This window comes from Arachis hypogaea, chromosome 17 (assembly GCF_003086295.3).
Source record: "Arachis hypogaea cultivar Tifrunner chromosome 17, arahy.Tifrunner.gnm2.J5K5, whole genome shotgun sequence".
NCBI classification, from domain to species: Eukaryota; Viridiplantae; Streptophyta; class Magnoliopsida; order Fabales; family Fabaceae; genus Arachis; species Arachis hypogaea.
Genome location: NC_092052.1, coordinates 47,252,912 through 47,325,000, shown reverse-complemented (window position 1 = coordinate 47,325,000; position 72,089 = coordinate 47,252,912). Strand labels below are relative to the sequence as shown.

Genomic DNA, 72,089 nt, shown 5'->3' with positions numbered 1-72,089 from the left:
GGGTTGGTCTTCTTTCTTCCTGGACTCTTTATCCTTGTTCCGTAGTGGGTTAGGAGAATCTGGTTTTTGAGCTGTCTCCCAATCGGGAGTTCTCCTCCATATTGATATATTTTTCTCCCTTTCTTGAACTTTGTTTAGAGATGTTGGGTGCTTCTTGGATATTGAGTGGTTGAAAGGTCCTTCTTGCAGGCCATTAATGAGACCCATGATAGCTGCTTCAGTTGGCAGAATTTGCATGTCCAGGCATGCTTTGTTAGAGTAGTCAGGAAGGCTTTGCATCGAATAACGTCCGAGGCGTCAATGAGATACATCCTGCTTCTGAAATTGCTAAGATGATGGCTTGGATCCGATGTGCCATCGTACGGGGTCATGTCGGGGGCTTTGAAGTCCTTTGGGACTTTAGCTTTCATGATCTCTTTGGTGAATGGGTTTTGATCCTTACGGGAGCTATCTTTGTGGCTGGATCGAGTGGTTTTGGCCTTGAGATCGGCTTCGAGCTTTAGGAGCTTGTCCTCCAACTCGCGGTGTCGCCTTGTTTCTCTCCGAAGGTCTCTTTCGGCTTTTCGTTGATGTTCAGCTTCTTGTTCCAACTGTTTAAGGCGATTCTGTTGCTTACGGATAGCTTCCAAAATTTCTGTGTTTGGGGGTTGCTTATCTCCCCATTTTGAGGCTTGTCTTTGGAGGTGGCGTCCGTGTCTTTGTTTGGCGTTCTGTCCACTAAACCAGAGTTGTGATCGTTGTCATGGTCATCCGCCATGGTGATGGGATGACTTCCAGGTTCACCGGCAACGACGCCAATGTTCCGAGGGTTACCTGAAACTGTAGGTCGATCTTGGACGAGATTTTCTGTACTGGTCAGAGATGGCGTGTCCGGCTGGTGGGTGGCGGCCAGAGCTGTCGTGTCCGACTTGTGGGACTGGCTGCACTGCTGATCCTTCGTCACCGGAGGGTGGGGGGTATCTGCAAGGGACTCCGATGCTTAAGTTAGCAAGGGTATTAACAGGTTTTTAGTAGAATCAGAGTATGAGTTATACCTGGGTGCTCCAGTGTATTTATAGTAGTGGGAAGTGACCTTTCTGGAGATAAGATAGTTATCTTATCTTATCTTATCTTTAAGTGAGGTCATCTTATCTTCTGGGGAACCACCTTTATCTTTCTAGGCTTTGGCTGCCTTTAGATTGGGCTGTGTCCCTTCGTTTGGGCCTGCTTGGGCCTCTTATGGCGATTTGTCCGAGCTCTTTGTAAAGAGGTCGGATAGTCTGACCTAAAGAGGTCAGTCGACTTGTCGTAAAACATCCCGGGTCGGACAACTCGACCCAGGGTATGAACACTTGTTATGCAGTAATGGAGAACAGGTTGAGGTTCTAGAGATACTCTGCCTTTTGAATCTCTGCTTTCCTACTGTCATCTTCTTCACGCACGCAGGTCTCCTTCCATGGCAAGCTGTATGTTGGTGGATCACCGTTGTCAATGGCTACCAGCCGTCCTCTTAGTGAAAAGGGTCCATGTACATGGCTAATCATCTGTCGGTTCTCACTAATGTTGGAAAAGGATCCATTGATCCTTTTGCACACTGTCACTGCGCCCAACATTCATGAGTTTGAAGCTCATCACAGTCATCCCTTCCTGGATCCTACTCGGAATACCACAAACAAAGTTTAGACTTTTCGGATCTCAGGAATGCTGCCAATTGATTTTAGCTTATTCCATGAAGTCTCTGATCTCACAGATTTGAATGCTCTATTGTCAGGAGATGCAATCAAACGTATGAGCCAGGAACCAAAGAGATACACACTCAATCTAAGGTAGAACAGAAGTGGTTGTCAGGCACGCGTTCATAGGTTGAGAATGGTGATGAGTGTCACGGATCATCACATTCATCATGTTGAAGTGCGAGTGAATATCTTAGAATAGAAACAAGCGTGATTGAATGAAAAACAGAAGTAATTGCATTAATCCATCGAGACACAGCAGAGCTCCTCACCCCCAACCATGGAGTTTAGAGACTCATGCCGTAGAAGATACAAGTTCTGATGTAAAATGTCATGAGGTACATAGTAAGTCTCTAAAAGTAGTTTTTATACTAAACTAGTGACCTAGGTTTACAGAAAATGAGTAAACTAAGATAGATAGTGAAAAAAAATACCTCTTCCGGGGCCCACTTGGTGTGTGCTTGGGCTGAGCATTAAGCTTTACACGTGTAGAGGCTTCCCTTGGAGTTAAACGCCAGGTTGCAGCTTGTTTGTGGTGTTTAACTCTGGTTTGTAACCTATTTCTGGCGTTTAACTTCAGAATAGGGCAGGAAGTTGGCGTTTAAACGCCAGTTTGCGTCGTCAAAACTCAGACAAAGTATGAACTATTATATATTTCTGAAAAGCCCTGGATGTCTACTTTCCAACGCAATTAAGATTGCACCAATTGGATTTCTGTAGCTCCAGAAAATCCATTTCGAGTGCAGGGAGGTCAGAATCCAACAGCATCTGCAGTCCTTTTTCGGCCTCTGAATCAGATTTTTGCTCAGGTCCCTCAATTTCAGCCAGAAAATACCTGAAATCATAGAAAAACACAATAACTCATAGTAAAGTCTAGAAATATAATTTTTGCATAAAAACTAATAAAACTATACTAAAAAGTAGCTAAATCCTACTAAAAACTATATGAAAATACCCCCAAAAAGCGTATAAAATATCTGCTCATCATAACACCAAACTTAAACTGTTTCTTGTCCTCAAGAAACTAGATAAATAAAATAGGATAGAAAGAAAATCAAGAGGCAATAACATCTCAGAGTTTTATATGAAGCTCAAATTCTCATTAGATGAGCGGGACTAGTAGCTTTTTGCTTCTGAACAGTTTTGGCACCTCAATTTATCCTTTGAAGTTCAGAATGATTGGCATCTATAGGAATTCAGAATTCAGATAGTGTTATTGATTCTCCTAGTTTAGTATGTTGATTCTTGAACACAGCTACTTTATGAGTCTTGGCTGTGGCCCTAAGTACTTTGTTTTCCAGTATTACCACCGGATACATAAATGTCACACACACATAACTGGGTGAACCTTTTCAGATTGTGACTTAGGTTTGCTAAAGTCCCTAGTTAGAGGTGTCCAGAGTTCTTAAGCACACTCTTTTTGCTTTGGACCACGACTTTAACCGCTCAGTCTCAAGTTTTTCACTTGACACCTTCACGCCACAAGCACATGGTTAGGGACAGCTTGGTTTAGCCGCTTAGGCCAGGATTTTATTCCTTTAGGCCATCCTATCCATTAATGCTCAAAGCCTTGGATCCTTATTACCCTTGACTTTTGGTTTAAAGGGCTATTGGCTTTTTTTGCTTGCTTTTTCTTTTTTTTCGCCATTTTTTTCTTTTTTTTTCGCAAGCTTTGTATTCACTGCTTTTTCTTGCTTCAAGAATCAATTTTTTGATTTTTCAGATTATCAATAATATTTCTCCTTTTTCATTATTCTTTCAAGAGCTAACAAATTTAACATTCATAAACTTCACTATCAAAAATTATGCACTGTTCAAGCATTCATTCAGAAGACAAAAAGTATTGCCACCACATATAAATAATTTGAATTTTTCTTATTAAGAACTCAAAAATAAAACTGCCTCCTTATTCTAAAAAATCTGCTATTTTATTCATGTTTAATGATGATGAGAAAATAAATTATAGCTTACTTGGAGATAAATAAAAATAAAAATAAAGATACTAATTACTATTATTCATGTGACTCCTAAGGTAGATCTCTAATAGCAAAAGTTATCACAGAGTTAAGATTAGGACTCAACAACCTTTATTTTGGGAGATGGATGCTCCTTCAATATGTGGGGTGTCTTGCCCTTCAAGAGATAGCTTCTAGCGCTTCAGCTCTTGTAGCTCACGCCTTTGCTTCTCTTATTCCTTCAGCAGTTTGCAGAGCATGCTATTTTGAACTTGCTGTTCTTCTTTCAGTTGATCCATAACTTCTTGCAGCTTGGTGACAGATGCTTCTAGGCGGGTCCAGTAGTCAATCTGAGGGATTTCTGGGAGGAACTCATGTGCCCTCCTTTTGATGGAGTTATCTTGCACTTGTTGTCCTTCCATTGACTTTTTGGTGATTGGGTGCTCGACTGGGATATACTCATCCACTCCCATCTTTACCCCAACGTCTTTACATAGCAGAGATATTAAGTTTGGGTAAGCCAATTTGGCTTCTTTGGAGTTCTTGTTTGCAATTATGTAGAGCTCACAAGAAATCAGATGATGAATCTCCACTTCGTTTCCCTGCATAATACAATGGATCATCATTGCTCTTTTGAGAGTGACCTCAGAGCGGTTACTGGTGGGCAGTATGGAACGCCCAATGAAGTCCAGCCAGCCCCTAGCGACTGGTTTGAGATCCCCTCTCTTGAGTTGATTTGGGACACCCTTTGTGTTGGTTGTCCACTTGGTTCCAGGGATACATATGTCCTCTAGAACTTGGTCCAAGCGCTTATCTGATCTCACCATTCTCCTATTAAAGGAGTCCGGGTCATCTTGTAATTGTTGCAGCTTGAAGACCTCTCTTATTTTGTCAAGGTGGAAGTAAATAGCCTTCCCTCTGACCATGGTTCAAAAGGTGTAGAAGGCGGTTCCAGTCTTTCTCTGCTTATCTGTTTGCCACATATTTGAGTAGAATTCCTGAACCATGTTTCTTCCCACCTTTGTCTCAGGATTAGCTAGGATTTCCCAACCCCTTTTTCGAATTTGCTCTTGGATCTCCAGATATGCGTCTTCTTTCAGATCGAATTTAACTTCCGGGATCACTGATCTTAGACCCATTATTTTGTAGTAATGGTCTGCATGTTCTTTTGTTAAGAACCTCTCTTGATTCCAAAGTGGTTTTGGATTATTCTCTTTCTTCCCTCTTGAAGTGGTTTGTTTTCCCTTGGGGGCCATGATCTTAGTGAGTCTTGGCTTGGTGATCACGAAAAAACACACCAAACTTAGAGGTTTGCTTGTCCTCAAGCAAAAGAAAGGAAATGAAAGGAATAGAAGGAGAGCCAAATTCGAATGGTGGAGGAGAGGGGGTGACCGAATGGCAATTTAAAAGGGAGGGGGTGGACACGAAAATTTTGAAAAAGATATGATAGAAGATATGATTTGTAAAAGATAAATATGGTATTCAAAAGATGCAATTTTAAAATTGAAAAGATATGAGAGAGATTTGAAAAAGATAAATTTGAATTTGAAAAGATAATATGAGTTGAAAAAAAAAGATTTGAGAAGAAATTAAAAAGATAGATTAGTTTTGAAAAAGATTTGAAAAGAAATTAAAGAAGATTTGAGAAAGATTTTTTTTAGGATTAAAGAAAAATTTATTTTTAATTTGTTTATATTTTTTTTTAAATTGAATTTGAAAGACGATAGTTTGAAACATGTTTATGCAAGAAATTTTGGATCGAACCATGGAAATTTGAAAAAAATTTGAGTTGGAAACAAAACTTCCTCCCCTCCACATTCCTAGCGTTAAACACCCAGAATGGCACTCATTCTGGCGTTTAACGCCCATTTGTTGCTTGTTTTGGGCGTTTAATGCCCAGCTGATGCTTCTTTTGGGCGTTTAACGCCCAGCCGTTGCTTTTGGCTGGCGTTAAACGCCAGAAATCCTTTGTCACTGGGCGTTTTTCTAAATGCCTAGGATGCTGCAATTCTGGCGTTAAACGCCCAGAATGGTACCCATTCTGGCGTTTAACGCCCAGAAAGGTATCTTTACTGGCGTTTTCGTGCCAGTGAGCTCCTTTTCTCTGTGAATCCTTTGTATCCTTCTGTAACTCTGTGAACTCCTGTAATTGAGAATTAATCTTGAAGATAATTTATATCAAACTCATATAATTATTATTTGAATAACAAATAAACCCTGCTAATGGCTGGGTTGCCTCCCAGCAAGCGCTTCTTTATTGTCTTTACCTGGACCATATTAAGCTTTTAATCTAGTCTCAGCCTTGAGCATTCTTGCTCAACATTGCCTTCAAGATAATGCTTGACTCTCTGTCCATTAACAATGAACTTCTTATTAGAATCAATGTCTTGAAGCTCCACATAGCCATATGGTGACACACTTGTAATCACATATGGTCCTCTCCACCGGGATTTCAGTTTCCCGGGGAATAATCTGAGCCTAAAGTTAAACAGCAGAACCTTTTGTCCTGGTTCAAAGACTCTGGATGACAGTTTCTTATCATGCCACCTTTTTGCTTTCTCCTTGTAAATTTTTGCATTTTCGAAAGCATTGAGTCTGAATTCCTCTAGCTCATTTAACTGAAGTAATCTCTTCTCTCCAGCTAACTTAGCATCCAGGTTTAGGAATCTAGTTTTCCAGTAGGCTTTATGCTCCAGTTCCACGGGCAGATGACAGGCCTTGCCATACACAAGCTGGTATGGAGAGGTTCCTATAGGAGTCTTGAATGCTGTTCTGTATGCCCACAGAGCATCATCTAAGCTTTTTGCCCAATCCCTTCTACGGGCAATTACAGTCCGTTCCAGGATTCTTTTTAGTTCTCTATTAGAGTTTTCAGCTTGCCCATTCTGTGGATGATATGGAGTTGCTACTTTGTGGCTAATTCCATATCGGACCATAGCAGAGTAAAGCTGTTTATTACAGAAATGAGTGCCCCCATCACTGATTAGTACTCTAGGGACACCAAACCTGCTGAAGATATGTTTCTGGAGGAACTTTAGCTCTGTCTTAGTATCATTAGTGGGTGTTGCAATTGCCTCATTTAGATACATAGTCTACTGCCACCAGAATATACGTGTTTGAGTATGATTGCGGGAAAGGCCCCATGAAGTCAATACCCCATACATCAAACAACTCAATCTCCAAGATCCCTTGTTGAGGGATGGTGTAACCATGAGGCAGATTACCAGCTCTCTGGCAACTGTCACAGTTACGTACGAACTCTCGGAAGTCTCTATAGAGAGTAGGCCAGTAGAAGCCACATTGGAGAACCTTGGTGGCTGTTCGCTCACCTCCGAAATGGCCTCCATATTATGATCCATGGCAATGCCATAAGATCTTCTGTGCCTCTTCCTTGGACACACATCTATGGATTATTCCATCTGCACATCTCTTAAAGAGATATGGTTCATCCCATAAGTAGTACTTTGCATCAGAAATCAATTTCTTTATTTTCTACCTGCTGTACTCTTTGGGTACGAATCTTACAGCTTTATAGTTTGCAATGTCTGCAAACCATGGTGTTTCCTGAATGGCAAACAATTGCTCATCCGGAAAGGTTTCAGAGATCTCAATAGAGGGGGAGGACGCCCCTTCTACTGGTTCTATCTGGGACAGATGATCAGCCACTTGGTTCTCTGTCACTTTTCTGTCTCTTATTTCTATATCAAACTCTTGCAGAAGCAACACCCATCTTATGAGCCTGGATTTTGAATCCTGCTTTGTAAGTAGATATTTAAGAGCAGCATGGTCAGTGTACACAATCATTTTTGATCCTACTAAGTATGATCTAAACTTGTCAATGGCATAAACCACTGCAAGCAACTCTTTTTCTGTGGTTGTGTAATTTTTTTGTGCATCATTTATAACACGGCTAGCGTAATCAATGACATGCAGAAGCTTGTTATGCCTCTGTCCTAATACTGCACCAATGGCAATGGTCACTAGCATCTCATATTAGTTCGAATGGTAATGTCCAGTCTGGTGCAGAAATAACTAGTGCTGTGACCAGCTTAGCTTTCAGAGTTTCAAATGCCTGCAGACACTCTGTGTCAAACACAAACGGCGTGTCAGTAGCTAGCAGATTGCTCAGAGGTTTTGCAATTTTTGAAAAATCCTTTATAAACCTCCTATAGAATCCTGCATGCCCCAGAAAGCTTCTGATTGCCTTAACATTGGCAGGTGGTGGTAATTTTTCAATTACTTCCACTTTAGCTTGATCCACCTCTATTCCCTTGTTTGAAATTTTATGCCCAAGGACAATTCCCTCAGTCACCATAAAGTGATATTTTTTCCAGTTTAAAACTAGGTTAGTCTCTTGGCATCTTTTCAGAACAAGTGCTAAATGGTCAAGGCAGGAGCTGAATGAGTCTCCAAATACTGAAAATTCATCATGAAGACTTCCATAAATTTCTCTACCATATCAGAGAAGATAGAGAGCATGCACCTCTGAAAGGTTGCAGGTGCATTGCACAGACCAAAAGGCATCCTTCTGTAGGCAAACACTCCAAAAGGACATGTGAATGCTATTTTCTCTTGGTCCTGAGGATCTACTGCAATTTGGTTATAACCCGAATAGCCATCCAAAAAGCAGTAGTATTCATGACCTGCTAGTCTTTCTAGCATTTGGTCTATGAATGGTAAAGGAAAGTGATCATTCCTGGTGGCTGTATTGAGCCTTCTGTAATCAATACACATACGCCACCCTGTAACTGTTCTTGTAGGAACCAGTTCATTCTTTGCCTCCCTTTTTGGGGACAACTTGGACAAGGCTCACCCAAGGGCTATCAGAAATAGGATAAATAATCCCAGCCTCCAGTAACTTGGTGACCTCTTTCTGCACCACCTCCTTCATGGCTAGATTTAGCCGCCATTGTGGTTGAACCACTGGCTTAGAATCATCCTCCAATAAGATCTTGTGCATGCATGTTGCTGGGCTGATGCCCTTAAGATCACTTATGGACCACCCAAGAGCTGTCTTGTGTGTCCTTAGCACTTGAAGTAATGCTTTCTCTTCCTGTGGATTTAAAGAAGAGCTTATGATTACCGAAAAAGTGTCACCTTCTCCCAGAAATGCATATTTCAGGGATGGTGGTAGTGGTTTGAGCTCGAGTTTAGGAGGTTTCTCCTTTTCCTGAGGAATTTTCAGAGGCTCTTTTATTTCCTCTTATTCCTCCAGATCAGGCTGAACATCTTTAAAGATGTCTTCTAGCTCTGATTTGAGACTCTTAGCCAAGTTGATCTCCTCTACCAGGGAGTCAATAATATCAACACTCATGCAGTCTTTTGATGTGTCTGGATGCTTTATTGTCTCAACAGCATTCCTGAACTCATCCTCATTGACTCCAAGGTCACTTCCCCTTTTTGGACATCAATGAGGGTTCGTCCAGTTGCTAGGAAAGGTCTTCCTAGAATGAGAGTTGCACTCTTGTGCTCCTCTATTTCCAGCACTACAAAGTCAGTGGGAAAGCCAAATGGCCCAACCTAGACAATCATGTCCTCAATTATGCCTGATGGATATTTAATGGAGCCATCAGCAAGTTGAAGACATATCTGGGTTAGTTTGACCTCTTCAGTCAAGCCAAGCTTTCTGATAGTGGATGCAGGGATTAGATTAATACTTGCTCCAAGGTCACATAGAGCTGTCTTGGTAAAAGTACCCTCTAATGTGCATGGTATCATAAAGCTTCTGGGATCCTTAAGCTTTTCTAGTAAGCTTGTTAGAATGACTGCACTGCATTCTTCAGTGAGAAAAACTTTTTGTTTCTCTCCAATCCTTCTTATGACTTAAGATCTCTTTCATGAACTTAGCATAAGATGGTATTTGCTCAAGTGCCTCTGCAAACGGGATCTTTATTTCAAGAGTCCTGAGATAGTCTGCAAAGTGAGCAAATTGTTTATCCTGTTCCGCTTGGTGGAGTTTCTGAGGATAAGGCATTTTGGCTTTATATTCCTCAATCTTAGTTGTTGCAGGTTTATTTCCTACAGAGGTAGGTTGAGAAGCCTTCTTGAGGGAGTTATTATCAGCACTTGCAGGTGTCTGATCCCTCATTGGCGTTTGAATGCCAGGATTGGACATGGATTGGGCGTTTAACGCCATATTCCTACCCTTTTATGGCATTTGAATGCCAGAACTGGACACGGATTGGGTATTTAACGCCAGTTTTTCACCCTTTTCTGGCGTTTGAACGCTAGACTTATTCCTCTCTGGGTTCTTACTGTCCTCAGAGGGATTTTGGATAGCAGGTTGCTCATCCTCTGTCAGCTGTTCCTTTCTTGGCCTTCTGCTGTCTTGAGTTGAGATATTTAATATTTTTCCACTTCTTAATTGAACTTTTTGGCACTCCTCTGTTATCTATTTTGATAACTGCTGTTTTGTCTGATTCAATTGTGATTCCATATCCTTGTTAGCAATTTTGGTTTCTTGTAGCATCTCCTTAAATTTTGCTAACTGCCTTGTTATAGAAGATAGTTGCTGATTGAGTTTAGCAACTTGTTCCTGAGGACTAAAGTCAGTTGATACTGCCTTAGCTTCTTCTTTCATGGAGGGCTCACTACTTATATACAAATGCTGATTTCTAGCAACTGTATCAATAAGCTCCTGAGCCTCTTCAATAGTCTTTCTCATGTGTATAGATCCACCAGCGGAGTGGTCTAGAGATATCTGAGCTTTTTCTGTAAGCCCGTAGTAGAAGATGTCTAATTACACCCACTCTGAAAATATTTCAGAGGGGCATTTCCTTAGCATCCTTCTGTACCTCTCCCAGGCGTTATAAAGGGATTCATCATCCTCTTGTTTAAATCCTTGGATGTCCAGCCTTAGCTGTGTCATCCTTTTTGCAGGGAAATATTGATTCAGGAATTTGTCTGATAACTGTTTCCATGTTCTTATGCTTGCTGTAGGTTGGTTATTTAACCACCTCTTAACTTGATCTTTTACAGCAAATGGAAACAGTAATAATCTGTAGACATCCTAATCTACTTCCTTGTCACGTACTGTGTTAGCAATTTGCAAGAATTGTGCCAGAAACTCAGTAGGTTCTTCCTGTGGAAGACTGGAATACTGGCAATTTTGCTGCACCATGACAATGAGCTGAGGATTTAGCTCAAAACTGCTTGCTCTGATGGGAGGTATACAGATGCTACTCCCATATGCAGCAGTAATGGGGTTAGCATATGACCCCAGAGTCCTTCTGGACTGTTCATTTCTACTTTGGTCCATGATGGAGAAAAAGGGAATTGATGTGAATTACAAATAAAATATATTTTTATTTTTAATTTATTTAATTAAAAACAACCGAAAAAAATAATAAAAAAATAAAGTACACTAATTGGACATTAAAATAAAAGTTCGAAAACTAAATTGATTGATTAATTAAGAGAATTTGAAAAATTCTTGGATATGATTTTTTTTTTGAAAAAGATTTTTGAATTTTGAAAATTCAAAACTAAGATAAGATAGAATAAAAATTTAAAATAAAAATCTGAATTTTTAAATGAAATTTTCGAAATCTCAATTAAATAAATATGGAAGATATTTTTTAATTTAATGAGGAAAGAGAAAAACAATAAAATGACACCAAACTTAGAATTTTTAGATCAAAACAAGGAAAACAACAGGAAAACTTTGAATATTAGGATGAACAACAAAATCAACTTTTGAAAAATTTTTAAGAAAACTAAAACATAAAGGACACCAAACTTAAAAATTTTTGTACTCTAAGCACTAATAATTCGAAAAAAATGAAAGAAAATAAACTTATGCAATTGACACCAAACTTAAAATATGAAACTAAACTCAAACAGAAGACTAAATTATGAAGTTATTGGTTTTGAAAATTTTCGACAATAATTAAGAAAAATAAAAAAAGGATTTTAAAAATTTTTAACCAAAAACAATAATAGAAGACTCTAAACCAAAAAGAAAAAATTTTTCCTAATCTAAGCAACAAAATAAACCGTTAGTTGTCCAAACTCAAACAATCCCGGGCAACGACGCCAAAAACTTGGTGCACGAATTGTAAATCACACTTTTCACAACTCGTACCACTAACCAGCAAGTGCACTGGGTCGTCCAAGTAATACCTTACGTGAGTAAGCGTTGATCCCACGGAGATTGTCGACTTGAAGCAAGCTATGGTTATTTTGTAATTCTTAGTCAGGAAATTAATAATAAAAATGGTTGGGTTTATGAAGAGTAATTAACAAAATAAATAATACTTGTTATGCAGTAATGGAGAACAGCTTGAGGTTCTGGAGATACTCTGTCTTTTGAATCTCTGCTTTCCTACTGTCATCTTCTTCACGCACGCAGGTCTCCTTCCATGGCAAGTTGTATGTTGGTGGTTCACTGTTGTCAATGGCTACCAGCCGTCCTCTCAGTGAAAAGGTTGTACATGGCTAATCATCTGTCGGTTCTCACTAATGATGGAATAGGATCCATTAATCCTTTTGTACACTGTCACTGCGCCCAGCATTCATGAGTTTGAAGCTCGTCACAGTCATCCCTTCCCGGATCCTACTCGGAATACCACAGACAAGGTTTAGACTTTTCGGATCTCAAGAATGCTGCCAATTGATTCTAGCTTATACCACAAAGACTCTGATCTCATAGATTTAAATGCTCTGTTGTCAGGAGATGCAATTAAACGTATGAGCCAGGAACCAAAGAGATACACACTCAATCTAAGGTAGAACTGAAGTGGTTGTCAGGCACGCATTCATAGGTTGAAAATGGTGATGAGTGTCACGGATCATCACATTCATCATGTTGAAGTGCGAGTGAATATCTTAGAATAGAAATAAGCGTGATTGAATGGAAAACAGTAGTAATTGCATTAATGCATCGAGACACAGCAGAGCTCCTCACCCCCAACCATGGAGGACTCATGTCGTAGAAGATACAAGTTCTGATGTAAAATGTCATGAGGTACATAGTAAGTCTCTAAAAGTAGTTTTTATACTAAACTAGTGACCTAGGTTTATAGAAAATGAGTAAACTAAGATAGATAGTGCAGAAATCCACTTTCGGAGCCCACTTGGTGTGTGCTTGGGCTGAGCATTGACATTTACACGTGTAGAGACTTCCCTTGGAGTTAAACGCCAGGTTGCAGCTTGTTTGTGGCGTTTAACTCTGGTTTCTAACCTGTTTCTGGCGTTTAACTTCAGAATAGGACAGGAAGTTGGCGTTTAAATGCCAGTTTGCATCATCAAAACTCGGGCATAGTATGGACTATTATATATTGATGGAAAGACCTGGATGTCTAATTTCTAACGCAATTGAGAGCACGCCAATTGGGTTTTTGTAGCTCCAGAAAATCCATTTCGAGTGCAGGGAGGTCAGAATCCAACAGCATCTGCAGTCCTTTTTCAGCCTCTGAATCAGATTTTTGCTCAGGTCCCTCAATTTCAGCCAGAAAATACCTGAAATCACAAAAAAACACACAAACTCATAGAAAAGTCTAGAAATGTGATTTTTACATAAAAACTAATAAAACTATACTAAAAAGTAGCTAAATCCTACTAAAAACTATATGAAAATACCCCCAAAAAGTGTATAAAATACCCCCAAAAAGCATATAAAATACCTCATCAAGGACAGAAATTCATCATTTACATTTATGTGACCTTTTTTAGGTGTGCATATTGTAATTGGTTTGCCTATGTGAATACTTATGTCAATTGCTAACTGCTATACTTGTTGTAATTGCTATTGATTGTGTTTGAACTACATTATTTGTGATTGTGTCTGATTGGTTGGTTTGTGATGAATTGGTTGATGATTGAGTTGTTTGGGCCGGGGGCCGTGTTAGATTGGATGGGCTTGAGGCCGTGATTAGTATATTGAGTTCTAGTTCTGTATAAAGTATCTAACTGGTTCAGCATAGACTTAATGAACCTATGCTTGGAACGGGATGATCATTTATACCGCGTAGGTAACTGCTTTCATGGTTATGGTCTAGGAAAGTATGAAAAATCAAACTCTTACAGCATAGACTTAATTGAACCTATGTTTGGGACATGTTGGTCATTCATACTGTCTAGAAAAAACTTTTCAGATTTTGCATGAAAGGAAAAAGGTTTTGTTTTAAAATATTTGAGAAATTTACCAAATCTTCAAAAAGGGATTTTCTGGATTTCGAATGTGTACCCAAGGTTTTTGGAAAGACTCATAAGATGAGCAATGATCACGGTACTCTAAGAATAATTTTATTTTACGTATCATGTTATAGAAATTTCTGTAATCCTATAGTGAGAACAAGCGAGGACGACGTTCTCACTCCCCTACAGGTTATTCCTTTTCAGGATATGGACGACGAAGTTTTAGAAGAGTTACGTTATTTTCTGCTTATTCGGTATTTTTGTATTATCTTAGCTATTATTCTTCCCTCGCCTTTATTTTTATTAAGTTTATAAGAGGGATAGGAAATTATGATACGTATGTTTGTAAGCTAGTGTTATATATATATATATATATATATATATATATATATATATATATATATATATATATATATTTTTAAGGTATTTTATCTGGTTGTATTCACATGTATATTTATGTTTTCATCGAAAAAGTGTTTTTGAAAGGTTATGCGGTTTTAAGTTTTAAACAGGCTCCTATTTTAGTATTAAATATATGAAGAGTTGTCGTAATGCCCAAGCTATTAGAGTGGCGTAGCTGGAAGCGTGACATTCAGATAGTGAGGGTGTTACATTAGGTATATTATTTGATGTCACCATTTTTTAGTATAATGGCTGTCTATCAACATATTAAAGAATATAGAAAAGCATATTATTAGATAATTTAGTTAGATGTATAACATTGCGTTGTGAATTAGAAGGTAATTACATGAGCAATAAAATTTGGGTCGAGTTAGTTATAAATTAATTACTTACATGACGACGTCAGTTAAATAGGGTAAGCTTAAAATTTGTAGGTTTATAAGCCATTTTTCATTTAGTTTATTTTTTAATAATCTAGTATGTGATTTTATTTTACTAGATTGTGTTTCGATGGAGCAGCAGTTATTGAGTTATGAGCATGAGATGTATAGATTGGATCAGGCTGAGCACTTCGCTGGGAGGCTTGATCGAGTGGTATAATTTTTTAACCTTTTTTTTTATTTTATTGTATTGAAGAAAAAGTAAACTTGCTATTGTATTTATTCACGGTAATGTTTTTTATTAAATATTTTTTTCTGTTTGGTAGGCACCTCGGATCTTGCACACCAGACGGAACTTGATGATACGGCCGCCGGAGTAGATTAGGCCATATCTGAGACGAGCCGGGTTTGAGTACGTCGCTTACATGGTCGAGTTCGAGCATGATTGGTCGCTTGCCTCGGCGTTGATAGAGAGGTGGAGGCCTGAGTCCCATGCATTTCATTTACCGTGCGGGGAGATGACTATCACCCTGCAGGACGTGGCATATCAGTTGGGACTCAGGATTGATGGTGATCCTGTGAGTGGATTAATAGGTGGGTGGGAGCAGCACCACCAGGGATGGACCATTGAGGAGTTATGTGAGGAGATACTGGGTGTTGTTCCTGGCCCAGAAGACAGACAGTCACAGACGAAGTGGACTGTCAAGCTCACTTGGTTCCACAACACGATTTGTAGAGAGCTAGAGCAGGATGCCATAGAGGAGTGGCTGATGAGGTATACGAGAGGATACATCATGCAGTTGATAGGCGGTATCCTCTTTCCCGATGCATCTGACTCTCGGGTGTATATCAGGTGGCTTCCCCTACTGGAGGATCTTGATGCATGTGGCCGGTTGTCGTGGGGTTCGGCTGTGCTGGCATGGCTGTACCGCCATATGTTCCGGGCCACGGATCATGGTCAGCGCAACATGGGAGGATGCGTCAGTTTGATGCTTTCTTGGGCCTACCACCATATTCTGTTAGTATGGCCCGATGGGTATGATGCTCGTCGCTTTCCCCTGGTCGAGAGGTATTATAAACATTTACGAAAGTTATTCAACTTATTATTAACTTGTTTATTAATAATAAAGGCTAAAATATTATGGTTGTTGGTTGTGTAGGTGGGTTCAGTACTGGTCGGACAATGCCACAGACGAGAGCAGGCTGAGGCAGTACAGGCATACGATGAACGGGATTGGGATGCTGAATGTAAGTTATTAATGTTTAACTTTAAGAAATCAAAGTTTAGTTAACTGTTATACCTATTGCATATGATAATCTGAATTTCGTCGTGCTTCTATGTTCTGTGAACAGGTTGAGGGGACTCCATATGCTGATCCGCAGCTGGTTGGGCTTGTTCCACCGGCGATAGCAGAGGCGGATCCCTTGGCGGCAGTTATTTGTCCACTACTGTGCTCCGCTATCGTCGAGTGGCATCAGGTGGACCGGGTAGTACGTCAGTTCAATGGCCTGCAACACCTTCCCACTAGGCCACTGAACATTGACGACATGCACAGGCTGGATGGGAGACTCGGTTGTGGAGAGTGGTTCCCGCATCTGCTTGGTGCCTGGCATGAGATGTGGGATGCTCGGGCCGATCATCGTCTGCCGATATATCATCATATAGACCTATGTCCGTCCCTCCCGTATATGACGTGGTACCTGCAGTGGGCGCACACAGAGTTATTCGGTCTGGGTGACCAGCACTTAGTGCCTGCTGGGGTGGTGCCAGAAGACTTGCCCATACATCATCCAGTTGCTCCAGACCTACATCAGCCAGTGGACGGTCACCTGCTGGAGCTCAGGCCAGCTGCGGAGGAGGGAGAGGTAGGGGACGGAGGCGAGGCAAGGGGAGAGGCAGACGCGGCAAAGGCCGTGGGAGGCAGGATCCCGAGGAGGTTCCTCGCCAGAGAGACCCTGTCAGCCCGCCAGCTCACCGTGCCGACGATGCAGGCCAGACGGTGGGATCATTGTCAGGACCCGTGCCAGGTGACTACCTGTCTTTGAGGCCGCCTGGGTCACATCATTCGGAGGCCAGGACCAGTCACTAGGGCTCGCGGCCAGAGGCGAGCGTTCATTTTGACATCGACACGCAAATTCAGATACCTTTCAACCCATCAGAGCTCGAAACACGATGATCTTGCCCCCATCGAAGTTTTGCAAGTATGAGGACCAATGTATCTCCTAACCTCCCACCTTTCTTGCTTTTGGCGATATGATATAAGTATGCTCCAATTACAACCGGGTCCGAACTGGATACATCTTGCATTGTACCTCCAATGGTCACTCTCTACTATTTTGTACTCCACAGCACTTCTGATGTTGTACTTCTTAACTACCAACATGACTTCTTCCTTGTTCTCAAATTGTTGTCCAACCTCAAACTCGTTGCTTGGGTCTTCTTCAGGACCTCCTTGGGTAAACGATCAATCCGAAGTCATTGGATCGAGATTCAACTTAGTAAAATGATCCGGCCGGTCATATGGTTGAGAAATGGCAGGCTGTATCAGAGCAATCTATGTGTCACCGTAGTAGTTCATCTCCTCTTCCTCGTCACCATCATCAGTGATTTCGGGTGGTTCTTCATCAGCATTGTCTCCATCATCGTGGTTGACTTCATACTGCTCCATCATCGGATCTCTGATAGCAGAACTGTCATGACTTTCAAGACTGTCATCCATTAAGTCAACGTTACGAACTTCAAGATAACCTATGGCAAGGGTGAAAACCGTGACCATAGATAAGGCTATGGTCACAGTTTTAAGGTGGGGTGACCATAGAAGCTATGGTCACGGCAAAAAATCGTGACCATGGATAAGGCTATGATCACAGTTTTAAGGAGGGGTGACCATAGAGGCTATGGTCATGGTTTTAAGGTGTGGTGACCATAGATAAGGCTATGGTCATAGTTTTAGGTGGGGTGACCTTAGAGGCTATGGTCACGGTAAAAACCGTGACCATAGATAAGTCTATGGTGACGGTTTTAAGGTGGGGTAACCATAGAGGCTATGGTCACGGTTTTTACACGTGACCATAGATTAATCTATGGTCACGATAAAAAAAGTGACCTAAAGTGTCAGAATTTGAACACTAAAACCGTGACCATAGATAAAAAAACCGCGACGATAGGTCTATAACTACGGCAGAATAAGCCATGGTGAAAAAATCGTGACCATAGACCTATGGTTACCCTTTTCACTAGCTATGGTCACGGTTTTTCACCGTGATCATAGACCTTTTTTTTGTAGTGGATAATGATGGTGATTATGGGATTGACGATGAGAATGATAATGATTATGAGATTGCTATTTGAGCTTGATTCTGAATTTGATACACCTGCCTGGGTAGATGCAGTGGCCTTGATCCACTTGCTCCGGATTTGGTTTGAGTCTCTTGGGTTAGATGCAGTGGTTTGTCCTACTTACTCCCAGTTGAGAATGATTTGAGATTTGTGAAATTATTTGAGTTTCAAATTTTTTTGGGTAGAAGCAGTGTGTTGGCTCCACTTGCTCCAAGTTGAGATCCGAGATTCTGTTGACCCTGCGTCGTAAGTGTCATCGGACACTTATACCTTTTCGGATGAGTTCTCCTCCTTAAATGTATATATATTGAATGATTATGATTTTGAGCTTGAAAATTATTTGGGCTTATATCTATGAAAAAATATTTTGAAAAAATCTAATAAAAAAGGATCACTTTAAGGCACTAATATAGTTAGTTGATTGCAATATTAACAACAATTTTACTGTATTTGTATGTCACGGTGTGTTAAATATATATACACTTGTAAAGTCTTATTTTTATAATATTATTTTATTTTTGTTAGCATAAAATATTTGGTAAATACTAAAATATGAGAGTATATTGTGCAATATTAAATTTTTTTATATTCGATTAACTATGAGATATATAGAATTTTGGATTAATATATTTTAAGTCTCTACTAGGCTATTAGCTCTTTTCTACGGAAAAATTCGACATTAGATAATACAAAAAGACTGTTAGGACACTCATCTCAGATATACCACATAATTATAACATAATTAAGTGTCATAGTAGCTGATTATAATGTATAAAAAATAAAATTCACATCAAAATATACATTTTGTTGATATAATAAAATCTAAGAGAATATAAAACATCGAAATTTCAGAATATTCAAATACAATCCAGTAATTAGTTTTTCAATGGTTGCCATGCGCGGGTTCGCATACTAGTGCTCTTCATAACTGAAGAGTTGGCAAAACAACCTTTCCTACAAATTATTTGAAAAAAGATAAAACTGCTGATGCAAAAGAAAATTGCATATCTAATGCATAAAGCCCCAAAAGTCCAAAACTAAAACATCGAAAGATGTAAAGATCAACTTAAAAGATATTCTGCACTTGATTCATTTGAGTCCCAACTGTGTTCTTGCAAGCATCAGCATATTCTTGTGGCTTTCCCTTATCCTCATAAGCCTAACAAATTTAAATATATTTATGAGTTACCAAAATTGCTTAACGAAGATTTTGGTATTCTAAAATAAATAGACAACATTGACTTATTTTGCTTGTTCTCATTGTTTATTTATCACTTTGTTACCATAGAATATAGTGTGGCCCCCACTCAAGAGTACACACCACACTGATAAATGAGAATTTTTTTTTCAGTAAATTACTAAACTTATAAAAAAACATGAACATGGTATGGTACATAATAATTTTTTTCCTGGTGGATTTTTTTATTCTAAAGAAATCATTTTTAATTTTTTACTCTTTATTATAGTATTATCCGTGATAAGTTAATAATAATAATAATAATAATAATAATAATAATAATAATAATAATAATAAATCACACAAACATTACTCGTCTGAAAAAAATAATAAAAGCTTTATTATTCATTGTACATGGGCTTGTTTCCTAGAATCTAATTCAAAAAACTAATCTGTTCAAATAAATGGCATAACCTCTTTGCAGGGTTGATCAGCATTGCAACAAGCCTTGTCCATCATATTCCCCTAAGTCATCAATAACATTAGATATCAACTATCATGACACTTTTGATTATAGCTTGTTTTGTCAAAATCAAATACATAACACAGAATGAAATACTTAAACTGAAAAATCATAAATAAATTCATTTGAGCTTGTCCAGTGGCTTGGCCAGGGTTCATGTTTTGGTTTTGATCCATTGTTGATTTCTTTGTTTTGGACTTATTAAAACGATTAATTCAACAATATGAACTTATTAATGTTGAATTTGACTCGGGAAACATAGACATTTATATAATAGCTTAAATTGATCAACTAAGTAACACATGTAATGATTTTACACCATTTATCTTGGTTGCTTTGGTTTAGGCTTAAGACCAAGAACTTGTCTTTTCTTCTTAAGTTGACTGTTAAATCAAATTAGAGCAAATGGAACGAATTTATGGCACTTCAAAAAGAAAGTATCAAATATATCAGTTCTCTTTTTTTTCCCTTTTGGGTTTCTCTTCTTCCAAATGTGTTTTGGAATTCAAGTATAAGCAAAGTAGAATCCCTTTCAATCTCGGGCTAAAATACAATGTAATCAAGAAAGTGGAAAATATGTAACCAGAAAAGTGAATATGCTAGTATATTAAAGATCAAAATACATATCGTAAAATCTAGTAGATTCTAATCAAATTAAATATATGCTGGTATCATCTTTAATTGATTTGTCCTCGCTCAATTCTACTCGAGTTTTTTGCTTCAAATACGAAGTTGCACTTCAATCATTTTCATGCTTCAGAAGATGCTCAGTCATGCCAACCGCAGCAAGTTCCGCATTGTAGTAAATCTTCCAAAAGCAATAAAATCTTAGGAGACAAAACAAACATATTGGATCCACTTGACAAACATGTTGAAATTTGAAAGTGCAAATGTAAAGCAAATAGTTTTCTTTTCTTTTTTCACTTCCTCCTCTCATTGTAGATTCACAAATGCTAATCAATATTGCTGAATGACCACCAAGTAGGATGAAATCCTGTGCAATCTGCTAAGTGGACCTTTGAACCAGTTGAGCTAACCAACATCGCAATCTTAATACCAAAGGAAGATGACATTTGTTAAGCCTTGGAGGTTCATATCATACTAATGACTCGTCTTTGATTCATTCAGAAGTCCAACCACTTCTGATAGTAGACGCAAGTTCTTGGGGAAACAATGCCATCTGGGCTACAGAAGTTTATCCGTGGACAAACACCACATGGAATTGAAGACATGGCACCATCTTTTGGTTCTCCTCTGACACCACCCTTGCTTTTGCATTTGTAACAAACTCTGCCAACAGGAACATTTTCAAAATCCCCGTATCCAGTGCTTTTCACCTCTATGATCTCATCATCCAAAACCAGAGTTCGCAAAATCTCTTCTATCTGCTGGTTTGAGACTTCGGCAGTGAAGACCCCACTCTTTCTGCTCCATTCCAGAACTCCATCACACGTAACAACTTTCTGCCTGGAAATGTACTTCAAGCACACGCTCTTCACGGCATTTATTAACTCTTTATCAAGATTCCCTTCGCTATACCAATCCCCACCTGTGATTTCCTTGGATGGTTCAAACTGTGCTGCCATGTAGTGCTTTCTTGCTTTGTTTTGGATGTTAACAACCTCCTTGATCAAGCCCTTCGACTGAAGCAACTTAAGGGATTTTTTCACCACATTATCTGGGAGGTTTGTTTCTCTTTTCATGTCTCCTGACCAGATCCCCATGTCTCTCTTGCTAAGAATGAGATTATAGAGTACACGCTCTCCATCTGTCAAAGTATCAGAAACTAAAGCCAACTCTCGCTTCCGTTTAAGGCTGGAAGAAGATCCTTGCAAGCGACTCATTCCTTACAAAAAAAACTGGAAAAGACGTGTATAACTAATGTAATTCAAATGGTTTGTAGCATATTGAACTATCAAATGTATATCACTTTTCTGAAAATCAAATAAATGAACAATATTGATTCAATCAAGCATATGATTTCCAACCCCTATCTCATCTTGTTTATGAGCATGACAAAGGAAATAATCACACTAAAAAAACTGAATATTTGCAAAGTAGCTGAACAATTATCACTGTGACATGACATTTACAACTACTTACGACTCCAAGAACAGAACAAGCAGCAAAATTCAAAATTCAGGACAATTTAACTGCCATGTAGTCTCTAATTTTCAAGGCAAAACTAAAAGTGATAAATATAACTGCATTCAACTAAAATAGCCAATAGCCATGAATTGTGATGAAGGGGGAAAAAGAAGTCTTGCCAATGTTAATCATAAGCTAAACAGGTTATCCTGACTAATCAGCAATAATTCATTAGTTACATCAACAATATTCAGAAAGAGAGAGACTGCACCAAGTGCATAGCTTGAACACCAGAATAGCAATTTCAGCTTCCTATCCTTAGATGCAGGTACTAAGTCGTGTATTTTTCAAATTCTAGCTGAACTAATCAAAACAACTTTTAATTACTAGAAACAACCCTAGTAATGAGAATCTGAAGTGTTAAAAAGAAATTTTCAATTAGTAGAAACAATTTTGATACTAAGTAGATGAACTAATTGAAAAAACAACTCTAATGAGTAGTTAACAACTAAAACAATAAGCATAAATCAACTTAATCCAAATACATGATCTTTTCTTCAGATGAAGAAATAGTAAACTCCATAAACCTACTATGGTACCAAGAACCATATCAGCAGAGGTGCAACAATTTTCGCCACACCCCCCAGTTCCCCAATTTTTTAGCCACCATAGACATTATTCCAACTTCCCATTGTAACATGAATCATAACACCATTAAATTAATATAAAATATTATATATTTTCACTAATTACCAACTAATTATGAACTCAATTAGTTACGCGCACATTCTCAACAAATTCAATTGAATTCAAAGGTCCATTTTCATCTCGGTAGAAACGAGACAAGCAGAAAAAGAAAAGGTCATCATCACATCACAATACCTAACACACACAATTCACATCATCAAATTTGTATTTTTATTACTCTTTTTTCCTTATTCTCCTCTCATTTTTCAAGTTTCATGTACCATTATTCTGCCATAGAGCTATAACCTTTCACCCACAGAGAAAACCCTCTCTTCTGGCCAAAATGGAGCCCCACGACAAAGTTTTTAAAAGGAATCACACAGCAAAAAAGAAATTTTTTTCATTTCCTGTTCTGCAGTCATGGCTCCTTCATTCTTATACCCAAAATATATCTAATAGTTTAAAGTTTGGGAAACATAGTTCATAAGAATATAAGATAATGTCAGTGTTACCATTACCAAGTAGTCTGAATTTCAGTTTTTATTTTCCCTCATTCTTTTACATAAAAGTTAAAATTTCAGCACAAAAAGGTAGGATGAGTCTGTCATATCCATGTTATGGAGATAGTGGCCATTCTTTTGTTATCTCTTGTGAAGAAAACTAATTGAAAATCTAAACCCTAAATCAATCAATAAATTACATAATTAAAATCCAAAATTTAAAAACTAATTGATAAATCAGCGAATCCTGTTTGTCTAAAATTTAAAAACCTGAATCAACTAATTATTATTACATCGAATTAGTTAATCGATGTAAAGAAGAAGCTGACTGAAAATTGAAAAAGAGAGAAGGAGGAACTCACCAATCACAGCGAGCAGCTACCAGAGGCAAGACGAAGAGCGACCGGCGAGGCCAAGAAGACGACGGCACAAACCAGAAGCCACAAGTCCAGGACGAGACGCCGGTGACGTAATGTATGAGCAGAGCTGCTGATGCTGCTGCTTCTGTGTGAGTGTGAGACGACTCAGACAAGCAAGGTTCTGAAAACCGGACTGGTCATCGAACCACTCTAATAATTGGTTCACTGATTTACTTGTTCAACCGGTCTAACTATGGTTCAACCAGAAAAACTGTTCCATAATAAAATAAAATAACAATAAGAATAAAATAAACAAATAACAATAAGAATCTGTTTAAAATTCTATTTCTTTTGAAAAAGCAAATGAAAAATTAATATTCTAAAATTGAAATTTAGACTCATGTACTTACAGGCTAACAAGGTACATTCTGGCTCCTGCCTAACAAGTGCTCCACCAGCAGGTTTTATGCACCATGCACGAAGCCACTTCTCATTAATTGATATAATTTCAATTAATAAACAAGAATTACAATGCAGAAAAACAGGGCTAATGTCACATATGATGTACACTTAAAAGAATAATTCAATATAGCTCCTCTATCATGTTAAACCAGAGTTAGTTGGTGGTATACAGTTACCAAAGTTCTTAAACACACCAATGCAAGATGTACTCCAAAATTAAGCAATTTCAAGTGGAAAAAACAATTTCTATGAAAAGATAATTCAAGCTTACATTAATTATTCAGCATCCAATTCATTATAAATCAATCCATTATTTCTGGAAAAAAAAAATACAGTAATAATTTTCAATATAAGTGGTAAATTATAATTCCTCTTACATGGTAGACAGAAAGACGGTCCAGCTGGGTCATAATTAATCATCAAAGCAGCTTTTAAAGAATAGCCTAGAAGATGCAAGAACCATATAAATTATTTAGTGCATAATCTGTATTATGAATCAATTATTTGATTTATTTCAATAAAATAAAATAGAATAACAGCTTTAAACAATTTAAGCTCACCAGAATAACCAAGGTTGGAAGAAGGCCACTTATTCATTGTTTGATGCACAAAAGCTCCATCCGTTTTCCCTGGCAAGGAATATACACTAACATAACAACACATTTATGTTTAAATTTCATTGCAATTTATACGTGATAAAAACACAGATCAAAATCATTATATTAAACAGAATGGAAAATCGTTTATGGTTTCTATTGTTTATTGGAAATTTCGCTATTAATCGTTGATGATTTCAACAAAAAAACAAAGCAGCAGCAGAACAGCGGAGCCACAAAACACACAACAGCACACCAGAACCCAAAACCCACAGCAGCAAGTTAAAGCCAGAGCAAATAAATGATTTCAACAAAAACACAAAACCCTATAATCATTCAATGATTTGTTGACTTCAGAACAGAGAGTCAGAGAATAAAACGAAAAACGAAGGACAAGTGTACACCAAAGCCACTGACCTTCGAGAGGGCGACGAGACGACGGCAACGGCGACAGGACGACCGCGAGCAGGACGAATTCGATGGAGGATGGGCGCCGAGCGAGGAAGAAGACAGCTAACAGGGGGTTTGACTTGGATAACACCGACAGTACGAAGAAAGACTTCTCGGACAGCCACGAATGGCGGCAGTGGATCACTCCGTTCGGCGGCGAAGGCTAGTTAGGGTTTTTCTTTTTTGTTTTCTTTGAGTGAAGACATGAATGAAAGTAATGAAAGGAACGAAAGAGAGGGAGAGACCAGCAACGCGCTCTTCTTCTTTTCCCCCCCCCCCCCCCCCCCCCCCGAAACGACGTCGCATTAGGCAAATCGGCCGGTTACCAATTGGGTCCAACATCGGCCGGTTCAACGGTTTTTCTCCGATTTTGTCATGAGCGGCTTTTGGTAATGAACGTCCCGGTCCTGGTCGGACTGGTTCAACCGGCCAGTCCGGTCCCATTTTTAGAACCATGGAAACGAGACTCTCGAGTGTGTGAGAGGAAGTGGAAAAAATCGCCGGTTGATTGGTTTGGCCATTTCATATTCATTTTCATTATGAAATTCAATAAAAAATGAAATATAAAAATAATTTCAGTGAAAATATTTTTAGATTAAAAATGATAGTTTTTTGTTTTCTGTTTTCTTAATTTTTTTTTATTTTTTTATTGGTTCTTCCAGTGATATTTTTAACTCTTGTAGTTATCTTTTCTTATTCTCTATGGGCTCATAAAAAAATATCTTTTTCAATTTTTTTTTGCTGTTTAGTTAAAAATTTCTGTTATATTTTTTTAGAGTTAAATTTTAATATAGTATCAAATTTAATTTCTAAAAGCAACACTTTTATCTTTTTTTTTAGTATCTTTTATTTTTTCTATTCTTTCCCATTTTTTCAAAGATGTTTTTGTAAATTAAGTTTGAATATTTAATGGTGTGAAATTTGAATTCTAATTTTTGTTATATTCAACTATTTTTTTAATTTTTAGTCTTCAATAATTCAATTTCTTTCAATTTTTTTATATTTTTCTAAAATTTTTGTGCTGTTATATTTTTTAATTTGATAGAAATGTGATATTTTTTTATTAGTGTGTTTTTTTACCTTTTTTTTCTTTCAATACATTTTTTAGTGTTTTTTCTTTGATTTAAAACCCCTACAGATAATAAAAGAAAAGAATATAAAAAAAAAGTGAATTTGATTATAATTGACAAGAGACATAAAGACTTATTTATATTCAATATAAAAATTCATTTATATTCTTATTCAATATAATTTTTTCTTTTTTTTACCGTACTCCCATTTTAAAAGTCAAATTCAAGGGTAAAAAACTTTAATAAGCCAAGTCAAGAATCATGTAACGTAAATACGCCAAAGCGAAAATCGTTTTAGCAATAAGCCAAATCATATTTTTATATAATTCGAACTATGCTGGTTCGAATTCCATTTCTACATAATTCGAACCAACTTGGTTCGAATTATACACAAACACATGCATACACGTAATTCGAACCAGCTTGGTTCGAATTACACACAAACACACGCAGACACATAATTCGAACCAGCTTGGTTCGAATTACACACAAACACACGCACACACATAATTCGAACCAGCTTGGTTCGAATTACACACAGTAATTCATGGTATAATTCGAATTATGCTGTTAAAAAATTAATAATTTATTTAAAAAAATTTATTAAAAAAATTAATAATTTAAAAATTAAAAAATATATATTTTTATTTCATACGTTAAAAAAAGCTAACAAAATATTTAATTACGAGACTTCTTTAAAATATTAATGAGCTATCAATTCGAATTCCATACAATACTTTTCTGTCCATTTTTAATAGTTCATGAATATTTTTTAATAAATTTTTTTAATAAATTTTTTTAAAATTATAGTACAAAAAATATTTTATCCTATGCAAAATAATTTAAAAAAATTGCTTAAAAAATGTTAGGAGTACTATAAAAATTTGTAATGTTATAATAACTTAGGTAAATACATGCATGTACTCAAATTTTAAATAAAATACTCTACATAGTCAATAATAATTTAGAAATGAAAGAAAATATTTTATTCCACACAAAATAATTAAAAAATATATTTTATTCTATACAAAATAATTTAAAAAAATGGCTTAAAAGATGTTATGAGTACTATAAAAGTTTGTAATATTCTAGTGATTTAGGTAAATACATGATAAAAATATTTTTTCTTTAATTTCTAAATTATTAGTGACTATGTGGAGTATTTTTTTAATGTCCTAAGTCATTAGGACATTACAAATTTTTATAGTACTTTTAACATCTTTTAAGCCATTTTTTAAATTATTTTGTATAGAATAAAATATTTTTTTGTGGTATAATTTAAAAATATTTTAAAATATTTTGCATAGAATAACAAGCTGGTTCGAATTATGTGTGTGCGTGTGTTTGTGTGTAATTCGAACCAAGCTGGTTCGAATTACGTGTATGCATGTGTTTGTGTATAATTCGAACCAAGCTGGTTCGAATTATGTAGAAATGGAATTCGAACCAGCATGGTTCGAATTATATAAAAATATGATTTGGCTTATTGCTGAAACGATTTTCGCTTTGGCGTATTTACTTTACATGATTCTTGACTTGGCTTATTAAGGTTTTTTACCCCAAATTCAACTGTATTTTTATTTTGTATATTTTATTTGTTTTGTACTTATATCTTATACTTATCTTTTAATATTAATACAATTTATTTTATTTACAAATATTAATTTCAAATGCTAATAAAAGACCAACCAAATATTAAGAAATAATATTTAAATAAAGAAAAAAGTAATTTATTATGAATTTGTTTAATCAACAATCAATTAATAAAATAACAATGAATAAAAATTAAAAGAATAAAAAAATAATTATTGATTTCATAAAAAATTTAATAACTAAAATCATAATTAAATAAAAATGTAATTTTAAATTGTTCAATATTAAAAATATATTTTAAAAATAGAGCAATCAAACACATTTTCATTATTTTCAATGTTTGAAAATAAATTCTCTTTTTACAACCAATCACATTTTCTAAAATCTGAAAAATTAAAAATAAAAATTATTTTTTAAAAATAAAAAAATAAAAAAATATTTTCACAAACCAAACCCTCCTTAAGTTTCTTTTTTTCAAACTGAAAAACGATATGTTTTTAAATTTTTTTTCTAAGGCCTAGATGTCTGACCGAAATACCTATATAAAAGATTAAAGAGCAGAGTAACTTATAATTCCCACGAATTTTGACTTTCGATTAACAAAAATGTTACGTGAAAACTAAAATCAAATACTATGTAACATATGTTATTTAACTTATTTTTAATATGTATTTTATATTATATTTTAACATGTATTTTATATTAATAGTTTTGGTGACTAATTTTAGTATATACTTATATTGTTTAATTAATTAACTCTTAAAGGAACAAAAAAGATACCAATTAAATTTTACGTGATGCCAAACAATTGATACATTATATTATTTTGTCAATTTATCATGTAAAACTTAGCAATAATACTTATATATACTATTAACTACATTGAGATATAAATTTATGAAAAATCGTCACAAAAATAATATTTTTAGAACAAAATTTTACCTACTAAATAAACAAGAACAGAGGCTTGTATGGAAACTTAACAAATATTTTACTATCTAAAATGATATTATTTTTATGATCATATAACAATAATAAAATACACCACTATAGATGATAAAATACATAAATAACTTTATTTTTTTTACCCTATTTATAACTAAAAAGACTTGTGTTTATTATTTATTATCATAAAAGATATAATTAATATTTTTTTTTTCACAGAGCCTGAAGTCAGACTTCAGACCTAAGGTAGGGTTTGTTTTCAAAGACTGAAACTAAGACACGAGATTGGGACTGAGTATTGAGTTTGGTAATCAAAGATTGTAACTAAAATTTCAATTTCAAGATACAAAATTTCAGTCTTTTCAATACCTCTATAATGTGGAGACATAAGAGACTGAAATTTCTGGAATTGAAGATTGAAGATTGAAAATTTAATAACATTTCTTTCTAAAAATACTTTCATTTAACTTTTCAAATTCTAAATCTACCCCTCAATCTTTATATTTATCTTAAACCAAACAATAATATTAAGACATAGCTCCATCATTTTACACCAAACACAATACAAAAAATTTATCTTTCAATTTACTTCACTTGAAAAAAATATAGAAAAATTACTCTAAAGGACCATTAGAAAAATTTAATTATTAAAAAAGACTTTTAATACCAAAATTATTAAGAAGGACCAAAATTTTTATAATATTTAAAAAAAGACTAATTTTTTTATAAAAAAATAAATATATCTTTAATTATTTTTTATTTATTTTTCATTATTTTTATATTAATTTTATTTTTCCTAAAATTTTAGTAATTTTTATTAATTAATTATTTATTTTTTTATTTATTTTTTTATTTTTGTGATCTTTTTCACTTTGGGAACTAAAAGAGGGACGGGGAATATCGATTTATGCTCTCGTCATGACAATGAACTTGTTGCTAATGGAGGAGTAAACAATGGTGTGTTGGCTCTTGGCTGCTTCAATTATTTAATCAGAAGTTCTATATCAATTGGATTCATTATCAAATAGATAAAAATATTCTTGTTCCGAGAGTTACTTAAAACGGTAATTTGGGCCTGAACGTGAGGTCCAAATTTTTTCTAAGGCAGTGTCCGACTTGTGCTGGTGTCGAGGTGCCGCTGTCTGAGTTCTTCGTGAGGAGGTGGGGTGGTACCTATAAGAGACTCTAATACTTAAGTTAGCAAAGGTTTTAGGCAAGTTTTTAGTAGATTGGGACGTGAGCATACCTAAGAGGTATTAGTGTATTTATAGTAGAAAGATAACCATTTTTTTGAGTAGTTCCATATTTATTGGTGGATAGCCATTCCCTTTTATCTTGGGAGTATATTGGAGTCTATCTTTTAGGAAAGATAGAGATAGTAGAAGAGATTTGGGAAGGCAGTTACTTATTTAGATAAGTAGAACTGAACCCCCTTTTCGTGTCTGACCTCTTTAGGAGGTTGGGCGAATGGAAGAGACCGCCTTTAGAGGGCCTTTATCCTTATTAGGCCTGACAGCATTTGGGTCAGAGTATGAACAGTGCCCCACCTTGAGTCCGAGCTTTCATGAGGTCGGGCTTAAGCATTTGTGGCTTCAGTATTCATTGTCAGGTGTGCCGTTTTCCAAAGGTCGGGTACTCGATGTGTTTCAAAATTTTGAAACGTTGCTGCTTTGATGACAAGGCAAACATTACATGGAAGTTTCTTAGGGATCCACGTGTGGCTTTAAAGAGGGGTGCAAAATATCTTTTTTGCCCCTTATTTCTTATAAAAGCTTTGCCCCTTATTTCTTTGTTTTTTAACTAAGCTGGACGTTAGGCTTCCTTTTTCTGACTTTGAGATCAACGTCCTTTTGACTTGTAACGTTGCTCCTTCACAACTTCACCCTAACTCGTGGGCCTTTTTTGAAAATATACCAACTACTTTATTGGGAGCTTGATGTCCGACCTTTTCTCAAAATTTTCTTTTACTTTTTTGTCCTAACCAAACCATTTGGTTCCAAAAGGTTGGCTTGGCTCTCCTTTCATGCTGTTCAGGAAAGGAAGGTTTTCTCCATTTTTAACGAGTCCTTCTACGATTTGAAAAATTATTTTTTAAAAAATTTGAGCTGTTAATGATACCCGACCTTTCTTCCTTGACGAGAACGTTGAACCTAGTTTTTCATTGTATTAGGAGGAAAAACCAGTGATAGCCAAGTATAATATAGATGACTTAGATGAACATAAGAAGGGTGTAGTTGGTTTGTTTCAAGAGTGCTAGAGCCGGACTCCTTACTTGGACACCAAAAAATTCTTAGGAGATCTCAGTCAACTCTGGTCCGAGCTAGGTAGCTCTCCTTTTTTTACTTATGAATTCTTCTTGTAAAATTGTGTTAATGACTAATGTGTCTTTACTTTGGTGTTGCACAAAGAATGGCTCTTAAATCTGCTGCTATGAAGACACTTCGGACCATCAGAAAGAACGTTGTAGCATGGGGTATTCAATGAAAGGAAATTGGTGATACTTGTACCTAATCTTCTCCCTCGAAGTCAGATTCGGGCGTATCGGCTTCCAAGAAGATTATACCTTTCCCGCTATCTTGGCTAATTTCACCTATCTCTACCTCGGACAGTGTTGTAGCCCGTCCTCCTCCTTCTTCCGCTGAACCACCTCCTAAAAGGCAAAAGACTGCTGAGTGCGAAAGCATATATGATAAAGGCTTTGACGAGCTTGCTTGGAGCGAAAAACATATTCTTCCTCAAAGCCACATCAGCATGAACGATGTATCCTTTAGAATCCATCTTCAGCTTCTGGCCTAAGGCGAGATTCGGACAGCGGGCGTATGTGCAGCCTTGGCCAGGGAGTTGGAGAAAACTCCCCTTAGTGCCAACCACAGTTCTGTGGTGGCTGCTTAGACTGAGGTGGTTTACTTGAAGGAAATAAAGAAGGAGCTCGAGGAGGAGAGGGATGCATTGACATCCAACTTAGGCAAAGCTCAGGCCAAGGCGAAACAGGCAGAGGCGGCTTTGGCTATGTTGGAGGGACTGAGGAAGAAGGCGGAGGAGAGCTACAGATGTGTCTTCGGGGAGAGGCTCAACCTTGAGGATGAGCTGCCTAAGGCTCGAGACAGGTACCCTGTGCTTAAGGAATCTGTGATCGAAGGAATGGATGAGATGTTTGCAAATCTGAAGGCCCAGGTCCAAGTCATTGGCCAAGGTCCAAGTTATTGCTCTTGAGGCAGACCTTTCCATGTTTAGCCAGGATAATATTGTAGTAGACGGGAAGATCGTCCTGGCTCCTGAGGACAATGAAGAGGTCCCTTTGCCTGACCCAAAGACTTCAGGTACCGAGGTCGGTCAGATTCCCCAGAATCCCGAGGTTCTTTCCGAGGTTGTCAACGTCGAACTCCCTCCTTCGCCGACTGGTCCTATTTCAGCTGTGCCAGTTTCTGAGTATGAAATGTCTCATTCTTCCCGAGCCAATGATGCTGTTACTTGGGACGAGCTTAATCCTTTGTACTTTTTCATAGTTTTGAATAGCACGGGATATGGGTCTTAGATGAACATCTTTGCAATATCTTGTAATTTTCTGAACAATTTATTGTGTTTCATTTGTAGTTTAAACAACTTTAAAAGTTTTTTGTTAAGGAATATTTCTTCATTTCGATAATGAATTTAGGTCTTTGTTGAATTAGTTCTTAGCTTCTTCAGCCATTTAGTTGAAGATCGTGTCTTAACAACTTTTAATACTATTTAAGTTAAAAGGTGATATCAACGAGTTTTTGGTATAATGATTTCCTTTATAAGTTTTGACATCGTGTAGTCGGACTTTGTCAAGTTACTTTTACCTTTTGTTTTTGTCCTGCCTTGATTTTGAGGTCGGTTTCACGAATTGTTTACATAACTTCTTACATTAATTTGTACCTCGTCGCTTCATCTTGCTGGGCATTCTAGGTCGAGCAATGATTTTTTTGGTTTATCGAGCTTAAATTAATGCGTTTTTATAGGAAACTTATAAAGAAAGAGTGGATTTATCATTAATGAAGAAAATGCCTTACATGAGTTAGCTACTAAGAATTTTCGCCTACCCTTAGCCCTTATTATGTTGCTTTATTAAAAACCTTTTCAGTAAAAACCCATTTTGGAAAAAAAACCCTTTTTGGAAAAAAATCCTGAAGTCAGGAAAAAGAGTATATCAGGGAACAAGGTGCGCTACCTAACTGTAGTACTTCTTCAAGTTACAAGCATGCCACGACCTTGGGAGTTCCCTTTCTTGTAGGTCAAACACTTTGTAGTAACCCTTCCCTAAGACTTCAACAATCTTGTAGGGTCTTTTCCAGTTCGCAGCCAGCTTTCCTTCACTCGAATTATGAATCCCAATGTCATTTTGGATCAATATAAGGTCTTTGTGGTGAAACTCCTTTTGATCACCTTTTGATTATACCTTAGGGCCATCCTCTGCTTTAGTGCTTCCTCTTTGATCCGAGTTTATTCTCATATTTCTAAGAGGAGGTCGAGTTCTTCCCTTTGTGCTTGGGTATTGACCCCTTCAATGTAGAATATGACCCTTGTTGATTTCAGCAATTTCTATAGGAATCATGGCACCCATTCCGTAAGGAAGCTGAAAAGGCGACTCCCTTTTTATAGAATGGGGAGTTGTCTGATATGCTCATAAGACTTGAAGAAGCTCATCTGTCCATGCTCCCTTTGTGTCTTGTAGTCGACGCTTCAACCCGGCTAGTATGACTTTGTTTGCAGCTTTGGCTTGTCTCCACCGATGTGAATTAGTGCTTTATATTGAGGTCAGCCACCAGATTCCTAAAGTTTGAGTCGGTAAATTGAGTTCCATTATTTGTGGTGATGGAGTAGGAAACTCCATACCTCATGATAGTATTTTTGTAGAGAAACTTCCGACTTTGTTGGGCTGTGATGGTTGCTAAGTGTTCTGCCTCAATCCACTTAGTAAAATAGTCAATCCTACTATGAAGTATTTTACTTGTCCTGGAGCTTGAGGGAATGCTTTGAGAAGATCGAGACCCCATTTTGCAAATGGCCATGGTGAGGTGATGCTAATAATCTCTTCGGGAGATGCAACATGGAAGTTGGCATGCTTTTGGAAAGGTGGGCATTTTTTGACAAATTTGGCCGCTTCTCTTTGCAAGATTGGCCAGAAGAAGCCAGCTCGGATCACCTTCTTAGCTAGTGATCAAGATCCCAAGTGGTTCCCACATATGCCGTTATGTACTTCCTTTAGGACCTCCTTTGTATTAAAGGTCGGGACACACTTTAGGGGAGGTGTTGATACCCCTCTTTTATATAGAACATTGTGAACCAAGGTATAATTTTGTGGTTCCTTTATGAGCCTTTGAGCCTCTTTTTCATCTTCAAGAATAATATCAAACTTAAGATAATTACTATAGGGGTCATCCATCCTAAATTTTGGTTAGATATAACCATTATTGTAAGGTCCCACATTGGTTGGGGAGGGGAACGAAGCATGCCTTATAAGGGTGTGGATACCTCTCCCTAGCATGACGCGTTTTGACGAGTGAGTGTGGGGGCTTCGGCTATCATCCCTATCGTCAAAGGCAAAATCGTGAGGCCTTGTGTGCCAAAGCGGACAATATCATGCTAGCAGGTGGTCTGGGCTATTACAGATGGTATCAGAGCCGGAGCCTGGATCGATGTGCCAGCAAGGGCGCTGGGCTCCCTTAGGGGGTGGATTGTAAGGTCCCACATCGGTTGGGGAGGGGAACGAAGCATGCCTTATAAGGATGTGGATACCTCTCCCTAGCATGACGCGTTTTGATGAGTGAGTGTGGGGGGCTTCGGCTATCATCCCTATCGTCAAAGGCAAAACCGTGAGGCCTTGTGTGCCAAAGCGGACAATATAATGCTAGTGGGTGGTCTGGGTTGTTATAATTATGTCCGAGTTGTCATCTTTCTTTGATATGGATGATGCGTGGAGAGTTTCCTGGATGTGGCTTCTATTGTTGTCCCCTGGCTTGTTGTTGGCTAACTTGGAAAGGGCATCTGCTTGGGCATTTGACTCTCGAGTTATATGTCGGACCTCTTCGTCTGAGAACTGTGCTAGTTGTTCCCATGCTTCATGTAAGTATTTCTTCATGTTGGTGTCTTTTGCTTAATAAGTACCATTAATTTATGAAGTTACCACTTAGGAATCACTAAAAATAATCAACCTTTATGCCTCCACCTCTTGAGCTAACTTCAAGCCAGCCAGCAAGGCTTCATATTCTGCTTGGTTATAAGAAGCAGGAAGCTCGAATCTTAACGAGAGTTCTATTTGAGTTCTTTGCTCACTTTTCAAGATGACGCCTACTCTACTGCCAGTTTTATTGGATGATCCATCTACATACAAGCTCCAAGTTGTCGGGCTTCCTCGACTTTCAGTATTTTTAGTTATGAAATCGGAGAGGTAATGTGACTTGATTGATGTCTGAGCTTCATATTTTAAATCGAACTTGGATAGTTTCACAGCTCATTGTAGCATCCTTCCTGCTAGGTCTGTCTTTTGTAGAATGTGCTTCATGGGTTGATTAGTTTGGAGTTTTATGGTGTAAGCTTGGAAGTAAGGTTGGAGCCTTCGAGAAGTAAGAATAACAGCATACACAAACTTTTTTATCTTTTGATAGTTCAACTCTGCTCCTTGTAAGGCTTTGCTAACAAAGTAGACAGATTGTTGCCTCTTCTCATCTTCTCGGATTAGGGCAGAAGCTATAGCTCGGCTTGCCACTACTAAATAGAGAACGAGCTCTTCCCCGGTAATAGGTTGGGTGAGTATAAGGGGTTGGCCCATAAATGCTTTAAAACCTTGAAAGGCTTGTTTGCATTTCTGGGTCCATTCAAATTGACTCCCATTTTTTAGTATTAAGTATAATGGTAGAGACTTCAACATTGATCCCGCTAAGAACCTGGATAGTGCTTCCAACCTTCCATTATTTGTTGGACTTCTTTGAGACAAGTCAAACTTTTCGTCTCTAGTATGGTTGTGCACTTGTTCGAGTTGGCCTCTATGCCTTTTTGAGTGAGCATGAACCTAAGAACTTTCCGGCCTCTACTGCAAAGGTGCATTTTGAATGGTTTAGTTTCATCCCATACTTTCTTACCGTGGAGAATACCTTGGAAAGGTTGACGTGGCGGAAATTGGTGAATTAAGAATTGTTATAAGATTTGCGTTGCAATTATAGTTCTTAACCAACCAGAAATCCACTTATCAATTTAGAAGGGTTGTCACAAAAATTAAAATTAAAATACTGGGAGTATGAATCCCAGATCGTCTCCCAACAAGTTGCAGAAAGGTGTGTTATTTTATTAATCAAATGTTTTCAAAAAGAGTTTGAGTTGAATAAACAGGAAATTAAATTGGAGAAATTAAGTAATTTAAATAAAAGCCTTGACTGGGAGTAGATTAGTTAGAAGCCCTATTCTTGTTGCAGTACTCTCAAGATTAATTGATAATTGAAGGTTGTTCTATTTAGTTATCCCTTACTAGGTAAGGGAAAGTCAAACAAGTTGGAATGCTGTTTCTATTCACAAGTCCCAATCCGCTTACTTGGAAGGACTGGTGTTAGTGACTAGAGAGCAATCCAACAATAAACCCAATTACAATTTCTCCTTTGAGCATTCCAACTTGAGCTTTCCTTTCAACCAACTCCCCATCCAGTTAGGGAACTACTCGCTCATTGTGAATGTGGAATTCATAACATAGAAAAGAGAATTAAAGAAAGACATGATAAATAAAACTCAAAGGAATCAATTAAAAATAAAAGTAACTCTTGTATTAATAAATTCTAAAATAATCCAATAGTAAAATTGAGTGAATTAAAGGACATGGAAGAGTAAAACCAAGTAAAGAAAACAAACTAGAATGACGAAGTCTTGATGAGGTAATAACTCTTCTCAATATCCCAATGCAAAGAACAATAGAAATTAAAATCCTAAGAACTATCAATGTGTAGAGAGAAAACCTAGAGGAGGAGTAAAAACTAGATCTAAAAAACTAAAACTATGTAGAATGAATGTTTTTTGTTGGTTCTGCATGTCCTCTGGCTCTAGTTTGCTTTCCGGGCCGAAAAATGGGTCAAAACAAGGCCCAAAGATCACGCACGTCACGCGATCGCGTCATTCATGCGGCCGCGTCATTCGGCGTTTTGCTTTTCCACGCGGGCGCGTCGTTTACGCCTCCGCGTCACTTGTGCTATTCCAATCCGCGCGGTCGCGTGAGCCATGCGGCCGCGTCACTGCGATTTCCTCTCTTTCGCGCGGTCGTGTGAGCCATGCGGCCGCGTCACTCCTCGCTGGTCATCTCCTCAATTTCTTGTGTTCCTTCCATTTTTGTAAGCTTCCTTTCCAATTTCCAACTCATTCATGCCCTATAAAGCCTGAAACACTTAACACATAGATCACGGCATCGAATGGAATATAGGAGAATTAAAATACATAATTAAAAGTCTCTAGGAAGCAAGTTTTCAATCATAAAGCATCTTTAGGAAGGAATTACAAATGCATGCTTATTTAATGAATAAGTGGGTAAAGATCATGATAAAACCACACAATTAAACACAATATAAACCGTAAAATAGTGGTTTATCAACCTCCCCACACTTAAACATTAGCATGTCCTCGTGCTTAGTTGAAGGAGATAAAACAGATGAGTAGGAACATGTAAAACTCATGCAATGCAACCTATATATGTGAATGCAACTATATGGTCCTTGTCCACTTGATCAATAGTAAATAAGCTCTTCAAAACAATTACAAATCAAATTTCACTATTCAATTCTTATACAGTAAGAACAGATAAAAATGCAAGAAGGCAGCTCATGAAAGCAGAGAACACAGAAATTTAAGCATTGAACCCTCACTGATGATGTATGTACGCTCTAATCTCTCTAGTGTATAGGGAAATCACTCTATCCTTCTCTAATCATGCTCTCTAATTTTTGTTCTTCTCCTAATCAATCAACAACATTTAATATACCAATGCAAACATCATGAGGTCTTTTCAAGGCTGTAATGGGGCCAAGGTAATGGTAAGGATACACATATGGTTAAGTAAGCTTATAAACTGAATCTTTAATTAACCAAGCTTTAACATAACCTATATATATTCTATATAACTTTAGAATTCATACCTAGCTACCCAGAATTTCTCTTTCACATTCCATACTCATGTATCAACTTTTTATTTATTTTAATTTTATCACACATGCATTGATCTTTGAATTCTTAACTTAACATTAGGGTAATTTTGTCCTCTTATTTATTTATTGAATATTTTTGGGTTTTTTTTTTCAACATAAAGATAAAAATAAACATAGCTTATCAATGCACATAGATATTTAATTCTTATAGTTTCACATGAGTAGGTATCCAAATTCCCATTATATTATCATGACACATTCCTTTATTATCTTTTGTTCCCACAATTTTCCATACTTAATTAGCACACACAATTCTATCTTAAGCTAACCAAAGATTCAGTTTGGGATATATAATTCTTTTTCCGCTTAAGGCTAGTAATGTGGTAAAATATAGAACAAATGGGATTTAAAGGCTCAAAGTGGCTAACAAAGGTAATTGAAAGGGTAGGCTTAATTTGGATAAGTGAGCTAAACAATTAATGGCCTCAATCATATGCAAACATATAAATATAATAAACATTGGACATATAGGATGAAACAAAATATAGATTACAATTATAGAGAAGTAAACACACAAGAATAAAATAATTATGGTTAAATAATGTAACCATGCATAAAGGCTCAAATCTCACAGGTTGTATGTTCTTTAGCTTAAAAATTATGTTCCAAATACAACTTCAAGCAAATTTAACATAAGAGTTTTAATTAAAATTAGTAAAATTTTGTTCCAAAAATAGAGTCTTAGAAGAAACTTATTGTCTTTTCAATCAAGTAGAACATACATGCAACTAATCTATTAATATGCAATTTGTCCTATTCTACAAAAGAAAAACTAACTAAATATCCTAATTTATTGGTGTTTAGGGAAGAGAAATTATCTCCGGAAGTCAGGTACTGACCGACCTCCCCACACTTAAGGCTTTGCACCATCCTCGGTGCCATCTGTCAGAAATAAAGGTGGGCTGGTAGCAGTATCTCCACAGTCTGGGCCATCATGGCTTCCTGTGCTGGTAAAGAACGTGGAGTCCGGGGTGTCTAAGTCCTTGAATTTTCCCATAATCATCTCCTTGAGGTATGTGAATCGGCGCTTGTTACGGCGCTCTCTCATCTTAGCTTTGTGTTCCTGCCGATCCAACATTTTGAGTATCTGATGGAGCAGTTGGTCTGTTGTAGGTGCTTGTGGTGTTGAAGAAGGAATATCTTCAACCGGTTCAGTAGGCTGGCTAGTAGTGGCTGCTGGAGGTCTGATATATTTCCCGTTAGGGATGTATTGATCATCCCGTGGAAGCATGGCTTTGGTGTCCCTAGCTCTGTAGGAGACTCCGGCTGTTGAGACAAGATCTGAGACCAGGGCGGGAAAAGGTAAGTTGCCCGCAATATGTACGTGTCCCATGGCATTCCGGATATGTCTTGGTGGATTCAGAGGTTGGTTTGTAAGGATGCACCATAGTAGAACGGCCATGTCCGCAGTGAAGGAGGACTCGTGAGTGCTCGGAAAGACGTAATGGGACATGATCTGTGCCCATACGCGAGCCTCCAAGGTAAGTGCTGAAGCCGATATTCCCTTAGGGTGGGTACGATGGTATCCGTAGATCCAGCGGCTGTCAGGTAGTGCGATAACTCTGAGAACGGTGTCCCAGTTAAATTGGTACATTTGGCGCTTGAGTGCGGCTTCTTGAAAGGCGTCCAAACCTTCTGGAATAGGGGGAAGACCTAGAGCTCTTTGAATAGCCTCTTCTGTAATGGGGACTTGCTTTTGACGGACAAAGACAGACTGCAGGGTTGGTAGGTGGAAGTTTGAGTAGAACTCTACTACCCAAGAGAGATTGACCTGGCTTGGCTGTCTCTGTAGGAAATCCCATTGTCTCCGTGCAATTTGCGGCTCAACAAAGGTAGCAATATGATTTGGGAGGAGAAGAAGGTATTCGTTGTTGTAACTCCTTTTTGCCAGGATGGGGAACATCTGCTCACAGTAGCGATTGAAAAATTTGCGCAGTGTCCTTTGCTGGGAAGGCTTTTTCTTTATCATCAACCTTTATAATTCTCTTAAGTCGCTTTGTTGAGGGTTTTATTGCAGTGGAAGAGGGTTCTGCCACTAATGCTCTCTTTGTTCCTCTTCTTGCTGGTGGTTTAGGAGTAGCTTTCTCTTTGCCTTTCTTGGTGGCCATCCTGAAAAAGGAAAGAGAAAGTAAATTAAGTTCAAAGAGATAGAGCAAGGAAGAGGGCGGGAAAATTGGTAATCAATGCACAATAAAGAAGAACGACGTTAACACATGGTCATGACTACATGTGAAAAGTTTATCAATGAAAATATAGCAAGTGCATGTGGGGACAATTAAATGCAAGGGGTTTATTGGCATGCAGGCAAAGGCATGAGTAGCATAGATCAAGCATTCAATGTCCAAGTTAGATTACCAAGTCTTTCAAACTAACAATCTGTTTGTAATAACAATTATATTCAAGTAATAAAATAAAAAAAGGGTTTTGTGAAAAGCAAGCATTGAATAGTAAAATAACGTAGAAAAATGCATAATGCCATATGGGCTTTTTCACAAACACATAGCATGCATGATAATTAAGGTATAGAAAGTATTAAATTGAACATGCAAGCAACCCTTGGAAAAGTAATATATAATTCCCAAACAAATTTACCATAATCCACAAGCATATAATGAGAAATAATGACTCAAATAATTTTCTAACACCAAGTAAAAAGGAAAAAGAAAGAAAAAGAAAATGTGAATAACGAAAGTAAAAAGAAAAGAAAAGAAGATAACATATAAAAATAAGAAGAATAATAGAAAAATAAGGGGGGAGGGGGGGAAAGAAGAAAAGAAAACCTTGTTAATGGGGGTGAGAGAGAGAGTAGAAAGTGAGAAAGAATGTAGAAGGAAGAAGGAAGAAATAAGGAATAAGGAGGGAAAAGAGAAAATAGGATTTGGGGAGAAAAAGATAAGATAGTTGGTAAATTAGGGAAGTTGTGCGGCACAAGCGACGCGGTCGCATGACTTGCGCTTAAACTGATTGACGCGGTCACGCGGTCGCGTGACCCGTTTTATGCTACTGGTGCGAGGGCAGCCTCGCGCTCGCACAACTCTCTGTTCAAAATCATTAATTGCCAAATATTGGGTGACGCAATCGCGTGGGGCATGCGATCACGTAAGTGGCCATTATAAGCATATGACGCGGACACGTGAGCCACGCGTCCGCGTGGGAAGGATTGTGCGTTCAGCACCAATCCAGCACCACTCTAGCACAACTTTCAGTCGTGCACCCTTTTTACGTCGAATTCCAGGGCACACGGCCGCGTGAGTAACGCGGTCGCGTGGGTCGATTTGTGCCACGGGCACGCCTCCAGCCACGCTCTTGCGTGACTCTCTGTTTGTTTTATTATCTCCTTCCATCTCCTGCGACGCGGACGCGTCAATGAGGCGGTCGCGTTGCGTAAAAATTTTTTTTTAAAGTAAAAGTATGTAAATGCAGATGCGCGAAATGTACTAATAAAGAGAAGAGTTATTGAATAGGAAAACTGAGAATAAAGAAAAGAACGATCATACCATAGTGGGTTGTCTCCCACCTAGCACTTTGCTTTAACGTCCGTAAGTTGGACGCTCCACTAGCTCAATCCTCGGCTATGTGAGGATCTTCCAAGAGGAAGATCTCGAGCTCCTTATTTTTCTTCAGCTTCTCGCCATGGTACAACTTTAAACGATGTCCATTAACTTTGACAAGTTCAGAGCTTGATGGATGGCTTAGGTGGTAAACTCCGTATGGATCGGCCTTCTCGACTCTGTATGGACCTTCCCATCTTGATCTCAACTTGCCTGGCATGAGCCTCAGTCGAGATTTGTAAAGGAGGACTAAGTCCCTAGGTTGGAACTCTTTTCTCTTGATGTGCTGATCATGTACAGCCTTCATCTTCTCCTTGTATAGTCTTGAGTTCTCATAAGCTTCTAGGTGAAGGCTTTCTAGTTCTTGCAGTTGCAACTTTCTTTCAGCTCCGGCTTTCTCAATTCCCATGTTGCACTCCTTTACTGTCCAAAAGGCTTTGTGCTCTATTTCAATAGGGAGACAAGCTTTTCCATAAACTAAGCGGAAAGGGCTCATCCCAATGGGCGTTTTGTATGCTGTTCTGTATGCCCAGAGTGCATCTTGTAGCCTGGTGCTCCAGTCTCTTCTATGAAGTTTGACTATCTTCTGCAAGATACGCTTTATCTCTCTGTTTGGCACCTCGACTTGCCCATTAGTCTGAGGATGGTAGGCTATTGCAACCTTATGAATTATCCCATGCTTCTTCAATAATCCTGTTAGTCTCCTGTTACAAAAATGGGTGCCTTGATCGCTCACGATTGCTCGTGGTGATCCAAAGCGATAAATAATATGGTTTCTCACAAAGAAAACAACAGTGTTAGCATCATCAGTGCGGGTAGGAATTGCCTCCACCCATTTGGAAACATAATCCACAGCTAACAATATATAAAAATAACCATTAAAATTTGGAAATGGACCCATGAAGTCAATGCCCCAAACATCAAAAATTTCACAGAATAGCATAATTTGTTGAGGCATCTCATCCCTCCTAGATATATTACCAAATTGTTGGGATGGGAAACAAGATCTACAAAATTCAGCAGCGTCTCTAAAAAGAGTAGGCCACCAGAATCCACATTCTAATATTTTTCTAGCTGTTCTTTGAGGGCCAAAATGTCCTCCACTCTCATATGAGTGACATGTCTCTAAGATGGACTGGAATTCTGATTAAGGCACACACCGTCTAATTACCTGTTCAGCGCCACATCTCCATAAATATGGGTCATCCCATATATAATATTTAGACTCGCTTTTCAACTTGTCCCTTTGATGCTTAGAAAAGTTTGGAGGAAAGGTGCGGCTAACTAGATAATTAGCTACAGGTGCATACCAAGGGACAACCTCAGATACTGCTTGCAGGTTATCAAATGAGAAATTATCAGCTATAGTAGTGGGGTCATTTGTAATGTGCTCAAGGCGACTCAAATGGTTTGCCACTAAATTCTGGTTACCACTCCTATCCTTAATTTCTAAATCAAATTCTTGTAATAGCAGTATCCAACGTATAAGCCTTGGTTTGGACTCCTTTTTAGCTAATAGATACTTTAGAGCTGCGTGGTCTGAGTATAGGCTCGGAATTTATCCAGAGCAAAAACAATAGCAAGAAGCTCTTTCTCAGTAGTAGTGTAATTGGACTGTGCTGCATCTAGAGTTTTAGACGCATAAGCAATAACAAAAGGATCCTTACCTTCACGTTGAGCCAATGCTACTCCTACTACATGGTTGGAAGCGTCGCACATTATTTTGAATGGCTGGCTCCAGTTCGGTCCTCTCACAATTGGAGCTTGAGTTAGGACGGTCTTCAGCTTATCAAATGCTTGTTTGCAATCCTCACTGAACTCGAACTCAATATCCTTCTGCAGTAGCCTGGATAAGGGAAGTGCTACCTTACTGAAGTCCTTAATGAATCTCCTGTAAAAACCCGCATGGCCAAGGAACGAATGGACTTCCTTCACAGAAGAGGGGTAAGGTAAACTAGAAATAACATCCACCTTTGCTGGATCTACAGAAATGGCAGTATTAGATACAACATGTCCTAGTACAATACCTTGTTTTACCATAAAGTGACATTTTTCAAAATTTAATACAAGGTTTTTACTGACACATCTATCTAATACTCTAGATAATCCATCTAAGCAAAGGCTAAAGAAATCGCCGTACACACTAAAATCATCCATAAAAACTTCCATACAATCCTCAATAAGATCAGAGAAAAGACTCATCATGCACCTTTGGAAGGTAGCTGGTGCATTGCACAAGCCAAAGGGCATTCTCTTGTAAGCATATGTCCCAAAAGGACATGTAAAAGTGGTCTTTTCCTGATCCTCAAGAGCTATATGAATCTGGAAATAACATGTGTAACCATCTAAAAAATAATAATGTGGTTTACCTGACAAGCGATCCAACATTTGATCAATGAATGGAAGAGGGTAGTGATCCTTACGAGTGGCTTGGTTGAGGCGTCCGTAGTCAATGCAGACCCTCCAGGCGTTCTGAACTCTGGTTGCCATGAGCTCTCCATGCTCATTCTTCACTGTAGTGACGCCAGACTTCTTGGGTACCACTTGTACTGGGCTTACCCATTCACTGTCTGAAATGGGGTAGATGATGTCTACCTCCAGTAGTCTGGTCACTTCCTTCTTGACAACCTCTAAGATAGTGGGGTTCAGTCTTCTCTGGGGTTGACGGACAGGTCTTGCTCCCTCTTCTAAAAATATCCTATGCTCACAGACTTGAGGGTTGGTGCCTACTATGTCTGCTAAACTCCAACCAATTGCCTTTTTGTGCCTCCTCAGCACACTAAGTAACTGCTCTTCCTGTTGAGAAGTGAGTTCCCTTGCAATGATAACTGAAAACTTCTGCTCGTTTTCAAGGTAAGCATATTTGAGGTGTGGAGGAAGGGGTTTTAATTCTAACTTCTGATCGTGGTCAGGCTCTGGGTTGTCTGGAGCTGGTAACAATGGTAAAGCACTGTCATTGTCCTCTGAGAATGTCCCCACACTTGGACCTTGTCCTATGTACTTCTCTTCAAATTCTTCCTGGTGAACTTCAGCCATGGTTTCATCTATAATGTCACACTGGAGGATAGAATGATCCTCCGGAGGATGCTTCATAATTCCATTCAGATTGAAGACTACTACTCGGCCATCTATTTCAAAAGAGTATGTTCCAGAAAAAGCATCTAATTTGAACTTCGAGGTCTTCAGGAATGGTCTTCTGAGTAGGATTGATGATGGCTTCTCTGAGTCATTTTGGGGCATCTCCAGGATATAAAAATCAATGGAAAATGTGAGCCCCTTAATGCCCACTAATACATCTTCAGCAACTCCAGCCACTGTAATAATGCTTTTATCTGCTAATACAAAACGAGCTGCCGACCTTTTTAAGGGAGGGAGCCTCAAAATATCATATATAGACAAAGGCATTATACTCACACATGCTCCTAAATCACACATGCAGTTAGAAAATACTACACCACCAATAGTACAATTAACCATACATGGCCCTGGGTCACTACACTTTTCAGGTAAACCTCCCATTAAAGCAGATATGGAACTACCTAAAGGAATAGTTTCTAATTCATTAATTTTGTCTTTATGTATACATAAATCTTTTAGAAACTTTTCATATTTAGGTACCTGTTGAATAACTGATAAACCTCTATTTTATGGTTTATAATGTGTTTAATTGTGTGGTTTTATCATGATCTTTACCCACTTATTCATATGATTAGCATGCATTTATATTTCCTTCCTAAAATTATTACATGATTGAAAACTTGCTTCCTAGAGACTTTAAATTATGTATTTTAATTCTCCTTTATTCCATTCGATGCCGTGATCTGTGTGTTAAGTGTTTCATGCTTTATAGGGCATGAATGAGTTGGAGATTGGAAAGGAAGCTTGCAAAAATGGAAGGAACACAAGAAATTAAGGAGATGACAAGCGAGAAGTGACGCGGCCGCATGGCTCACGCGACCCCGCGGAAGAGAGGAAATCGCAGTGACGCGGCCGCATGGCTCACGCGACCGTGCGGATTGGAATAGCACAAGTGACGCGGAGGCGTGGACGACGCGCCCGCGTGGCAAAGCAAAACGCCACATGACGCGTCCGCGTGACATGCGCGATCTGCATAATCTGCAGAATTCGCCAGGGCAATTTTGGGCCCTGTTTTGACCCAGTTTTCGGCCCGGAAAAGCAGACTAGAGCCAGAGGACATGCAGAAACCAAAAACAACATTCATTCTACACAATTTTAGTTTTTAGATCTAGTTTTACTCCTCCTCTAGGTTTTCTCTCTAGACATTCATAGTTCTTAGGTATTTTATTTCTATTGCTCCTTGCATTGGGATATTGAGAAGAGTTATTACCTCATCAAGACTTCGTCATTCTAGTTCGTTTTCTTTACTTGGCTTTACTCTTCCATTTCCTTTAATTTACTCAATTTTACTATTGGATTATTTTAGAATTATTAATACAAGAGTTACTTTTATTTTTAATTGATTCCTTTGAGTTTTATTTATCATGTCTTTCTTTAATTCCCCTTCCTATGTTATGAGTTCTACCACAATGAGCGAGTAGTTCCCTAACTTGATGGGGAGTTGATTGAAAGGAACCCTTGAGTTGGAATGCTCAAAAGAGAGATTGTAATTGGGTTTATTGTTGGATGGCTCTCTAGTTACTAATGCCAGTCCTTCCAAGTAAGGGATAGAAACAGCATTCTAACTTGTTTGACTTTCCCTTACCTAGTAAGGGATAACTAAACAGAACAACCTTCAATTATCAATTAATCTTGAGAGTACTGCAACAAGAATAGGGCTTCCAACTAATCTACTCCCAGTCAAGGCCTTTATTTAAATTACTTAATTTTCCCAATTTAATTTCCTGTTTATTCAACTCAAACTCTTTGAAAACATCTGATTAATAAAATAGCACACCTTTCTGCAACTCGTTGGGAGACGACCTGGGATTCATACTCCCAGTATTTTAATTTTAGTCTTTGTGACCACCCTTCTAAATTGATAAGCGGATTTCTGGTTGGTTAAGAACTATACTTGCAGCGCATATCTTATAACAATTCTTAACTCGCCAATTTCCGCCACGTCAATTTTTGGCGCCGTTGGCGGGGAGTTGCAATAGAGTGCTAAAGTTATTGATTGGATTTTATTTATTTGCATTTTATTTTATCTTGCTACTATGAGCTGCTTGTTTCTTTCGTTAGATGACGCGTTCACTTCCTGATCCAAACTTGCCAGTATTCGATCCTGAGATTGAAAGAACTATTTCACGAATAAGGTAACATGGCAGCAGCTAGGAGAGTTACTATCCAGGAGGCTGGAGCCCCTGATTTTACAATGCAACCATTTCAAGTGCATCACCCAGCGGTGGCTACAGACTTTGAAATAAAGACCGCACTGCTCAATTTGATGCCCAAGTTTCATGGCTTGCCTGCTCAAGAGCCTATCAAGCATCTGAGAGATTTTTAAGCAGCCTGTTCTATCGTCAGGCGTGATGGTGCAGATGAAACTTCAATTTTGCTGAAAGCTTTCCCGTTTTCTCTTGAGGGAAAGGCAAGAGAGCGGTACTACACTCAACCCGCAGCAACTGTATCCAACTGGGATACACTGAGAAGAGAATTCTTGGAAAAATTCTTTCCAGCTGAAGTTACTAATAAACTGAGGAAAGATATTTCCATGATTGTTCAGGATGAATCTGAGACTCTCTATGAATACTGGGAGCACTTCAATAATCTTCTGGAAGCATGCCCCCACCATATGATTGACAAGATAGTGTTACTCGGTTACGTCACACAGGGCATGAGGCCCCAAGATAAGACCACATTGGAAAGTGCTAGCAATGGGTCTATGAAAAAGTACAAGACCACTGATGAGGCATGGCAATTGATCAGCGACTTAGCTGAATCTACTCGGAATCACAGGCAGAAACAAGGCCATTCAAAAGCCATTGCAGAAGTATCTTCTAGCAGAAAGACTGCTGCTCTGACTTAGAGTATATGTGAAATGACCAACTTGGTGAAGCAGATACAATTGAATCAACAACAAGTTCAGCAAGCTCAACCTTCTCCACCACAACAAGGCCAACAGTTAGTCCCACAGAGAGTTTGTAGAATCTGTGCTGATTATAGCCACTATACTGATGAATGTCCGCAGCTCCAGTAGGAAGACAACACCATGGCAGCCACTCATAACTTCTATGACCGCCCCAACCAAGGGTACAATCAAGGTGGCAATTACAACCATGGATGGCAGGACAATTCAAACTAGAATTGGAGGGACAACAACAACAACAGAGGAGGCAGAGACAATCAGGGAAATCAGAGGTGGAATAACAACAACAACAGGCAGCAGAACCAGAACCAGCCTTACAGAGCACCTCACCTGAGGCAATCCCAAGGACCACAGAATACCCAACAGTAGACCTCTCAAATTACCTATCCATCTTCATCTACTAATGATGACTTATTACAATCTATTGATCAGAGACAATAGACCATGGAAAATAATATTAATGCCACTCTAAATGATCTGAACGCTACTTTGCAAGCTCTTGTCTCACAGATTGGATCAATGAATAACTCCAATAACCAGCCTTTGAGCTCCAGTGGAATTTCCTCTCAACCATTACCCAATCCAAAGGGTGGCATTAATGCCATCACCCTAAGGTTCGGAACCACACTGCAGGAGAGGAATCAGGAGGAGCCAAGCCCACTGATAAACCACTATTTTATGGTTTATCTTGTGCTCAATTGAGTGCTTCTTTGATCTTATAATTGCTAATATTAATCCTCTCTTATTACCATTAGATGCCTTGATATGTGTGTTAAGTGATTTCAAAGATTACAGGGCAAGAATGGCTCAGAGGATGGAAAGGAAGCATGCAAAAATGGAAGGAATACAAGAAGTTGAAGGAACTGCAAAGCTGTCAGCCTGACCCTCTCGCACTAAAATGGCCATAACTTGAGCTACAGAGGTCCAAATGATGCGGTTCCAGTTGCGTTGGAAAGCTAACGTCTGGGGCTTCGATTTAATATATAATTTGTTATAGCTGCCTCGATGTTAGGCGACACGAACGCGTGAATAACGTGACCGCATCGCATCTGCGAACTTCAATCTGCGCAGACGCGTGGACGACGCCTCCGCGTCACCTTCCTGCAACCTGAATGTAACAGAAATCACTGGGAGCAATTTCTGGGCTGTTTTTGACCCAGTTTTCAGCCTAGAACACACAGATTAGAGGCTATAAAATGCGGGAATGCATCCATTCATAAAGAAGCTTTCAAATTCACAGTTTTAGGAGTAGATGTAGTTTTTAGAGAGAGAGGTTCTCTCCTCTCTCTTAGGATTAGGATTTTGGATTTCTCTTAGTTTTAGGAGTGACTCTCAATCCCAGGTTCAATGTTTCTTTTAATTACTTTTCTAATTTAATTTATGAACATTTCCATGTTAGAATTGATATCTTCATTTAATATAATTTGAGGTATTTCAGAATTACGATTGCTCTCTTTAATTTATTAATGCTCTCTGTTTATCCAAATTATTTTCATTCAAGTAGACTTTCTTCTCTTTTGGCTTTGGTTGAGTCATTGGAGACACTTGAGTTATCAAACTCATTGTTGATTAAAAATTGGAATTCTTCAAGAATTAATTCAAATTCAAATAACTCTAGCCTTTCCCAAGGAAAGACTAGGACCTGAGGAATCAAAATTAATTCATCCATATAACTTACCTTCATAGTTAGAGGTTAACAAAGTGGGAGAAAAATCCAATTCTCATTACAATTGATAAGGATAACCAGGATAGGACTTCCAGTTTTCATACCTTGCCAAGAGTTTATTTTATAGTTATTTATTTATTTTATTCTTCTTATGCAACATACTGCTCCCTTACTTTCTAAAACCCCTAATTTACAAGACTCATAACCAATAATAAGAACATACCTCCCTGCAATTCCTTGAGAAGACGACCCGAGGTTTAAATACTCGGTTATCAATTTTAAAAAGGGGTTTCTTACTTGTGACAACAAAACGTTTGTATGAAAGGACTTTTAAAGGTTTAGAAACTATACTTGCAACGAGGATTTATCCGCAAATTTCTAGACCACGCAAAAGTTCCTCTCTCATCACCCACCAGAACACGCCTCAGCTGAAGAGGTAGTGGAAATAGAAGATGTTAAAGAGGAAGAGGACACACAGGACATAGCTGAAAAAGAAAAAGTTCAACCACAGGAGGAAGCACCACAGGGCGCAGATACTGCAGAAGACACCACTCCTATTCCATTTCCACAACTTGCAAGGAAGCCCAGGAAGCAGCTGGAACCTGATCCAAAAATGGTAGATATATTCAAAAAGGTTGAGGTAACTGTTCCTCTATTTGATGTTATTCAACAGGTACCTAAATATGCAAAGTTTCTAAAAGATTTATGTATACATAAAGACAAAATTAATGAATTAGAAACTATTCCTTTAGGTAGTTCCATATCTGCTTTAATGGGAGGTTTACCTGAAAAGTGTAGTGACCCAGGTCCTTGTATGGTTAATTGTATTATTGGTGGTGTGATAATTTCTGCCTGCATGTGTGATTTAGGAGCATGTGTGAGTATAATGCCTTTGTCTATATATTTTATTTTGAGGCTCCCTCCCTTAAAAAGGTTGGCAGCTCGTTTTGTGTTAGCAGATAAAAGCATTATTATAGTGGTTGGAGTTGCTGAAGATGTATTAGTGGGCATTAAGGGACTCACATTCCCCACTGATTTTTATATTCTGGAGATGCCCCAAAATGACTCAGAGAAGCCGTCATCAATCCTACTTGGAAGACCTTTCCTGAAGACATCAAAGTTCAAATTGGATGCTTTTTCAGGAACATACTCTTTTGAGATAGATGGCCGGTTAGTAAGTTTCAATCTGAATGGAGTTATGATGCACCCTCCAGAAGATCTTTCCATCTTCCAGTGTGACATCATTGACGAAACCGTAGCTGAAGTTCACCAGGAGGAGTTAGAGGAGAAGCACACAGGACAAGGTCCGAGTGTGAGGACACTCTTGAACGACAATGAGGGCACTTTGCCATTATCACCAGCTTCAGACAATCCAGAGCCTAACCATGAGCAGAAGTTAGAGTTGAAACTCCTTCCTCCACACCTCAAATATGCTTACCTTGAGGACAAGCAAAAGTGTCTAGTTATCATTGCAAGGGAACTCACTTCTCAACAAGAAGAGCAGTTACTTAGTGTGCTGAGGAGGCACAAGAAGGCAATTGGGTGGAGTTTGGCGGATATAGAAGGCATTAACCCTCAAGTCTGTGAGCACAGAATATTTTTAGAAGAGGGAGCAAGGCCCGTTCATCAACCCCAGAGAATACTGAACCCCACTATCTTAGAGGTTGTCAAAAAGGAAGTGACCAGACTACTGGAGGCAGATATCATCTATCCCATCTCAGATAGTGAATGGGTGAGCCCAGTACAAATGGTGCCCAAGAAGTCTGGCGTCACTACAGTGAAGAATGAGCATGGAGAGCTCATAGCAACCAGAGTACAGAACGCTTGGAGGGTCTGCATTGACTACAGACGCCTCAACCAAGCAACCCGTAAGGATCACTATCCTCTTCCATTCATTGATCAAATGCTGGATCGCCTGTCAGGTAAATCACATTATTGTTTTTTAGATGGTTACACAGGTTATTTCTAGATTCATATAGCTCCTGAGGATCAGGAAAAGACTACTTTTACATGTCCTTTTGGGACTTATGCTTACAAGAGAATGCCCTTTGGCTTGTGTAATGCACCAGCTACCTTCCAAAGGTACATGATGAGTCTTTTCTCTGATCTTATTGAGGACTGTATGAAAGTTTTTATGGATGATTTTAGTGTTTATGGAGATTCCTTTAGCCTTTGATTAGATGGATTATCTAGAGTATTAGATAGATGTGTCAGTACAAACCTTGTATTAAATTTTGAAAAATGTCACTTTATGGTTAAACAAGGGATTGTACTAGGACATATTGTGTCTAATACTGGCATTTCTGTAGATCCAGCAAAGGTGGATGTTATTTCTAGTTTACCTTATGCCTCTTCTATGAGGGAAGTCCGCTCGTTCCTTGGCCATGCAGGTTTTTACAGGAGATTCATTAAGCACTTCAGTAAGGTAGCACTTCCCTTATCCAGACTACTGCAGAAGGATATTGAGTTCGAGTTCAGTGAAGATTGTAAACAAGTGTTTGATAAGCTGAAGACCGCCCTGACTCAAGCTCCAATTGTGAGAGGACCGAACTGGAGCCAGCCATTCGAAATAATGTGCGACGCTTCCAACCATGCAGTAGGAGCAACATTGGCTCAGCGTGAAGGTAAGGATCCTTTTGTTATTGCTTATGCGTCTAAAACTCTAGATGCAGCACAGTCCAATTACACTACTACTGAGAAAGAGCTTCTTACTATTATTTTTGCTCTGGATAAATTCCAAACCTATTTACTTGGTACGAAGGTAGTAGTGTACTCAGACCACGTAGCTCTAAAGTATCTATTAGCTAAAAAGGAGTCCAAACCAAGGCTTATACATTGGATACTACTATTACAAGAATTTGATTTAGAAATTAAGGATAGGAGTGGTAACCAAAATCTAGTGGCAGAACATTTGAGTCACCTCGAGCACATTACAAATGACCCCACTCCTATAGCTGATAATTTCCCATTTGATAACCTGCAAACAGTATCTGAGGTAGTCCCTTGGTATGCACCTGTAGATAATTATCTAGTTAGCCGCACTTTTCCTCCAAACTTTTCTAAGCATCAAAGAGACAAGCTGAAAAGCGAGTCTAAATATTATATATGGGATGACCCATATTTATGGAGATGTGGCACTGACCAGGTAATTAGACGGTGTGTGCCTCAATCAGAATTCCAGTCCATCTTAGAGGCCTGTCACTCATCTGAGAGTGGAGGACATTTTGGCCCTCAAAGAACAGCTAGAAAAATCTTAGACTGTGGATTCTGGTGGCCTACACTTTTTAGAGACGCTACTGAATTTTGTAGATCTTGTTTCCCATGCCAAAAATTTGGTAATATATCCAGGAAGAATGAGATGCCTCAACAAATTATGCTTTTCTGTGAAATTTTTGACGTCTGGGGCATTGACTTCATGGGTCCATTTCCAAATTCTAATGGTTATTTTTATATATTGGCAACTGTAGATTACGTTTCCAAATGGGTGGAAGCAATTCCTACCCGCACTGATGATGCTAACACTGTTGTTTTCTTTGTGAGAGACCACATTATTTGTCGCTTTGGATCACCACGAGCAATCGTGAGCGATCAAGGCACCCATTTTTGTAATAGGAGACTAACAGGATTAATGAAGAAGCATGGAATCATTCATAAGGTTGCAACAGCATACCATCCTCAGACTAATGGGCAAGCCGAGGTGTCGAACAGAGAGATAAAGTGTATCTTGCAGAAGATAGTCAAACCTCATAGAAGAGACTGGAGCACCAGGCTACAAGATGCACTTTGGGCGTACAAAACCGCATACAAGACACCCATTGGGATGAGTCCTTTCCGCTTAGTCTATGGAAAAGTTTGTCATCTCCCTGTTGAAGTCGAGCACAAAGCCTTTTGGGCAGTAAAGGAGTGCAACATGGGAATTGAGGAAGCCGGAGCTGCAAGGAAATTGCAACTGCAAGAATTAGAAAGCTTTCGCCTAGAAGCTTATGAGAACTCCAGACTATACAAGGAGAAGATGAAGGCTGTACATGATCAGCACATTAAGAGAAAAGAGTTCCAACCTGGGGACTTAGTCCTCCTTTACAAATCTCGACTACGGCTCATGCCAGGCAAGTTGAGATTAAGATGGGATGGTCCATACAGAGTAGAGAAGGCCGAACCGTACGGAGTTTATCACCTAAGCCATCCTTCAAGCTCTGAACTTATCAAAGTTAATAGACATCGTTTAAAGCTGTAACATGGAGAGAGGATGCAGAAAAACAAGGAGCTCGAGATCTTCCTCTTGGAAGATCCTCACATAGCCGAAGATTGAGCTAATGGAGCGTCCAACTTACGGACGTTAAAGAAAAGTGCTAGGTGGGAGACAACCCACCATGGTATGATCGTTCTTTTCTTTATTCTTAGTTTTTCCCATTCAATAACTCTTCTCTTTATTAGTATATTTCATACATCTGCATTTACATACTTTACTTTTATTTAAAAAAAATATTTACGCGACGCGACTGCCTCATTGACGCGTCCGCGTCGCAGGAGATGGGAGGAATTAATAAAATGAACAGAGAGTCACGCAAGAGCGTGGCTGGAGGCGTGCCAATGGCACAAATTGCCCCACGTGACCGTGTCTCCGACGCGTCCGCGTCGAGTGGGAACATTGGCCTCCCACGCGACCGCGTCACCCACGCGCCCGCGTACCCTGGATTTCGACGTAAAAAGGGTGCACGACCGAAAGTTGTGCTAGAGTGGTGCTAGATTGGTGCTGAACGCACAATCCTTCCCACGCGGCCGCGTGACCGACGCAACTGCGTCATATCGTCATAAATGGCCACTCACGCGATCGCATGCCCCACGCGATCGCGTCACCCAGTATTTGGCAATTAATTATTTTGAACAGAGAGTTGTGCGAGTGCGAGGCTGCTCTCGCGCCAGTAGCATAAAACGGGTCACGCGACCGCGTGACTGACGCGACCGCGTCAATTATTATAAGCGCAAATCGCGCGATCACGTGCCCCACGCGACCGCGTCGATTGTGCCGCATAGCTCCCCTGATTTGCCAATTATCTTATCTTTCGTTTCCCCAAATCCTATTTTCTCTTTTCCCTCCCTATTTCTTCTTTCTCCCTTCTTCCTTCTTTCTCACTTTCTACTCTCTCTCTCTCTCTCTCTCTCTCTCTCTCTCTCTCTCACACCTCCATTAACAAGGTTTCTTTTCTTCTTCTCTCCTTACTTTTCTATTTTTCTTCTTTTTTTTTTATCTGTAATCTTCTTTTCTTTTCTTTTTACTTTCATTATTCATATTTTCTTTTTCTTTCTTTTTTTCCTTTTACTTGGTGTTATAAATTTATTTGAGTCATTATTTCTCATTATATGCTTGTGGATTGTTCTAAATTTGTTTGGCAATTATATATTACTTTTTAAAGGGTTACTTGCATGTTCAATTTAATACTTTCTATACCTTAATTCTCATGCATGCTATGTGTTTGTGAAAAAGCCCATATGGCATTATGCATTTTTCTACGTTACTCTACTATTCAATACTTACTTTTCACAAATTTCTTTTACTATTGTATTCATTGAAATTAATTGTCAATACAAACGTGATGGTTTATCACAAGTGATGCTTGATCTATGCTACTCATGCCTTTGCCAGCATGCCAATAAACACCTTGCGTTCACTTGTCATCATATGCACTAACTATTTTCCATTAATGATTTTTCACATGTAGTCATGACCATATGTTAACATCATTTACCTTTTACTGTGCATTCATAACCACCCTTTTCCATTCTCTTCCTTGCTCTAGCTCTTTGAATTTAATTTACTTTCTCTTCCCTTTTTCAGAATGGCCACCAAGAAGGGCAAAGAGAAAGCTACTCCCAAATCAACAGCAAGGAGAGGAACAAAGAGAGCACTAGTGGCAGAGCCTTCTTCAACTGCGGTAAAGCCCTCCACAAAGAGACTTAAGAGGATTATAAAGGTCGGTGATAAAGAAAAAGCCTTCCCAGCAAAGGACACTGCGCGATTTCCCAATCGCTACTGTGAGCAGATGTTCCCCATCCTGGCAGAAAGGAGCTACAACAACGAATACCTTCTTCTCCTCCCAAACCATATTGCTACCTTTGTTGAGCCGCAAATTGCACAAAGACAGTGGGGTTTCCTACAGAGACAGCCGATGCAGGTCAATCATTCTTGGGTAGTCGAGTTCTACTCCAACTTCCACTTGCCAACCCTACAGTCTGTCTTTGTCCATCAGAAGCAAGTCCCCATTACAGAAGAGGCCATTCAAAAAGCTTTAGGTCTTCCCCCTATTTCAAAAGGTTTGGACGCCTTTCAAGAAGCCACACTCAAGCGCCAGATGTACCAATTTGACTGGGACGCCGTTCTCAGAGTTATCGCACTACCTGGCAGCCGTTGGATCTACGGATACCATCGTACCCGCCCTAAGGGAATATCGGCTTCAGCACTTACCTTGGAGGCTCGCGTATGGGCACAGATCATGTCCCATTACGTCTTTTCGAGCACTCACGAGTCCTCCTTCACTGCGGACATGGCCGTTCTACTATGGTGCATCCTTACTGACCAACCTCTGAACCTACCAAGACACATCCGGAATGCCATGGGATACGTATAAATTGTGGGCAACTTACCTTTTTCCGCCTTGGTCTCATATCTCGTCTCTGCAGCCGGAGTCTCCTTCAGAGTTGGGGACACCAAAGCCATGCTTCCACGGGATGATCAATATGTCCCTAATGGGAAATATATCAGACCCTCAGTAGCCACTACAAGCCAGCCTATTGAACCGGCTGCAGATATTCCTCCTTCAACACCACAAGCACCTATCACAGACCAACTGCTCCATCAGATACTCGAAAGGTTGGATCAGCAGGAACACAAAGCTAAGATGAAAGAGCGCCGTAACAAGCGCCGATTCACATACCTCAAGGAGCTGATCATGACAAAATTCAAGGACTCAGACACCCCGGACTCCACTTCCTTTACTAGCACAGGGAGCCATGATGGTCCCAACTATGGAGATACTTCTACCAGCCCACCCCTGTTCCTGACAGATGGCACCGAGGACGGTGCAAAGCCTTAAGTGTGGGGAGGTCGGTCAGTACCTGATTCCCGGAGGTAATTTCTCTTCCCTAAACACCAATAAATTAGGATATTTAGTTAGTTTTTCTTTTATAGAATAGGATAAATTGCATAGTAATAGATTAGTTGCATGCATGTTCTACTTGATTGAAAAGACAATAAGTTTCTTCTAAGACTCTATCTTTGGAACATAATTTCACTAATTTTAATTAAAATTTTTATGTTAAATTTTCTTGAAGTTGTATTTGGAACATGATTTTTGAGCTAAAGAACACACAACCTGTGAGATTTGAGCTTTTATGCATGGTTACATTATTTAACCATAATTATTTTATTCTTGTGTGTTTACTTCTCTATGATTGTAATCTATATTTTGTTTCATCCTATATGTCTAATATTTATTATATTTATATGTTTGCATATGATTGAGGCCATTAATTGTTTAGCTCACTTATCCAAATTAAGCCTACCCTTTCAATTACCTTTGTTAGCCACTTTGAACCTTTGAATCCCATTTGTTCTATATTTTACCACATTACTAGCCCTAAGCGGAAAAACAATTATATATCCCAAACTGAATCTTTGGTTAACTTAAGATAGAATTGTGTGTGCTAATTAAGTATGGGAAATTATGGGAACAAAAGATAATAAGGGAGTGTGTCATGATAATATAATGGGAATTTGGTTACTTACTCATGTGAAACTATAAGAATTAAATATCTATGTGCATTGATAAGCTATGTTTATTTTTATGTTTATGTTAAAAAAAAAAACCCAAAAATATTCAATAAATAAATAAGGGGACAAAATTACCCCAATGTTAAGTTAAGAATTCAAAGATCAATGCATGTATGATGAAATTAAAATAAATAAAAAGTTGATACATGAGTATGGAATGTGAAAGGGGTAGCTAGGTATGAATTCTAAAGTTATATATATATATATATATATATATATATATATATATATATATATATATATATATATATATATATATATATATATATATATATATATATATATATAGGTTATGTTAAAGCTTGGGTTAATTAAAGATTCAGTTTATAAGCTTACTTAGCCATATATGTATCCTTACCATTACCTCAGCCCATTACAACCTTGAAAAGACCTCATGATATTTGCATTGATATATTAAATGTTGTTGATTGGTTAGGAAAAGAGCAAAAAAATTAGAGAGCATGATTAGAGAAGGATAGAGTGATTACCCTATACATTAGAGAGACTAGAGCATACATACATCATCAGTGAGGGTCCAATGCTTAAAATTCTATGTTCCTTGCTTTCATGAGCTATCTTCTTGCATTTTTATCTGTTCTTACTGTATAAGAATTGAATTAGTGGAATTTGATTTGTAATTGTTTTGAAGAGCTTATTTACTATTGATCAAGTGGACAAGAATCATATAGTTGCATTTACATATATAGGTTGCATTGCATTGCATGAGTTTTTACATGTTCCTACTCATTTGTTTTATCTCCTTCAACTAAGCATGAGGACATGCTAATGTTTAAGTGTGGGGAGGTTGATAAACCACTATTTTATGGTTTATAATGTGTTTAATTGTGTGGTTTTATCATGATCTTTACCCACTTATTCATATGATTAGCATGCATTTATATTTCCTTCCTAAAATTATTACATGATTAAAAACTTGCTTCCTAGAGACTTTTAATTATGTATTTTAATTCTCCTTTATTCCATTCGATGCCGTGATCTGTGTGTTAAGTGTTTCAGGCTTTATAGGGCATGAATGAGTTGGAGATTGGAAAGGAAGCTTGCATAAATGGAAGGAACAGAAGAAATTAAGGAGATAACCAGCGAGAAGTGACGCGGCCGCATGGCTCACGCGACCGTGCGGAAGAGAGGAAATTACAGTGACGCGGCCGCATGGCTCACGCGACCGCGCGGATTAGAATAGCACAAGTGACGCGGAGACGTGGACGACACGCCCGCGTGGCAAAGCAAAATGCCACATGACGCGTTCGCATGAATGACGCGATCGCGTGACATGCGCGATCTGCATAATCTGCAGAATTCGCCGGGGCAATTTTGGGCCCTGTTTTGACCCAGTTTTCGGCCCGGAAAAGCAGACTAGAGCCAGAGGACATGCAGAAACCAAAAACAACATTCATTCTACACAATTTTAGTTTTTAGATCTAGTTTTACTCCTCCTCTAGGTTTTCTCTCTAGACATTCATAGTTCTTAGGTATTTTATTTCTATTGCTCCTTGCATTGGGATATTGAGAAGAGTTATTACCTCATCAAGACTTCGTCATTCTAGTTCGTTTTCTTTACTTGGCTTTACTCTTCCATGTCCTTTAATTTACTCAATTTTACTATTGGATTATTTTAGAATTATTAATACAAGAGTTACTTTTATTTTTAATTGATTCCTTTGAGTTTTATTAATCATGTCTTTCTTTAATTCCCCTTCCTATGTTATGAGTTCTACCACAATGAGCGAGTAGTTCCCTAACTTGATGGGGAGTTGATTGAAAGGAACCCTTGAGTTGGAATGCTCAAAAGAGAGATTGTAATTGGGTTTATTGTTTGATGGCTCTCTAGTTACTAACGCCAGTCCTTCCAAGTAAGTGGATTGGGACTTGTGAATAGAAACAACATTCCAACTTGTTTGACTTTTCCTTACCTAGTAAGGGATAACTAAACAGAACAACCTTCAATTATCAATTAATCTTGAGAGTACTGCAACAAGAATAGGGCTTCCAACTAATCTACTCCCAGTCAAGGCCTTTATTTAAATTACTTAATTTCTCCAATTTAATTTCCTGTTTATTCAACTCAATCTCTTTTTGAAAACATCTGATTAATAAAATAGCACACCTTTCTGCAACTCGTTGGGAGACGACCTGGGATTCGTACTCCCAGTATTTTAATTTTAATCTTTGTGACAATCCTTCTAAATTGATAAGTGGATTTCTGGTTGGTTAAGAACTATACTTGCAACGTATATCTTATAACAATTCTTAACTCACCAATTTCCGCCACGTCAATAACATAAAAAAGAGGAACAGTTACCTCAACCTTTTTGAATATCTCTACCATTTTGGGATCAGGTTCCAGCTGCTTCCTGGGCTTCCTTGCAAGTTGTGGAAATAGAATGGGAGTGGTGTCTTCTGCAATGTCTGCGCCCTGTGGTGCTTTCTTCTGTGGCTGAATTTCTTCTTTTTCAGCTATGTCCTGTATGTCCTCTTCCTCTCCAACATCTTCTATTTACAATAATCAATAATAAGGCATACGTTTGCAATTCCTCGGCAACGGCGCCATTTTTGAAGAGAACTGAAGATTGATGGTTTAGAAGTTATAGTAAATTCTCGTTGCAAGTATAGTTACTAAACCAAGCAATCAACCTTTCTTACAAATGTTTTGGTTGTCACAAGTAACAAACCCCTTAATAAAATTGATAACCGAGTATTTAAACCTCGGGTCGTCTTCTCAAGGAATTGCAGGGAAGTATGTTCTTATTATTGGTTATGAGTCTTGTAAATTGAGAGTTTTGAAAGTAAGGAAGCATTATGTTGAATGATAAGAAGAATAAAATAAATAACTATAAAATAAACTCTTGGCAAGATATAAGAACTGGAAGTCCTATCCTAGTTATCCTTATCAATTGTGATGAGAATTAGATTTTTCTCCCACTTTGTTAACCTCTAACTATGAAGGTAAGTTAAGTGGATGAATTAATTCTGATTCCTCAAGTCCTAGTCTCTCCTTGGAAAAAGTTAGAGTTATTGGATTTCGAATTAATTCTTGAAGAATTCCAATTTTCAGTCAACAATGAGTTTGATAACTCAAGTGTAACCAATTACTTAACCAAAGCCAAAAGAAAGAAAATATCTAAATTAAATTAAAAGCATTCATAAATAGAATAGAACAATCATAAACTGAAATACCTCAAATAATATTAATTAAGAAAATCATAACATGAATGTAGCATAAGCTAAATTAGAAAGATAAATATCAATTAAAGTAATAAAATAAAAGTAGAAAAATAAATTAAAGGAACATTAAACCTGTGATGAAGAAGAAATAATCCTAAATCCTAAAACTAAATCCTAAGAGAGAGGAGAGAACCTCTGTCTCTAAGAACTACATCTATTCCTAAAATTGTGAATGTGAAAGCTTGTTCATGAATGGATGTATTCCCCCACTTTATAGCCTCTAATTTGTGTTTTCTGGGCCGCAAACTAGGTCGGAAACAGCCCAGAATTCGCTAGTTGCAAATTCAAACACGCTGATTTTTCGTCACTGTGACGCATCCACGTGGAGCACGCGTTCGCATTGCATAGTGTCAGGGAAACTATGGCATATTATATATCAAATCGAAGCCCCGGACGTTAGCTTTCCAACACAACTGAAATCGCGTCGTTTGGACCTCTATAGCTAAAGTTATAGCCGTTTGAGTGCAAAGAGGTCAGGCTGGACAGCTTAGCAATTTCTCCAACCTCTTGTATTCCTTCCACTTTTGCATGCTTCCTTTCCATCCTCTGAGCCATTCCTGCCCTGTAATCTCTGAAATCACTTAACACACATATCAAGGCATCTAATGGTGATAAGAGAGGATTAATATTAGCAATATAAAGGCCAAAGAAGCATGTTTTCAATCATAGCACAAAATCAGGAAGGAGAATGTAAACTCATGCAAATAGTATGAATAAGTGGGTAAAGAGTTGATAAAATCTACTCAATTGAGCACAAGATAAACCATGAAATAGTGGTTTATCAACCTCCCCACACTTAAACATTAGCATGTCCTCATGCTAAGCTCAAGAGAAGCTATAAAGGTGAAGAGGAGTAGTAGAATGTATGAAATGCAACCTATCTATATGAATGCAACTGCATGCAAAATGATTCTACCTACTTGGTTAAAAATAAATAAGTTCTCCAAGACAAACATGAATCAGATTTCACTAATTCAAATTATACAATAAAAGACAAGTAAACTTGTAAGAAGATAGCTCATGAAAGTAGGGTACATAGAATCAAGCATTGAACCCTTACTGGTAGTGTATATCACTCTAATCTCTCAAGTGTATAGGGTAATTCACTCTACTCTATTCTAATCATGCTTTCTAAACTTTGTTCTTCATCTAACCAATCAACGAATATTTAATGTACCAATGCAAACATCATGAGGTCTTTTCAGGGTTGTAATGGGGCTGAGGTAAAGGTGAGGGTATATATATATGGCTAAGTGAGCTATAAATTGAATCCTTGATTAGTCTAAGATCTCACCTAACATATACATACTTTATACAATTTTAAAATACTGTACCTAGCTACCCAAATTTTTCCCACTTTTGTATTACATGCTCATGTATCAAACTTATTTTTGAATTTTGTCCCATGTGCATTGATTCTTTTTATTTTGCATTTGGGGTAATATTATTTTTCTTCTTTTTTCTTTTTTTTCTTTTTTTTTTTGTATCCCCTTATTTAATTACTTAATATTTTTTTTCAATGCACATGGTAATTTAATTATTTTGATTTCATATGAGCATGCTTCCTAAATTTTCAAATAACTTATTCAATTTAATTCCCTACTTTTTCATATCATCCCATGTTCCCATAAAATTCCCCACACTTAAATTATACACAATATCTATCTTAAGCTAACCAAAGATTCAACTTGAAATTTTTATTTTGTTTTTCTGCTTAAGGCTAGTAATGTGGTTATGAAAAAGAAGGGGGTTAAAAAGTTCAAAGTGGCTAATAAGGGTGATGTAAAAGGTAGGCTTATTTGGGATAAGTGAGCTAATAACAAATAATGGCCTCAATCATATGCAAGCATGTAAATACACTAAATAATGGACATATAGAATGGAACAAAGCAAAGATTGCAATCATAAAGAAGAAAACACACAAGAATAAAAATTTATGGTTAAATAATATAACCATGTAAATAAGCTCAAAATCTCACAGGTTGTGTGTTCTTTGGCTTTTTAAACTATGTTCCAAATACAACTTCAAACAAGTTTTAACATAAAAAATTATATATATATATTTTTTATTTAAATTAGTGAAATACTATAAAAATTTCTTGAAAAAGAAAATATTACTTCAACCAAGTAGTAACTAAATGCATAAAATCAAATAAACATGCAAATGCAACAATGAACTAACAAATAAAGTAAAATATTGGTGTTTGAGAAGAGAATAACTAACCCATGGAGATCGGTATCGACTTTCCCACACTTAAAGATTGCAACGTCCTCGGTGCATGTTGAGATGTGCAGGTGGACGGGTTGTTCCAACTGATGTTTTTCTTCAAGGATTGTGTAGATGGACTTGTTTGTCTCCCCTTTTAGAAGTTTCTCCCTTTTTCCGTCTTCGGTGGCCAGCCTGAAAGAAGAGAAAAAGAAGAAAAGTAACCCAAAAGATAGAAAATAAATAAAATATGGGTATTAATGCCAAAAATGAGGGTTTCAATTACATGGAAGCTTCAACATGTTCGTGAGAAAATAATAGAAGCCATGGCATACCAGTGGTACAAAATTTGTAACAATGGGGAAGAGAGTGCAAGACAATATAAATTAATGTCAATGCGAAATTAATACAAATATCATAAAAGATTAGCATTGACTTAAATAATATTACCCAACAGTGTAAAACAAGTCACTGAGCACCAAAATAAATTCAAGAAAAGATGCAATAGTTGAATAAGAAAATTGTAACACCAATGGGAAAAAAATAATAAATTTAGAAAAAAAAATAAAAATATGCACAAAATTAAAATGCAATGAATGAAAGTATGCAATTAAGTAAAAGAGAATGAAAGTAAAGAAGGAAGAAGAAAAGAAGAAAGAAATAAGAATGGAAAAGAAAAATTAGGATTTGGGGGAAGAAAGATAAGATAGTTGGCAAATCAGGGAAGCTGTGCGACGCAAGCGACGCGGCCGCGTGGGGCACGCGGTTGCGCGAATTGCGCTTATGATAATTGACGAGGTCGCGTCGGTCACGCGGTCGCGTGACCCGTTTCATGCTACTGGCGCGAGGGTAGCCTCGCATTCGCACAACTCTCTGTTTGAAAGTTTATTTTTACCAAATCTGGGGTGACGCGATCGCGTGGGGCATGCGATCGCGTGAGTGGCCATGAGAAAGACATGACGCGGTCGCGTCGGTCAGGTGGCCGCGTGGGAAGGATTGTGCGTTCAGCACCAATCCAGCACCACTCTAGCACAACTTTCGGTCGTGCACCCTTTTCACGTCGAATTCCAGGGCACGCGGCCGCGTGAGTGACGCGGACGCGTGGGAGGCCAAAGTTCCCACATGACGCGGACGCGTCGGTGACGCGGTCGTGTGGGATGATTTGTGCCAAAGGCACGCCTCCAGCCACGCTCTCGCGTGACTCTCTGTTCACTTTTCTTTTCTTCCAAATGCACTAGTGACGCGGACGTGTCGCGTGCGTGCTTCTTTTTTTTTTATGCATGAAAAATGCATAATGTAATGCTAATATGAATATTATACAAAACTCCAGGTTCTAAAATAAAATAAAACTTGAAAACAAATAAAACTAAATAAAAATAAAAAAAAGGAACGATCATACCATGGTGGGTTGTCTCCCACCTAGCACTTTTAGTTAAAGTCCTTAAGTTGGACATTTGATGAGCTTCCTGTTATGGTGGCTTGTGCTTAAATTCATCCAGGAATCTCCACCAATGTTTGTAATTCCAATGGCCTCCGGGATCCCAAATCTTGTTTCTACACCCGTCTTCAAGTTGATTATCATGATTCCATCCGGGTGGTTCAGCCTTAGAACTCTCAGTGAAGCGTCCAAACAACTTCCTAGACCCATTCAATTGAGCTCTACACCAACCTTTGCGTTTAAACTTAAAGCTTCCAACCATAATGAACCTTGCAGAACAAAATTTACCACTGACCATCTTCCTCTTACTCTTAATGCCACAAAGAGCTCTAAGTTGACCATCCGTCTCCAGTAGCCCATATTCAAGTGGAATTAGAAAGCTAAGGGATATGAATTTTACCCACTTGAATGTTGTGAAGGATGATGGAAACTTAGGTGGAGAGGTCTCCAGTAGCTTTGGCAAAGTTATATCAAGCTCCTCTCCCTTATGTTCTTTCTTGACAACTTCCACCTCCTTGCAAGCTTCTTCAATTTCAACCTCTTCCTCTTAGTAGCTTTCTTCTAATTCAATCTCTTTTACATTTCTCACCAAGGGGCATGGGAGGCTGTGCCTCTTTTTCTTGAATCTCCATCTTTTGATCAACCTCTTCCAAGTCTTCAATCAGGGTATGCCTTGGAGGTTGTACACCCTTCTCAACATCAAATGCAACCATCTTGGAAGGAGGCTCTATGTCTTGACTTTCCCATGGAGGTTCAGCATCTCGCAAGTCTTCAACCACTTTTTCCTCATCAATAATTACTGCTTTGTCCAGTAGTTTTAATATAAAATGGTACTCATCCTTGATGATTTTCTTTCCATGACAACTCCTTTCAACTATTCTTTCATCTTCAAGGGTCTTTACTACCTTCACCTTTAGGGCCTCCTCTAGCTCCTTATGAAGTATGGATTCGCGAAGATGATTCCTTCTTTCCTGTTCTGTATCAATAGCATAATTGGGATCATCTTGCTCTTGGATTAATGGATGTCGGTGCTCTCCCATGGAGGGTGGTGATGGGATGAAAAGATCATTATGTGGTTGAAAAGGAAGTGCACTAGAGCTTGAGGGTTGAATATTGGAGGTAGAGGGTTGGTTCATGCGGGATATAAGATTTTGGAGTGTAGAGGTGAGACCAATGACGTTAGAGATGAGTGTATTGTTATCCAATGGAGGTTGGGGTGTATCTATGTATGGTTCATTTGGTTCATAGGGTGGTTGGTATGGTGGATGTGGGTTAGGGTCATATGATGGTGTTTGGTGAAAAGGGGCTTGTGAGTATGGTGGTCCAGAGTTGTGTTGAGGAGGTGGGTCATAGGTATATGATGGAGTCCACCATATCTATTGCTTTGGCATGCATTATAGGATGGTCTTTGTCTGTGGTATTGTGGAAGGTGTTGCTGCCGGAAGGGTTGATCAGATCCTCGTGGTTCCTTCCATCTCTGATTGTTTTGACCTTGATGCATGTTCCTGTTATAATTTTCATTCCTTGCAACAACATCGGAACCAAACTCAAAGCGACGGGGGTGAGAACTCATAATAGCAAATAAAAATTAAAAACGAAAATAAAAACAAATTTAAATTAAAAGGTTATTTAAATATTGAATTTGAAAATTAAATTTTGAAATTTGAATTTTGAATTTTGAGATTTGAAATTTGAATTTTGAAATTTGATTTTTAAATTTTGAATTTTTGAATTTAATAAGGAAAGAGAAAAACAATAAAATGACAACAAACTTAAAAATTTTTAGATCAAAACGAAGAAAACAACTAAGAACAACTTGAAGGTCAAGATGAACACGAAGAACAACTTGAAGATCAAGATGAACACCAAGAAAAAAAATTTTTTGAAAAATTTTTTATAATTAAATAAAAACCAATAACCTCTTAATTTATGAAAAAAGTAAAAATAAAAACAAAAATAAAAACAAATAAACAAGTAAAAAGCAAATATTTACAATAACCAATAATAAGGCACACGTTTGTAATTCCCCGGCAACGGCGCCATTTTTGAAGAGAACTGAAGATTGATGGTTTAGAAGTTATATTAAACTCTCGTTGCAAGTATAGTTACTAAACCAAGCAATCAACCTTTCTTACAAACGTTTTGGTTGTCACAAGTAACAAACCCCTTAATAAATTGATAACCGAGTATTTAAACCTCGGGTCGTCTTCTCAAGGAATTGCAGGGAAGTATGTTCTTATTATTGGTTATGAGTCTTGTAAATTGGGGGTTTTGAAAGTAAGGAAGCAGTATGTTGAATGATAAGAAGAATAAAATAAATAATTATAAAATAAACTCTTGGGAAGATATAAGAACTGGAAGTCCTATCCTAGTTATCCTTATCAATTGTGATGAGAATTGGATTTTTCTCCCACTTTGTTAACCTCTAACTATGAAGGTAAGTTAAGTAGATGAATTAATTCTGATTCCTCAAGTCCTAGTCTCTCCTTGGGAAAAGTTAGAGTTATTGGATCTCGAATTAATTTTTGAAGAATTTCAATTTTCAGTCAATAATGAGTTTGATAACTCAAGTGTTACCAATTACTTAACGAAAGCCAAAAGGAAGAAAATATCTAAATTAAATTAAAAGCATTCATAAATAGAATAGAACAATCATAAACTGAAATACCTCAAATAATATTAATTAAGAAAATCATAACATGAATGTAGCATAAGCTAAATTGGAAAGATAAATATCAATTAAAGTAATAAAATAAAAGTAGAAGAATAAATTAGAGGAACATTGAACCTGTGATGAAGAAGAAATAATCCTAAATCCTAAAACTAAATCCTAAGAGAGAGGAGAGAATCTCTCTCTCTAAGAACTACATTTATTCCTAAAATTGTGAATGTGAAAGCTTGTTCATGAATGGATGCATTCCCCCACTTTATAGCCTCTAATCTGTGTTTTCTGGGCCGCAAACTGGGTCGGAAACAGCCCAGAATTCGCTGGTTGTGAATTCAAACACGCTGATTTTTCATCACTGCGACGCGTCCGCGTGGAGCACACGTTCGCGTCGCATAATGTCAGAGCAACTATAACATATTATATATCAAATTGAAGCCCCGGACGTTAGCTTTCCAACGCAACTGGAACCGCATCGTTTGGATCTCTATAGCTAAAGTTATAGCCGTTTGAGTGCGAAGAGGTCAGGCTGGACAGCTTAGCAATTTCTCCAACCTCTTGTATTCCTTCCACTTTTGCATGCTTCCTTTCCATCCTCTGAGCCATTCCAGCCCTGTAATCTCTGAAATCACTTACACACATATCAAGGCATCTAATGGTGATAAGAGATGATTAATATTAGTAATATAAAGGCCAAAGAAGCATGTTTTCAATCATAGCACAAAATCAGGAAGGAGAATGTAAACTCATGCAAATAGTATGAATAAGTGGGTAAAGAGTTGATAAAATCTACTCAATTGAGCACAAGATAAACCATGAAATAGTGGTTTATCAGTCTGCTGTTGGTTATTCTGTGGTCCTTGGGATTGCCTCAGGTGAGGTGCTCTGTAAGGCTGGTTCTGGTTCTGCTGCCTGTTGTTGTTGGTATTCCACCTCTGATTTCCCTGATTGTCTCTGCCTCCTCTGTTGTTGTTGTCCTTCCAATTCTGGTTAGAATTGTCCTGCCATCCATGGCTGTAATTGCCACCTTGATTGTACCCTTGGTTGGGGCGGTCATAGAAGTTATGAGTGGCTGCCACGGTGTTGTCTTCCTGCTGGAGCTGCAGACATTCATCAGTATAATGGCTATAATCAGCACAGATTCTGTAAACTCTCTGTGGGACTAACTGTTGGCTTTGCTGTGGTGCAGAAGGTTGAGCTTGCTGAACTTGCTATTGATTCAATTGCATCTGCTTCAGCAAGTTGGTCATTTCACAGATACTCTGAGTTAGAGCAGCAGTCTCTCTGCTAGAGGATACTTCTGCAACGGCTTTTGAACGGCCTTGTTTCTGCCTATGATTTTGAGTAGATTCAGCTAAGTCGCTGATCAATTGCTATGCCTTATCAGTGGTCTTGTACTTTTTCATAGACCCATTGCTAGCGCTTTCCAATGTGGTCTTATCTTGGGGCCTCATGCCCTGTGTGACATAGCCGAGCAACACTATCTTGTCAATCATATGGTGGGGGCATGCTTCCAGAAGATTATTGAAGCACTCCCAGTATTCATAGAGAGTCTCAGATTCGTCCTGAACAATCATGGAAATATCTTTCCTCAGTTTATCAGTAACTTCAGCTGGAAAGAATTTTTCCAAGAATTCTCTTTTAAGTGTATCCCAGTTGGATACAGTTGCTGCGGGTTGAGTGTAGTACCACTCTCTTGCCTTTTCCTCAAGAGAAAACGGGAAAGCTTTAAGCAAAATTGAAGTTTTATCTGCACCATCATGCCTGACAGTAGAACAGGCTGCTTGAAAATATCTCAGGTGCTTGATAGGCTCTTGAGCAGGTAAGCCATGAAACTTGGGCATCAAATTGAGCAATGCAGTCTTTATTTCAAAGTCTGTAGCCACCGCTGGGTGATGCGCTTGAAACGGTTGCATTGTAAAAACAGGGGCTCCAGCCTCCTGGGTAGTAACTCTCCAAGATTCTGCCATGTCACCTACACGTAAATCAACCGAATCAGTAGAATGGGGGCTGGTTTCTTCCTCAAATGACATTTCAGATCCGCCCTCAAAGAGGACTAACCGATGCCGAGCTTGCCTTATTCGTGAAATAGTTCTTTCAATCTCAGGATCGAATGCTGGCAAGCTTGGATCAGGAAGTGAACGCGTCATCTAGCGAAAGAAACAAGCAGCTCATAGTAGTAAGATAAAATAAAATGCAAATAAATAAATTCCAATTAATAACTTTAGCACTCTATTGCAACTCCCCGGCAACGGCGCCAAAAATTGACGTGGCAAAAATTGGCGAATTAAGAATTGTTATAAGATATGCGTTGCAAGTATAGTTATTAACCAACCAGAAATCCACTTATCAATTTAGAAGGGTTGTCACAAAAATTAAAATTAAAATACTGGGAGTATGAATCCCAGGTCGTCTCCCAACGAGTTGCAGAAAGGTGTGCAATTTTATTAATCAGATGTTTTCAAAAAGAGTTTGAGTTGAATAAACAGGAAATTAAATTGGAGAAATTAAGTAATTTAAATAAAAGCCTTGATTGGGAGTAGATTAGTTGGAAGACCTATTCTTGTTGCAGTACTCTCAAGATTAATTGATAATCGAAGGTTGTTCTGTTTAGTTATCCCTTACTAGGTAAGGGAAAGTCAAACAAGTTGGAATGTTGTTTCTATTCACAAGTCCCAATCCGCTTACTTGGAAGGACTGGCGTTAGTGACTAGAGAGCAATCCAACAATAAATCCAATTACAATTTCTCCTTTGAGCATTCCAACTTGAGGGTTCCTTTCAACCAACTCCCCATCAGGTTAGGGAACTACTCGCTCATTGTGAATGTGGAATTCATAACATAGAAAAGAGAATTAAAGAAAGACATGATAAATAAAACTCAAAGGAATCAATTAAAAATAAAAGTAACTCTTGTATTAATAAATTCTAAAATAATCCAATAGTAAAATTGAGTGAATTAAAGGACATGGAAGAGTAAAGCCAAGTAAAAAAAACGAACTAGAATGACGAAGTCTTGATGAGGTAATAACTCTTCTCAATATCCCAATGCAAAGAACAACAGAAATTAAAATCCTAAGAACTATCAATGTGTAGAGAGAAAACCTAGAGGAGGAGTAAAAACTAGATCTAAAAAACTAAAACTATATAGAATGAATGTTTTTTGTTGGTTCTGCATGTCCTCTGGCTCTAGTCTGCTTTTTCGGACCGAAAACTGGGTCAAAACAGGGCCCAAAAATCGCCCCCAGCGATTCTGCAGATTATGCAGATCGCGCACGTCACGCGATCGCGTCATTCATGTGGCCGCGTCGTTCGGCGTTTAGCTTTTCCACGCGGGCGCGTCGTCCACGCCTCTGCGTCACTTGTGCTATTCCAATCCGCGCGGTCGCGTGAGCCATGCAGCCGCGTCACTGCGATTTTCTCTCTTTCGCGCGGTCGCGTAAGCCATGCGGCCGCGTCACTCCTCGCTGGTCATCTCCTCAATTTCTTGTGTTTCTTCCATTTTCGCAAGCTTCCTTTCCAATCTCCAACTCATTCATGCCCTATAAAGCCTGAAACACTTAACACACAGATCACGGCATCGAATGGAATATAGGAGAATTAAAATACATAATTAAAAGTCTCTAGAAAGCAAGTTTTCAATCATAAAGCATCTTTAGGAAGGAATTACAAATGCATGCTTATTTAATGAATAAGTGGGTAAAGATCATGATAAAACCACACAATTAAACACAATATAAACCATAAAATAGTGATTTATCAAAGGTCGGATAGGAGGGCTAAGTCGTCCTTAGTTTTGACGAGCATGTTGTCCACATATACTTCCATGAGTTTCCTTAAGTGGGAGAAAAACACCTTGATCATTAGTCGTTGATAAACCCCCTTTTAGGGTTTATCTTGTGCTTAATTTAGAGGATTTTATCAACTTTTCTCATATTTATTCAATGAAATGGCATGCTTTTATGATTTTCTCCTAATTTGTGCTTGAGAGTCAAAACATGCTTTTTAGGCCCTTAATTGCTAATTTTGATTCACCTTTGATTCCACTAGATGCCTTGATGTGTTTGTTAGTAAACCCAAGTTGGAAAGGCTAGGAATGGATCAAAGGAGTAAAGAGAAAAGCATGCAAAGTGGAGAATTCATGGAAAATCAAGGATTTGGAGTGTATACATTGACGCGCACACGTGGCAGACGCGCACGCGTGAAGATGAAGTTGCATGGCGACGTGTACGCGTGACATTACGTGTACGCGTGGAAAGTAAAATGCCAGGCAACGCGTACGCATGACCCATGCGTACACGTCACAGCTCGCACGTGACCTCATTAAAATGAAAATGGTGGGAGCAATTTCTGAGCTTCCCAGGCCCAGATCCAACTCATTTTCTGAGGCTATTATATGCAGAATTCAAGAGGGGTCTAGGGGGGAATCATTGATACACTTAGTTTTAGTTTTGAGATGCAGAATTCTAGAGAGAGAAGCTCTCTCCTCTCTCTAGATTAGGGTTCTTAGTTTTATTTTTTGTTCCGAGGGTTACCTAAAACTGTAGGTCGATCTCGGACGAGATCTTCTGTGCTGGTCGGAGATGACATATCCGGCTGGTGGATGGTGGCTGGAGCTGTCGCGCCCGACTTGTTGGACTGACAATGTTGCTGATCCTTTGTCACCAGAGGGTGGTGGTACCTGCAAGGGACTCCGATGCTTAAGTTAGCAAGGGTATTAAGCTGGTTTTTAGTAGAATCAGAGTATGAGTTATACTTGGGTGCTCCAGTGTATTTATAATGGTGAGGAGTGACTCTTCTGGGGATAAGATAGTTATCTTATCCTATCTTATCTTTGGGTGAGGTCATCTTATCTTCAAGGGAACCGCCTTTATCTTTCTAGCCTTTGGCTGCCTTTAGATTTGGGCTGTGTTCCTTTATTTAGGCTTTCTTGGGCCTCTGTAGTGATTTGGCCGAGCTCTTGAAGAGGTCGGATAGTCTGACCTAAAGAGGTCGGTCGACTTGTCGTTAAAACATCCTGGGTCGGACAGCTCGACCCAGGGTATGAACAGTGCCCCTACTCGAGTACGGTCTTCCTTTTGAGGTCGAGTTTTAGTTTTTGGACTTCGATCCTTCTCTAGTGAAGCTGAACTCGAGCATTTTGTCGACTTCGCTGAAGCTTTTGAATGTAAAGCGTTTCTTCTTCTCTTTTTGAAAGCGCGCGCTTCACATTCGCACTCTTTGTCTTGGGAATGTGCGAGGTTTTTAATAACCTCATTAATTAGTTTTAATGCCCTGTTTCTCTTGCCTCTTTTATTTTGAACTTTACACACAAGAAACGGTTTTCTTTTCTCTTCTCTGTAACTTCCTCCCTTTTTTCTCTATCTTTCTGTTTTACCTGAGACTTGCATATTCGCATTTTTCTCTGCGACGCTGTTTGGCGATTGTTGGTGAAAAGGCGATTCGGATTTTGTTGCTCCGTCTTTCAACTTCTTCAGAGTTTTCTCCTTTCTTTTCAGGTTGGCTCTCGTTTCTTTACTTCTTTCGTCGTTCCTTTTATTACTTGGTAGAGTTTTGAGAATGCATGTTGGAAAGCTTGAACCTTTTCATTTTCTTTGTGCTTGTTTGTCTCTGTGATGTGTTTTTCCTGGCTTCCTCTTCGACCTTATGTATTTTCTTTGGTATTTCTCCTGATGATTGAAGCTTTTTACATGTTTGTTGCCTGTTTCTGTAGTATTTGATTTCGTGGTTTTTGGGATAATGGCTTGTTTGATTCTGGCAAAGGTTGTGTGTTTTGTGATTTCCCCTTGGCATGCTCTGTTACTTGGCAGTTCCTTTTGTTGATAGACTGTATCTAAGAGGTGGCTTTATTTATTTTTTTCTTTGTTGGGGT

At 38.3% G+C, this 72,089-nt stretch overlaps 2 protein-coding genes and 2 non-coding genes across 9 annotated transcripts; 2 read left to right on the top strand and 2 right to left on the bottom strand.

The window, feature by feature from the left end:
- The first annotated feature begins 15,011 nt into the window (after nucleotides 1-15,011).
- LOC112763258 (protein MAIN-LIKE 1-like) lies at nucleotides 15,012-16,632 on the top strand. Its single transcript, XM_025808978.1, has 3 exons — nucleotides 15,012-15,655; nucleotides 15,747-15,834; nucleotides 15,940-16,632. Exons 1-3 carry the CDS (start codon nucleotides 15,012-15,014, stop codon nucleotides 16,630-16,632), a joined length of 1,425 nt encoding a protein of 474 aa, XP_025664763.1.
- A 3,409-nt stretch (nucleotides 16,633-20,041) lies between these two features.
- LOC112764265 (uncharacterized) lies at nucleotides 20,042-25,064 on the bottom strand. Of its 6 annotated transcripts, none has more exons than XM_025809820.3 (6): nucleotides 24,736-25,064; nucleotides 24,283-24,351; nucleotides 24,100-24,165; nucleotides 23,671-23,699; nucleotides 23,264-23,531; nucleotides 20,042-21,485 (listed from the first exon to the last, which is right to left on the bottom strand). In XM_025809820.3, exon 6 carries the CDS (start codon nucleotides 21,468-21,470, stop codon nucleotides 20,751-20,753), a length of 720 nt encoding a protein of 239 aa, XP_025665605.1. In that variant the 5' UTR covers nucleotides 21,471-21,485; nucleotides 23,264-23,531; nucleotides 23,671-23,699; nucleotides 24,100-24,165; nucleotides 24,283-24,351; nucleotides 24,736-25,064; the 3' UTR covers nucleotides 20,042-20,750. The 6 variants fall into 6 exon arrangements, with proteins under 6 accessions (XP_025665605.1, XP_025665604.1, XP_025665607.1 ...); XM_025809819.3 differs by having other exon boundaries at nucleotides 23,671-23,746; nucleotides 24,736-25,049; XM_025809822.3 differs by having other exon boundaries at nucleotides 23,671-23,746; nucleotides 24,283-24,368; nucleotides 24,736-25,043.
- A 21,713-nt stretch (nucleotides 25,065-46,777) lies between these two features.
- On the bottom strand, nucleotides 46,778-46,885 carry LOC112768267 (small nucleolar RNA R71). The gene has a single exon (XR_003185704.1). It is a non-coding gene; the product is annotated as a small nucleolar RNA R71 (small nucleolar RNA).
- Nucleotides 46,886-67,709: 20,824 nt separating this feature from the next.
- LOC112768192 (small nucleolar RNA R71) lies at nucleotides 67,710-67,817 on the top strand. Its single transcript, XR_003185630.1, has one exon. It is a non-coding gene; the product is annotated as a small nucleolar RNA R71 (small nucleolar RNA).
- The last annotated feature ends 4,272 nt before the right edge of the window (nucleotides 67,818-72,089 follow it).

Excerpts from the sequence above, each read along its gene's own strand:
- LOC112763258 (XM_025808978.1), top strand. The coding sequence starts at position 15,012 with ATGGTCGAGTTCGAGCATGATTGGTCGCTTGCCTCGGCGTTGATAGAG. Across the intron at positions 15,656-15,746 it reads CGCTTTCCCCTGGTCGAGAG|GTGGGTTCAGTACTGGTCGG; the intron begins GTATTATAAACA and ends TTGGTTGTGTAG. Across the intron at positions 15,835-15,939 it reads ACGGGATTGGGATGCTGAAT|GTTGAGGGGACTCCATATGC; the intron begins GTAAGTTATTAA and ends TTCTGTGAACAG.
- LOC112764265 (XM_025809820.3), bottom strand. The coding sequence starts at position 21,470 with ATGAGTCGCTTGCAAGGATCTTCTTCCAGCCTTAAACGGAAGCGAGAG.